This window comes from Lipophrys pholis (assembly GCF_963383615.2).
Source record: "Lipophrys pholis genome assembly, chromosome: 2".
NCBI lineage: Eukaryota > Metazoa > Chordata > Actinopteri > Blenniiformes > Blenniidae > Lipophrys > Lipophrys pholis.
This window is the reverse complement of record NC_137636.1, coordinates 7,207,087-7,278,434: the sequence shown is the minus strand read 5'-3', so window position 1 is coordinate 7,278,434 and position 71,348 is coordinate 7,207,087. Positions and strand designations below refer to the sequence as shown.

The window sequence follows — 71,348 nt, the reverse complement described above, 5'->3', positions numbered from 1 at the left end:
GTAGGTAGAGGCAGGATGTAAACCTTTGTGTTTTCCTTCTTAACGTCTGGCTCCCTGCATGTTGTTGAGCTTTGTGCTGTAACGTAACAAAAGGAAGTGAAAAATGAAGCACAGACAGGAACGTCATGAATACAAACATGTTCCCTCTCTGTGAATGTTCTGTTCAACCTTTCATATGAAAACACATCAATTTAACATGCTGTGTCATTGCTGTAGTCTACCTACTGTTCATTACAATTCATCTACTACCAGTTATTGTTGATGTGATTATTTTACATGTATAAAAGATAAAAAAAAAAAAATCAATGTTGAAAGCACAGTTATCTCTCTAATAATGACGTCTTTGTATAGACTCATTAAAAAATGTGAAAACACGTTCACTTTGTGGACCTACTTGGTCACGGCCTAATATTTACAAACATGCAAAATAGATTATGCGATGTAAATTGTACTTAAGTATGACAAGATTTGCGTATTTCCTCAAATACCTAGTCTGGGCTTGGGGGCTGTTCTGTGGGGAGTTTGCATGTTATACTCGTTTTCTTTTTGTCTGAGTATGCGAACGTGTGTTTGTGTCATTGTTTTTCTCTGTGGTTGCCCTGTGGTAAACCTGTGACCTATCCAGGATGTACCCTGCCTTCGTCTACAGTCAGCTGGGATCAGCTCCGGCGCCATGTGACCCTAAGTTGTAGAGAGCGCTATAGAGGAAGAAGATTAATAACCTGTAACTATAGTACAGTAAAATAAGTAGTTGTGATTTGTTCCTTTCATCCTTGATTTTGCTGTATCTTAAACATATATGGCTTTAGAACTCCACGAGCCAGCTTATACGGACTAAATATCCCACATGCGTAGTCGTTATGAAAATGAATTATAAGCGTGTCTAACGTCATGACATGAAAACACTTACGGTAGTTCTTTCAAGCTAAATGTGTAGCCTTAAGAGAAAAGAGAAAAGTTGCACTATGTTCCCCTCAAATAAACAGGATAATTACTTTGTTAATTCAGAGAAACAGAACTTTTCTTTTTTCATGTCAGTGAGTGAGGCGCAGCGACTCTCCTGAGCTAAGCTAAACTGAGCTGTAGGTGAGTTTTGCGCGCCCTCACGAAATGCTTCAGCGCCTCCAGTGTGTCGACATGCAGCCAAAAGGATACGCTGACGATTTGCGGCACATCTTCATGATTCATACGGTTATACAGGCCGATCGCATACAGACTTCACTTCATTTCTTATTCCTGTTGGCTACCATTTGCTTCCAGAAACAGAAAATGGAAATCATAAAAAAAAAAGAAAAGAAAGAAAAAACATCAATATGTTAACTTTTAAGATGCATTTGCAACTACTCCAGTTTCTCAAGGATATGTAGTCTCACATCCCACGTTGTAAATACAAGCTCTTCACATGAAGGCAGCACAATCCACAGCAGAATAAACCAAGGTCAGACACATTTTCTGGAGGTGGCACACAAAAGAGGAAAAGTCTGAATTAGATGTAAATATACAGCTTGTAATGGCTCACGGAAATGGCGCGTGAGGGTTAAACCGAGGCAGGGTAGAAATCTAAAATGTCAGACACAAAGTCGCAGCAACAACCACTAACAGCTCAAGGGCAGGAGGGTTAAAGCCACATGAAAGAAAATACCGCCGTGTTCACAAGCGAAAGTTTTTCACCAGAATACCTCGAGCACAGATCAATCACACTTCCCTCATCTTCTCATCCAGGATTAAGGGTCATGTTTGTGTTTGACGGGGGCTTCAAAATAGACCGGTTTTCAAAATGCATTTACTCAGGTTGCAATGGGACTTTTGACCTTACAAAGGGAGTCGTACCGGTTTTTCTCATGGACAGTAGCCTGACGAGTCGAGTCAGCCTCTGACTTGCTCTGCAATATTTATGTTTAATCAGCATTTGATACACAAAGCAGCTTTTTTCCAGTTCAAACTGATTTTCGTAAAGGAATTAATCAAATTCACGACAAAAAACAAGTTTTCCATGAATTCTGAAACTTCTGAGGTCGACAGTTGTGTCTTCTTTAGATATTGAATGTGATTAATTTAATCTAAAAAAAACAAAACCCTTCAATTGCTTCATTAATAAACTAATTTATATTTTTTTCTGGAATATTGAAATCACAATTAATGCTCTAATTGAATTTTGCGATGATCCAAGCCGGTTGTACAAAATCCAAAAAGCAGATGATGCAGATATTCCATCACCTGCTGATGATGTGCATCAAGCCTTCTGGCCTTCGCGTTTAGGTTCCTTCGCCTTCGCCAACAGACCAAAGGACAGACAGACCGACAGACAACGGTCCAGATGGACAGACAGATGGTCAGAGTTCAGCAGAGCATCAGTAATGGATCAGTAAAGCTCCATGTCGTCAAATAACATCCTTAGCGATGATTTTCAAGTGATTAATGACTTTTACACCTATTATATTCATAAGAGTGTTAATGGAAGGAAGGAAAAGATCTGACATCTGCTTGCGCTCCATCATGGGAGATGTGGGATTTATTTTAAAGCATAGATGTGAAACTTGAAGAGACCATCACGTTGAGCGTCGTGATGGATGGGGAGCTCAGCCGGTCAGTCGTTTGTTGTGCACGACCTGTTTGAGACACATTTGACTCCAAATCTTTGAACTCCAGCCGATCTCCACCAGCCTGTTTCATCTCATATCTTGACTTTTCCACAGAATCACAGCTCAATAAATCGCCCACACGTGTGTGTCTGTGTGGAATGCTGGGAAGCGCCAGTGTGTGTGTGTGTGTGTGTGTGTGTGTGTGTGTGTCAAGATGCTTAATGCATAACTCGCCTTATTGCAATAAATCGTTGCCCTGCACTGTGACACTTTGAACTCTCTCTTTGTATTTTTTATGAAACATCTTGACATAACTTCCAGTAAACTGACTGAGCGGGTTTTAATGTGCTCCGAGCGTGGGATGCTCCACGGACGAGCAGATGATTGTGTTCAGGGAGCTCTCTCTCTCTCTCTCTCTCTCTCTCTCTCTCTCTCTCTCTCTCTCTCTCTCTCTCTCTCTCTCTCTCCCCCGTCTCGATGTGTTGATGAACAAACTGGCCGCACGTGTTGGATCCTGCCTGTTCCTGGTGGTGACTGAGCCGGCTTTCATCCGCACACTGGAGGAGGCTCTGCCAGTCACCAGCGTCGGAGACAGTGCACACACATCACAGCTGACAGCACAGCTTTATCCAGAAATCTCCCAAAAAACAAAGCTTCTGGGTAAAGTGTCAAAAACTAAGCCTATCATGCCTTCAGTGACACAATTCTCAATTGCAATACAAGCTGGCGCTTGTAATCCCGAAAGAACGCGAATTCGTGAGAGAAATGATTCAAGAGTTCAAGATTATCCGGCTGATTGTGTCGAAAACAAAAATAAAAATCCATCCAACCGACCTGAGTAGAAACCTAGTTAGCGCAGCTTGTCATGAAATGATGACCGACCGGTGCTGTGGTTGCCCGCGAGGGTGTTGAGGTGAGGCGTGATGGGACTTACCTGGAGAGAGGTCTCCGTCACTCTGCTCTCCGGAGTCTGAATCCATCTTCTCCTGCAGGACACTCGGAGGCTGCAGAAGCTCTCTGGTTCCTCTGCTTTCTTGTTCCCTTCCCACTGTGGGGACTCTTCTGATTTCTAAACCCAGAGGAGGAAAAAAATTTAAGAAAATAAAATAAATGTTGGTGTTTTTATTTTCTCTTCCTGCTGAGCTAAACTTCCCCCTCCCAGCCTGTGTCGCTGCGGCTCTTTGAGTAACGCTACTGGGCTGATTTGCGCTTTTTTTTTTCTCCTTTTGGTCTCCTCTCCTCTCCTGATTTCCTCAGTTTCCCTCTTTACTTCTCCCTCTCATCTACTTTCCCCGTCTCAGGAGCTCCCACCCCTCACCCAGCCTCGGTCCGTCCCCCTCTCAGATTCTCCCTCCCTTTTTTTTTCCCTGACCGCTCGGTCCCTCCTCCTCCGCCGCCTCCTCTCATTCGGTGCTGTCACACTCAGCCTCTTCACGCTCTCTCCACTCAAACTCTTTTTCTACCTCTTTCTGTATGCTGAAAGTGCCGTCTCTTCCTCTTTCTCTCTTCCTCTCTCCCTCCCTCTCTCTGTCTCTGGGTAAGAGTGCTGCCTGTGTTTTAGCACAGCAAATGGGAGCGACTCATTCATGGCAACTTGAAATTCATCTCCAGCAGTAAAAATCCCATGACCCCTTGTTTGTGGCTCATTCAGAAGCTGCCTTTATAAGTGTCCGCTGATCACCTGAGCTCAGGCCAGGTGATTAGATTGCATCTGAAATGTCTTCATTTGTTTTAGTCCTAAAAAGAAAGCCATTTTTTGGGGGGTGGGTAGAATAGACTTACTGTATTTCTGATATTATAGGATGTTCAGGTGTCTGATGTTTTCAGGTCAACAGTCACCTTGTTGAAGCAAAGGAAAATACAAAGTGGCGTAAAAGTTAGCAATCCTACCTTAAATCAAAAAGGCCTGTAGTTTGAATCCAGGTTGAGTTTGGGGTCTCGCTTGCATGGTGTTCTCAGGATGCTCTGGTGTCCACTCACAGTCTTTTGGCTCAACGGTTTCTACATGTACATGCATGTACGCACAAACTAAGAATACAAATTAAACACATCCAAAGAAATTAGGTGATTTATAACTGCATATAGTATTAATTCAAGTATAAATGATTGCGATCTTTATGTATTGAATTTGAGATAGATGTGGCGATGGAGTTTGCATGCTCTCCCCATACGAGTAAATGTGAGTGTATGTGTGGTTGTCTGCCCTGTGATGGACTGGTGTCCAGGATGGACCCTGCCCTCGCCCACAGACAGCTGGGATTACCTCCAGCACTCTGCGACCCTGAGTGGTTATACCCGTGTGAAAGAGAGACGGATGATTGTTATGTCCTGAAAACAAACACTGGTGCTTTGAGAAAACAGCCCGACATATAAGTCAAATTTTTACATTAATAATAATGCAATAACAGTCCCCTTCTTTTCATGAAATATATAGAGCTATGATGAGATAGACCTTGAATTCTTAGTATATAAAACTGACAATTCGCAAAAATACCTTTACATTTCTTTCTCTAACTCCTTAATAAGGAGTTCACTACAAACTTGTGAATTGTAAAAGCTGTCTGTTTAGTTTATGTAAGCCTGGTCTCGCATTTTACTCAGTTTGCTGTTTTGGTTTCAATTCCTGCACCTTGACTGTCTCTGTTTATTCTTACAATTTCTATCAACGCTGCTTCTTGGAAGCTGAACTGAAGTGAAAGCTCAGTGAAACCTCCCCGATACCGTCATGATCTAACAACCTGTCCAGAACACAACTCCCTTCTCGCCCGGCGTCAGCCTGCTGAGGTGAGCAGCGAGTCAGCTGCTGAACAAACTGGATGATTTGGCTGCTAATAAGAAAATTTCCCTCAGGACAGAACTGAATGAAAGACTAGTTAGAAATCGGGTTTATCGTCACCAGTTAACTGCAAACCACAAACTCCAGATTCCATCAGAGCAAACACAGACATTTCAGATTAATTCAGGTCCTCGTCCACGGCTGATTCAGAAAGTCTGATCATTGTCAAGGAAATCATTTTTTTATCTCAGTGAAAGCGATAGCTCGATTAGGGACAATCAACTTTGAATACAATGTTTTTGGATCAACAAGACCCATATGAAAGTGTTGAAAAGCTTTATAATAATTGAATAAAACTGTCTTGCTGTCTGATATTAGGACCTAAATACATGGAATACTGTCTTAAAATGCAAAAAAAAAAAAAAAAAAACCCCAAGTCAGATGTCTCTGAGACATGATGGGCTGCTAACAGAAACAATGTGTTTCTCGGGGAGGGTTTCAATTTTGTGAAACAGCATTAAGCTGTGGTGGGGGCAGGTGGGTGTGCAGTTGGTGGTTCGACAACAGTTGCAGGCATTACCGTCATCCCAGGTGTGGCGCTCACTGTGGCGCAGCGTGAACACTGGGCACCAGATGGCATTCCCCTTCCTTCCCTCAGCCCAAGGCTTGCTTATTTCCAACGCCGTGTGCATTTGTGTTCTTGTGCGCGCCACTCCGTGTCGTCTCCCGTCTGCAATATTGCAGTGACAAAAAAATGAAAAAAAATAAATAAAAAATGTGCCAGTAATAACAACAGGCTGCACAACGTTGATCCTGCCAATAAAGCTGCGTACTTCATTGACCTGATGTGAAATGGAGATTTATGTGTGTGTGGGCTTTGTGAGCATGAAGACAAACATACAAAACCAAACGCCATGAGAGAAAAGACAGCCAATAGTGGCTTTGTTTGCTCGGGAGAACGCTTTGAGTTTCCCTCCGAAATTGAAAGTAATGAGAAACAAGATATTGAATTGAAAGTGAGTATTACTCTGGAGCAGAGTTGGGTCTCACTGGCCTTTGCATGTGAGCTCTCGGGCTCAGCCTCAGGAATTCAGTTTTGATCAAATCAGCTTCATCAGGGTCTCCCATTAAAGTGGCCCCAGTAATACGAGGCGTTTAGTTTTTTTAAGCTCTTTAGCTGTCAAATCCAGCGAGTCTCTGCTGGACCGGACACAAACAACCACACCACACTAATATGAGATAACAACCCCTGGAGAAAAATAGGTTTGCATCCATGACAACAATAAGAAGAGACTTCATCACAACTGGAGGCACGCAAATTGAGGATTGTATTTTTTTTTCTTCCAAAGACAGTTTGGAGAAATCGTATTATTTGATAAACTATCTGAACACACCTGAATTAGTCTAGCAGAGTTTAGTGAAAAAAAAAATTATAAAAATCTGATACACCCACGTAGATTAAAAAACACTTCAAACAAACAAACCTCCAGTTTATCTAAAATCACGACAACGGACTGGCCTAATCTACATTGTGTTAATTACTGCTCATATTACTTGTGAAATATTCCACAAATCTTCCAGAAACACAAGTGTTGCAGCAGTGAAAGTACAATATGTGAAAAATACTGGGGTGGCTGTAGTTACAAGTATGGTTTTACTATCAGAGTTGAGAACTTTTACTTTATGGTGTCATATTTTATTCATATAGCCTGGGAGAGGAGAGAGAATTCTTTGTCTGCACTGTAATGCTATACAGTATGTGAGGAGTTATGATCTGATCGGTTTCACCACTGAAACGTGTCTTATGACTTTGTGTTGGCTGGAGATATTATTAACTATACAGAGATGTTGAGTTGCAGTTGAATACAGTCAGATGTTGTTTAAGATGAAATAGTTTGTGAATAAACATGGCTTTATTTAGAAAACATACTGTGAGGAACACTCAGAGTAAAGAGTATGGCTGAGTATGTCTGCTGGGGAGCTTTCAGTTGAAAACGCAGTCTTGTCTTTTATCCTCATGTTTTCAAAAATGTAGAGAAAATTGTGGGGAAAAAACATGACAATTCGAATGTATTATTATTATTTTTTTCAGGCAATTCTCAGTTACTATTTTGCCATTAGCTGGGTGAAGAGAAAGGTGGAGAGTTAATTGCACATTGCTGTTACAGTCGGAGCAGAATGTTCTGCGATGTTTATAAAGTTGTTCATGAAGTTGTTTATGGTGTTGCAAAGTTATAAACGGCCCGCCCACTCACCCACTCGAGATCAAAATTCCAAGTTTGGACTTGGACAACTTTGAAGGCTCTGAGATGAGACTTTGGTTCGGGCTGTGCCGAGTGTGACAGGTCAGCAGAAACGCTGAATTAATGGTGTTTACAGTCGCAACTGGAAGTGTGTTATTTATGTATACTGAGACCAACAGCTCCACTGGAGGTGTGCGTGTTGCTGTTTTCTAGCCTGCATGTTGGCATCGTGGGATGTTACATCCTGGATTGCTCTGAGTTGGGAATTCTGAGCTCCAGGGGAGGAGGAAGGGTCTTGATGAATGCCAGTTGTCCCAGAGCTTGAAGTTCCAGGCATTTTAACAACTCAGAGACACAACTATGTCCTTGTGTGGTCTTGGCTATGACTTCTTGGTGTTTTGGGGAATAAAATCAGGCTCACTGTTTTTTATTGGAGTGGGAATTTAGAGTTAAAACTCACTTTGCTCAGTGACATGGCACATGACGTTTAACATTTCCGTAACTCCGGCATACAGCTCTGTCCTCGTGTTACAGTCTCAGTTTCCTTCCCGCAAGATCACAATTCCCCGTAATGTGCATGTATAAACACACTTTGGTCCCCACAACAGCAATAGATACACATACTCACTCAATCACACTAAACTCCTTGTGGCCCAGCCATCTTCTATAATACTTTATCTAACTCACTTTTTCACACTTTAACACCAGTTTTATTCTTTGGTCCAAAAATCACAGCCAACACAGACTCAATGCTTCTCATTTCTCAGAGAAAGGCCATGTATATATAATTTGGATGATTCAGATGCCAGTTTTAGGGCGTCAAGTGAATCCCTGGGATGGACTTCATGTACAGGCAGGTGAATGAATGCGTATCTTACTTTAGCTGGTTAAAACCCACAGCTCACATGTTTGGAAAAGTTTTGAATTCCATAAACCTTCCAATTAAATCCTAACCGGTGCTGGATGAATGGGTAGAACATGGAGATAAACAGCGTTGATGTATGGACTCTTGTATCTGAGTTTGAGGTCTCAAACTCATGAACACGAGGTCCCCTCGTACTGATGATCGCGACCACTCTCTTCTGATGTCGAATGAGAAACAAATGGGCTGACTTTGCAAAGCGGGATGCATGAAAAGCTCATGAAGTGAGAGTTTGCCTTTACTGGCAGAGAAGCTTTCAGCCTGGGCTTCTTTAAATGGACGAAGATGATGTGAGAGAGAGAGACAGAGAGAGAGAGAGAGAGAGAGAGAGAGAGAGAGAGAGAGAGAGAGAGAGAGAGAGAGAGAGAGAGAGAGAGAGAGAGAGGTTCACTCCTGTTTCAAGAGGAGTGCTATTCACTTTCACTTTTTACTTTATTTATTGATTGTACCCCTGAAATATGGTATTTACATTAAACCACAGGATTAGTGAGGTAGAGGAAGATTTAAGGTCTCTCTCTCTCTCTCTCTCTCTCTCCCTCTCTCTCTCTCTCTCTCTCTCTCTCTCTCTCTCTCTCTCTCTCTCTCTCTCTCTCTCTCTCTCTCTCTCTCTCCCTCTCTGCCATTGAAAATAGTTTCATTACTAACTGTACTGAGTTCACATTGACCATTTTTTCCACAATGTAGACTGATCAGTACATTGCCAGTTTACCCCCTTTGGTGGATGTTTCCATGGCAACCAAGGCTGGCTCTTTAATGAAGCGCTAATCCATCAGGGGACTGAAACAGACAATATGGCCACTGGCATTTGCAGATTTTTTAGCACGTCACAGCGCGTGCACGCGGCATCATGTGTAGTAAACAGTGTGTGATCAATCGGATTGTCAATCAGATCGTGCGGCAGTACCCGTCTAAAGTTTTCGCTGCTAGGCTCTGTCGTCTGCGTTATTTTAAAGTCTGTCTGGCGTGCTGCCTCATTGAATCTGTCAGGCTGCAAATACATGGACGGAGAGGGAAAATATACATCATGTGATGATCAAAAAACCACAAAGGAAGAACGATGGACTTCCTGAAGAGAAACAGACTGAATATTTTAGAGAAGCGCGTAAAATGAGAGATGGATTTGTACTTTGAATCCTGCCAGCTGGTCCAAGTACAGTTTGGTGTTGTAGATTTAGAACCTGCATTACATGTTTAATTGGAGGTATTCTTCAAAAATAGTGTTTGGAAGTGTGAGAACTGTGACATTATGAAACGGCACTTGAGCAAGCTCTGTGCCAAAAACACTCACAGTCTGACAGGATTATTCGGTTTCTCCTCGCTTACACAAATGTTGTGTTTTCAATGTTTTCAAGCCTTCTAGAGATTTTTACATTGACTCTCTGACCCGGACCGAGACCTCAATCTGACCTTCATGTAAAGATTTTGTGGTTTTCCTCAGTTTCTGTCCACTGGGTGACTCCAGTCCCTTTGGGTCAGTGTGAAATCAGCAATCAACATCCCCAGCGAGCAGTGTTAAAAACAAGCACGCACGCACGCACGCACGCACGCACGCACGCACGCACGCACGCACGCACGCACGCACGCACGCACGCACGCACGCACGCACGCACGCACGCACAGAACTTGAAGTGAAAGTAACCACAGATCTGTTTAGCAGATGCCTGATATCCCACATTTTGGCGCCGCCGTTTTTCTTCTTATTTTCTCATTTTGTTCACATCTTTTCCCCCTGTAACTGGATGTAAAGGCGCACACAGCTCAAACTACGGTGAAACTATTTTACTAGTTTATACTTTCAGCATTTGGAATGGAACTCAGCTGTTACCAAAAAAGCACCAAATAAAGGCCTGAAATATAAGTAAGACAAAGCCTCCAGCTGTCACACATCTGATTAACACTAAACACACAATACTATATATTGTTCACAGACATACAGTATAATACAGTAATGGATATCAATGTGCAGTGCGGGTTAGTGCTCGGGGGCACCGCCGAGGTTCAGAGCAGCAGGAATAAATGGACCCCTGTACTCCGGGTGTAGTGACTACACATCTAACCAGCAATAGATTTGATATTGTTGGATAGATTAATACGGATGGTGATTGACACTGACAGTATTGGGTTATAGGAAGTGATAATTAGAGCATTTTCTCCCCTGAAGCTGCTAACACATTTGTCAGCTGTTGTTGGTGTACAGCACGAACGGATCCTGTATCATTCTACTGCCTCTGTGGATCTGGTTTGGCCTTATCATTGCTTAACACAACTTAGCATTCTCCAATGATTCATTTAAACTTAAAGTACAGTTGCAAACAAAATGGTGCCTGGAAGAATTAGAAATTAAAAAAAAGAAAGAAAGAGCTTTAATATTTAAGGATGACAACAACTTGGCAGCAGCTTCAGTGGATACTGAAGTTGTTTTTTTTAAAGAAGTTTTTACATCCATCCTCAAGGACCCAATTATCTCATAACTCTTTTTAATGGCGTTACACTGCAGATGTGGGAGTGAGGATTGCGAAGATGAATGTTCTCTCAGTAAACGTACAAAAAGCATCTAACAGGGTGCAGCCAGCTCCACCGCAGTGTACCCAACATGATTTGCATCTTGACGAGGGACAGGGGCGAGACTGAGGGTGATGAGAATATAATGATTCATTTGCTGTATCCCAGGACACCTGCAAGAGGAACAGGCTGTGATACACACACACACACACACACACACACACACACACACACACACCCAATCACATTTGCGTGCACACTATTATACATACATTTGTGCTTATTGAAAGGAAACTTGTTGCTGATACTGATCAGCCAAACAAGCACTGTGTGTGTGTGTGTGTGTGTGTGTGTGTGTGTGTGTGTGTGTGTGTGTGTGTGTGTGTGTGTGTGTGTGTGTGTCTGTGTGTCTGTGTGTGTGTGTTTTCCTAGAAGACTCTCCTCCTCTCAGTGCAATCAGCACAAGCTGGTCCCAGGTGGTTGTGTGTCAGTAAAAATGAGACTGAGCCTCTTATTTTGTTTCAGACGTTTCTCTCTCTTGCATCACTGTGGGACAGTTGATGTCTGGAATCTCTGGAAGAAGCTGAAAGTCTCCACCTGCTCGTAGGCTACCGCCTGCTTGATTCCTGAGCACATCTCGTTACGCTTCTCCCACCTTTCATGCACACGATCACACAAGCAAACGTGCAGAAAGAGCTGCTGTGTGATCCGTGAGTTTGGAGGGAGAGAAAAAAACAATGTAAACCGAGGAATTGGTGTGAGGAAAGCTTTGGAACATTTGCCCAGAGGGAAAGCAACTGAACATAATGAACAGATTGGTTTCTTTATTTAGGATGAGCTGAGGATAAAGGGCACAGCATTGTGTTCAGGGCTGCAGCGCCCTCTTTTGGCCAGTAGTAGTTGCAAATATGAAAAGAGAAGAAGAAGCAAAGGTGGACTTTTTGTTTGTCTCTCCAGACGCTACAGAACTGGGTTGACTTTTTCTTCATTTATTAGGTTTGTAACATTCACTCATACTTAAGTACAATCCCCACTGTCTACATTACTTCTTTTGAAATCATAATTTACTATTGACTATGCAGACGACAGGTTTGTTTAATATTCAACTTTTTGATAAGTTTTTTTGCCCAAAATATATTGTCTTTTAATATAGACAATTTCTGCATTGAGTATACATTTACAAAAAAAATTGCAGGCTAGTAAATTTATAAAATTCATTGCTTGTCCTTGAAATTTCCCTTGAATATAGTTACTATACAGTTAAATAAAATTCAATTCCTGAAATTGAAAATACAAATAATACATCAGGTAATTTCTCTTGTACTTTTTTCTCTGTATATTTTTTAACAATAGAAATTTTTATAAATAAAGGAGTACCCTTTAACATGGAATATAACAGTGTTTGTAGTATCTAATACCTAAATCTCATAATAATTAATTTAATACATTCAGATCACTTTTATCTTGTTTAAATGATCCTTTCATTTTTCTATTTTCTAATGCAACCAGAGGTGAAAACTTAACACAATGATTGACTTTGTTTAGAAACTAAAGACTGAGGAGGGAAAATATCGAGCCAATCAAATAACAGGAGGGTGTGTTACTATTTGAAGCTCCGCCTTTGGAGTGCAAACAGGTGGAGAAGAAGTGGCAGAAATCTAGCTGATAACACTTGAACACACATTTCTGTGATGCACTATCGTGCATAATGTTATGGCTGATTTGTGAGTGTGTGTCAAAGTGTTTCAGCTGAACAGTGTTTTCCTTCAATGGTTTCTTTTTTTTTTTGTCTAAAGATGATGATAAAGGCGTTAAATGTAAATTCATGCTGCTGTGCCGAATTCATTCCATCTATTTTCCTTTGTTAGATATTCAGTCGTTTGTCTAATAACCTCAGATTCTCCACCAGATACTTTATCTTAAAGTAAAGCACAGGTCTGTCTTTTGTCTGTGACACACTAGGAAATTAAAAGATGGACTCATTTCACAAATCTCAGACAGAAAGAAGATAAAGTTTTCATCTACTAAATGCTCCAGTATAAGTAATTATTTAAAAATAGAATAACAAATGACACAACAAGGACGTCATGCTTCTTCGACACAATAATTTACATTTACTCATATATCAAGAGGCATGTCCAAACTTACATTTTACATCACGCAAACAACTTTAAACAGAAACATTTCAGTGCATAAATTAACATTGGCTTTATACAGGGGTGAGACGGAATAAATGAAGTGTATATACGTGACGGTGGAGCTAAACTTGAGAGTCCTGCACTGTTTTCCAGCTCCCTCTCTGTCTGGGTAAGAATGTCATGTTGAGGTGGTGCGCCTCCTGCTGGTGCTCCACCGGCTGCTGGGAGAGGTTGTTGGTCTGTGGGAGGGAGTCCAGGGTCAAGCCTTTATGGGGGCAAACGGAGTACCGGGACAGCAACGTCACCAAGATGGACTTCATCATCAGCATGGCTATGTGCTTGCCGACGCAGGCGCGAGGCCCTGAGCCGAACGGCTGGAAGTAACGGCGGGGAGCCTGATGGAGGGGAAATCAAGTGGTTGTCACTCAAGTCAACTAAAAATCAATCACATGTGACAGAAAGAGATAAACATAAACAGCCACATGGGATTGTGTGATCTGATTAATAATAATCAGATTAACTGAGTGCTCTGCCCCACAAACAGCACATACCAGTGAACTAAAAACATGGCGAAGGGCATCAAATCATTAAATCAAACAGGGAAGATTTTACACCCAACGCACGATATCAGGAGATGCAGGTTTAAACGTTGTTTTGCTGGAGCTCAAGAGTGCAATAAAAGCAAGATGTGAAGTTTTCCATTCAAATTCTACCCACATCAAAGTTCTGATGAGGACAAACAATGAGAAATACTTAGTACTTTGTCTAATTTTATATATTTCAATCAAAATCTGTACAATAGAATGTCACATTTTATTATTTTATCTGTTTATCTGTCAAACAATAATAGGTCACAATCATTTCTTCTCTTTTTTTTTGTTTCTTGTCCCTCTTTAAGCTATGAAGAAAAAAAAAGAAGAAGAAAGAAATACCCAAAACATCTGAATTTGCCAGTAAATCAATTCTGCTCAGAAACTTAAAAAAATAAAAAAGAGGTTTAAGATCTTTAAAGGTGCCGTATATCAAATGTAAGTTATCCGGTTGTGCATCGGGTGGCAGTAGTGAGTCTGTTAGAAATCCAGTTTCTCTTCAGGCCTCTTTTGTGTTTAAGTAAAACATTTGATATCGTGATGTTAGTAGTGATTTCCCTGCGCTCCGTCCTCTGTTGTGTTTACTATTCAGCCTGTTATTGGACTGAGAACAGAGTTGATGCTGGATTTACAAGACTGACGTTTAATCACTTTTACAGATGTAAAAACACCATTACCACTACCAGAGGGCCAAATAAGGATTTATTGGAATTGATGCATCTAATATAATGAAATAGATGAATTGTATTTAAATCAACATGGACGTATTTTGTATTGAGTTTGACATTCTGAAATGGAGTTCATTTATTCACTGTGAAATTATTTATTTCCTCTTTTATTTATTACTCAATGTACTGACGAAATAGAGACAGCAACTTACATTTTTCTCAAAGTTTTCCAGACGGAACTCATCTGCCCGGAGGAAGAACTCTGTCCGGTGCATGCGGCCGGTGTTGAGGATGATGTTGGTGCCCTTTGGCACCCTGTAACCATCGATGACGTCGTCGGCCAGAGCTCGACGCATGGTGAAGTCCACCACCGGGTGGAAGCGCAGGCACTCGTTGATGAAGCTCTCCAGGACCTGCAGCTTGTGAAGGTCTCCTTTCTGAAGCTGCCTCTCCCCTTTCATGACACCAATATCAAGAATGATGTGTTTATACGTCGTTTCCTGAGCTCTTCTATTGTTTGGTATCATACAGATGTAATTTAGGATTATTGAGCCTCCTTACCGACGACGGTGTCTATCTCCTGCAGCAGTTGCAGCTCCACGTGGGGATTTTGTTTGAGGAGCAGCAGCATAAAGAAGAGACTGATGGACAGAGTGTCCGGCGCTGCGATCACCATCTCCAGCACACACTGCCTCACGTCCTCGGCAGACAGCTCACCGTGGTTCTGTGAAAGAAAAAGAAAAAAGCAGAAATGTGAATTAGAAGATAGGGCGACGTTTCCTTGTCACGGCGACTCGGGTCTTCAGCTCACCTGAGCAAATATGAGCTCTGCCGCAAAGTTGATGTTGTCCAGTTTGTCCGCCTGCTCCATATCTCTCCTCTTCTGCTCGACAAGGTGCTCAATGGCGTCTTGTAGCTCCTGCCTGTGTGAGTATGAAACACTTGTTGAGAGCACAGACCCAACCGAGCGCCGCCCCTCGTTTGAGAAGAAGCTTGTGAGCATTAAGCCGTGGCGACTCACGCTGCCGCCTTGTGTTTTTGTTGAATCCAGCCTATCTTGAAGTAGATGTCCGGTTTGATCAGCACAGTTTGCCATGTGTCGAAGTACTTCTGAATCTTCTGCAGCAGCTCTTTTTCTGGAATATTAGTACAAATATGAGATCAGTCTGCTGTGTTTATCCACAATGTCTTTGGGGAAGCACCGGTCAGTTTCACTCTGGTCACTACACGTCTGTTTACCGTCAACAGGCACATCCAGGAAGATTCTGTTGGAGATGTCGACCACGGTGCAGCGTAACAAGCCGAGGACGTCCACCTGGGACAGACTCTCCAGTCTGTCCAGGTGAGTCTTTGTGGACGAGGTGCAGACTTCCAGTGTCTGCTGCAGATTGGGACCTGTCAGGGCTGAAAACCACACAAACGATTTTAGTGATTTGTTTGCCTGATATTCTGCGTGTCACAGATTGCTTTAATATCTAACAGTGCTTGGATCGCTGGAGGGTTCACCTTTGGTGAAATAGGTGCGTATCTTCTTCCACAGAGTCACGCTGTTGTTGAATATGATGCCTCTCTCATGCATGCCAAGGCAGCTGAGTCCCGGCTTGCTCCCAAAACGTGAAGTGTACTGAGCGTGCTTCAGGACGTGGTGCACGGCTGAGGCTCTTCCAAAATTAAAAAAAAGATATGGCAAATTATTTTTTGTTCTACATTTTTATTTGCCTGTTATGTAACTTCAGCATAAATGCAACCAACCTGCTGAGTATTAAAGTTTTCTCTCCATTGATCCAGACTCTGACTATGTCTCCATACTTGCTGTTGTAGTAGTTGCTGGCGGTTCCTATACCGGACCAGAGGAATCTCATATATGACAGCAGTGGCCCCAATCCAAGGCAGAAAGAAGGACCTGTTGTAGTAAATATAAAAAAAATATATAAATTTGCTCGTGCCGACTGCAGTGTGGGAGCTGGTGCACGAGCGCTGAACCCACCTGGCACAGCCTCCTTGTCCGTGTGGCTCCAGGCGACCAGCAGCAGGCACACCAGCAGGATCAGGGTGCTGGTTGCCATGGAGATGCTCGGCGAATGCACCGCCGTGGCATTCGGGGACATGGAGACCAGGTCTGCCGCTGTGGTGTCCAGTCCTACAGGAGTCATCACCCGTTCACAAGCAGAGATCAGATCCATAAGAGGGAGGATTTTAAGACAACCTGCACACGAAGGCACGAAACCCCGCTGGGACCAAAGCAGGAGAGCCGGCCGGGCTCCGTCTTTATAGGCAGAGGGAGCGGGTGGCGAGCCAGGTCAGGGTAATGCAAAAGCCACAACACAGCAGCAGAATTGTAAACATCACACTTGTGACCTTGAGGAGCCTGGATTTGAGCCTGCGTCCTTGAGCGTACCGGACTGAGTTCAGTGGGTGAACGTTAGTTTGATGCTTCGTGTGCGGATGAAAAGAATCATCGCCTCCTTTGAACATCAAACAAATTTAGTTGGAAATCCTTCACAGGAACTGCAGGACTCTGAAAATCGGAGAAAATAATCAATGTTATTATTATTCCACCATTATCTTGAGTGCAAAGGTTTGTGCTGATTTTCAAGAAGCGAGCATGCTCAAGTTTTCATTCTCTCTTTCTCATGAAAAAATCTTTTGTTTAGTATTTTTCGATCCACTCTATTCAAGAAGTATACTTTGCTCGTGCAGAATACTTTCATATACAGCCTAGTTTGACCAGGGTTAAAAAAAAAAAAAAAAGTTAAAAACTTATTTATTAACTCCTTTTTGTTATTTTTCTTAACAAAACCTGACATGACTTCAAATTTTATTTAAAAAAAAAAATTAGATAGTCTAAAGGGACTTCCATCTTCTACACCACTTAGTGCAACTCAAGGAGTACAAAGGAGTACACTGCATGATTTTCTCCTGGGAGAGGAACCAGCATTTACCTGGAGAGAACCCACATAGAGCTCAAACACCCCTCTGCCTTCTTCAACTCTGGATCATGTCAAATGTTACGGCAGTCTCAACATGCTTCACAGGATCAGTCATCCAGAGCCATTAAGACGTAAACAAATGATTGGTTTTACAGGTCGTGGGAGGATGATGATCATTTTAAGCACTTGGTATGAGATGTATGTACTTCATATTACTGTACAGTTGAGTATATTCAAAATACCAAAGAGCGTCGATGTTGATTAAAATGATAGAATTAAAGATATACAATCAGCCCTTTCCATTAAATTCGCTGCCATAATTCCACTAAGTATGGTGACGACTAGGTCCTGTGTTATTGAAGATGACATTTTATTCGTGGTCAAAGTTTTTCTTGATCTGGTGACGAAGGCAAACAGAGCAACTATGGTTGTTTTTATTGAAGGTCTTGCCTCCATTTGCTCTTTAGCCTCCTTTCCACACTCCAGACCAGCTTCCGCCCTTCAAACAGCTCGACAGCTTGTCGCTTATCCAGTAAAACCGCTGCTGGAGTGTAAATTGACTATATATTTGTATGGTGTTGTTTAGTGTATATAGAGTTTGTATAGTCGATTGAAGCAGAATGTGGCAGAATTTATTTCAGGAACATAATCTCTTGGTTTTGTGTTCAGTTTCCAGTGACAGCTTTTAATAAAGCTTTATTTAGTTTCTTCAGAGAAATGACTTCATCCTAATGGACACTGTGTGTTGATACAAAAAACTGACATCAAACTCGGAATGTGTCCGTTTTATTATTATTATTATTATTACTTTTTTTTTGTTCCATCATTGCATGTGAGAAAAGTAATATTTACTGGAACACCTATTCCACATTTGTTTACAGGAACAGCTTCTTCTTCCACCTCGTTCACAGTAACACAATCTCCTGCTGTATAAATGTCCCATGTAGAGGCTGATCGACATGTTGAAGAACAATAAAGATTCTGTGAAGATTTTTTTTTATCAACTCTGAAAACAGCAATTTGTGAATTATGCGGACTAAGAATGAACAAAAAACACTTTTGTTCCCCTTCAAAAACACATTATGACTATTGATGACAAGCTTTGTTGTCGCTTCGATGGAAATATAAATCCCCACTTTAAACGTCTTATCTTTTGTGGGAGCAGGGCTTGTTTGGATTTCTTTCCTAACATGAATTATTTCACATTGCAGTCTCTGACAACCCCCCCCCCCCCCCGCCCGTTGCTCGTCTCGATGCTGGCTTGAGATCTTTGTTCTATTAGTTCATTCTGCATAGAGGACTCAGTGAATTCACTCACCGCCCACACTCCAGACCAGGAATGTGCACAGTTGAAATGGCCGCCTGTGCGCCGAGGCCCTGCCTGGAGAACGATGCCCTGTGCGATAACTCAGACCCAGATTGTTCTGCATGATTAAGCTGCGACGAGCCTCGAAAACAGGAGTTAATGTAACCTCGTCTCTGGGCTGTGTGTCGCGGTCAACCGCATCTTTGTCCTCGCCGCACGTGTGAGGAGGGATTAAGAAAAAAAAAAAAAAAAGAGCAAATATGATTGATAGAAACAAAGAGGTTTGTTAAAATGTCAGAACATGAATGACGTCTAAAAGACAGCTGGAGCGTCAGTTGTTTTTTTATGTCTCTTTTACATCATGACGTGGGACAATACAAATATTCAGCAGTTTGTGATAAGTATATACATGGAAACCTTTCTAGTGTATATATATATTAAATCACAATGAAATGGAGCAGATGCCAACACATGAGCTTGATTCAGTTTTATATTGCGAGGCCTGAAAGGTCCTGAGAAATGTGTCTCTCTAGTCACATTTCAAGGAGCGTTGCTGCACTGAGCTGCATGGCACAGGGACGTTGAAGCTTTACAAGTCGTCCTCCAGACTTACATAATAAACTTCACTTATGTAACTTGTATATAAACACACATCTCTTCTTGACTTTAAACTGTGAGACGACTTTCAGGGGGACTTGCGGAGGTTTTCTGTGTCTTTATAACCTATTGATTTATTTCACCTTTGCGGCCACGATAACTTGTAGACTTGTAGAAAGGAAGGAAGAGCGCAGGAGGATGGAGCCTCCTTGAAGACGTGTCAGGTCATCTGGCTTGTCCTTGGTCTGTTGTGGTACGAGGGACTCGGACCCCTCGGCTCTGTGCTAAGAGGAGAGATAACGCAGCTTTCCCACAGCTGCACCTTGAGGAGGAGGAAACACGAGCAGAAACAGACCATAGGTGGAGGAGATTATGTGAGAATTCAATAATGGATCCTCACGTTATCTGGAATATTTACATTCCCGCAAACAAAGTAATCTGTGAGCTCTTTCTAGTTGTGGGTCTTCCCTGGAGGGTACAGTCAAAGAGATATGACAAAGGAAAGACCTCCATCTTCTTCAGGCTACACACACACACACACACACACACACACACACACACACACACACACACACACACACACACACACACATCTGCTGGAGCAATTCAAGCTGTCCAACAACTGGCCAGCAGTGACCTACTGCCTCGGGCTGGAGTGCACGCTGCAGACACAGCTCAGGACCTGAGTGTAGCCAGACGGAAGGTTTTCATGAGTGTGTTACTTTGCAGCGCTGAAAGAGCATCTAGGTCATCTTCATTATTCGAGCACTGGTCCAAACCACCAGGAAAGGCCAATCATGGGATATTACACCTCCACACAGATCCAAAGACGATAGCAACCATCTTTCAGACCGATCACGGCTAAAAACGCCCAGAAGGCCTTTTTTCTTTCTTCTTCTCAGGCTGAACTGTCATTTTTCTGGTGAAACGTCACTTTAGTGGCACAAATCAAAGCAATGTAAAAGGGTCATTGTAGCAGTGGGTGAAGGGAAGTGGTGACGAGGAGGAGAGCCGGGGGAGAAGTTCAGGGAGGATTTGAGAGGTTGGACAAAAGAGCAATGAACCAAACTCTGAAACGTGTTGATGTTGATACATTTTGATATGTATTCTTTTAACACCAGCAGCTGCAATAATAATAATAATAATAATAATAATAATAATAATAATAATAATAATAATAATAATAATAATAATAATAATAATGCCGTCATAGTGTGTGTGTGTGTGTGTGTGTGTGTGTGTGTGTGTGTGTGTGTGTGTGTGTGTGTGATGTCAGCCTGCCCACGGCGGTGCAGTAGAAAGGCCTGTGATGAATATAAATCAGGTGACTGAACAGGCGGGGGTTTCTTCCCAGACAAGCCCAGAAGATTGTGTAATGCCCACTCCTACTACATCACTGGTTTCTATGAGTGCGTGCACACACACACAGACACACACACACATATACCCATAACCCCTTCTCCAGTTGGCGAACTGCACAACAACCACTGTGTTTACCAGTCTGCCTTCAGATCGACCGGCCGTGAGGATCGAGGCTTTGAAGCTGACTGGACTCTATCTTCAATAATCAGGACAAGACTTTCCCTTTCTGGAGATGAGCTCCTTCCTCCTCTGGATTAGAGCTTGACTTCTGTCGGTTTGATTTCTGCGTTGACATCTTGGTCTTAGTTGTTTCCACTGCTGCACTCTAATCTCATTCCCTGTGAATGCTGAGGCTGGCGGGCGACCCTCAGAAGAGAGGAAGTGAAGTGGTAACGATGTGGATCCCAACGCCGAGCATGACTCTGTCCCAGCGAGCCGTGCTGTACGGGACCTGCGTCCTGGCGCTGATGAACTCTGTGGGTCTTCTGGTGCTGCTGCTCCGGCAGAACCAGCAGCACGTCAGGCTGGATCGGACAGAGGCCAGGCTGACGGAGGTGGAGCAGAGCTCGGTGGTGGAGTTCCTCCAGGAGGTGCCGAGAGGAGCGGCGGGGCTCCGGGCCAGCGTGGGGCAGCATCAGCAGTTCTCCAGGAACAAGAGGAGCCAGGAACTGGAGAAGGAGCTGCAGCATGAACTGCTGGAGCATCAGCAGGGAGAGGCGAAGGAGACCTCCCAGCAGGAGGCCAGCCAGGAGGTGGGAGAGGAAACGGAGAGGAAGACGAGGCACGAGATGAAGCACAAGCCCCGACACAGCCAGCGGTACTTCAAGGCGGAGGTGCAGGATGACATGATGATGATGATGACTTACTCCATGGTCCCGGTGAGACTTCCCAGCTGAATAATGCCAAATCACTGTTTGGATGAATCGTGCGGTTCTCTGCCGGGTCCGGTTCATCAGGATTATCGTGACTGAGGCAGTCAAATGTGGCCTGTTCTTGATTGTTTGACAATATTTGGATGTCACAAGCAAATGTGGGAGTTCATTGGATACGAGCAGTGCTGGTGACCACCAAAAGATGACTTGATCCACAGCGTAACAATGATGGAGGATGTTGATCCTCACAGATTTTATTATTGTACACCTTAAAATTGCTCAAATGCTTTTTTGATGTGGACAATTTCCAACCCCCCCCCCCCCCCCCCCCCCCCCTTTTTTGTGATTCATGAGCAAACAATCTATTATATGTTGTATTGAATAAATAAATAAACAAATTTTGGCGTTTAATACTAAATTCCAACATATTTTGCATCATGATGACTTTTTTTGTTTTTATTATCATAAAGCCAAACCATTTAAGAAATATTTAGGTTTTAGTCATAATGAAAATGTATTTTTTTTATTGTTATTGAATTTCATATATATATTTTTTGATTCTTTCTTGATATCTGTTGTTTTTCAGATCAAATTGCTGATTGACATTTGTAACAGCACCAAGGGAGTCTGCATAGCTGGTACGTTTCACTCATAAAACCCAAACCCAAATACGTCCAAAATGTCCCTTTTTTCTAACGTCACCAAACATTTCATTTGCAGGACCTCCGGGACCCCCTGGTATGTAAAATCTATAAGTCTGAATCTAAATATGAAAGTGTAACATGTCTACTTTTAGTGGCCCATAATGTCATGAAGGACTTTTCCATTCTCATGGCGGTGAAGACTTTTCTTCTCTAACACTTTAAGGTTTGCCTGGTACGGACGGTTTGCCCGGCTCCAACGGGACTGATGGCATCCCGGGACTGAACGGAGTCCCCGGGGCTGATGGGAAAAGAGGGAAAAAAGGTAAGCAAAATGTCTGTTTTCACTCAGAATCCGTCTTTACAAAAGGCCTCGGGCGCTGCTGGCCATTTCAGAGTATCTGAACAATCAGAGGGGTTGAGTGTAACCCGGAGGTAAGTACACCAAAATACTGAAGTACACACACACACACACACACACACACACACACACACACACACACACACACACACACACACACACACACACACACACACACACACACACACACACACACACACACACACACACACACACACACACACAGTGACATCACGTTTATCACACTGCTTCCGATTCATAAAAGAGTGAGGAGGATGAAGCTCGTTCCTCGTTGCGGTTTTCAGTTGAATGAACCGGAAAAACTCCGATTTTCTTCCCACTTCACTTTTTTCTCTCCTCTGCTGTCGATGACATGAGTCACGCTGGCGAGTCAGTGGGAAGAATTCAGGAGCGTTAATGACGGAGTGAGTTCTGAGACTGACGATCTGATAGTTGAATTGTTTCTCATGGCGTCCTTCGCAGGCGAGAGAGGAGAACCGGGGGAGAAGGGGGAGCCGGGAGAGCCGGGAGAGCCGGGTCCACCTGGAGAAAATAGCGAGCCAGTGAATGATGTGATAGTGGAGGGTACGTGGAGTTTCAATTATTAATAAGTGTTTGAACTCTGTATCACCAGAAAGATCTTAGAAGACTAAGATGTTGTTGTTTTGTTTTGTTTTTTTAACTTGTGCAGGCCCTCCTGGTCCACCGGGACCTCCTGGACCTCCTGGAGCTGTGGGCCCCCCTGGACCTCCAGGACCTCAAGGGCCTCCCAGAATAAGGCACCACAGAGCCCACCTACAAGCAGCTCACACCATGGGTACGAGGACTTGGAGCGGAAACTCTCCACTACAAATTGTTAAAAAAAAAACAAACAACTAAATAGTTAAACAGATTTCATTTCAAGATTTTGTGTGAATTACACCATGCGTGTCGTCATCTCCCACAGGATTGCTCCACGCCGTCCCCAACGATGAAACTTCACCTGCCAAAGACGCCGTGAAGCTCCACGAGAGGCCGGCCAGGAAGAACGGTGCGTTCCCACAGATGTGAACGTGCCAACAGCCGTTTTTCTCCTGGCGGGACGTAACTCGTTGGGCTGATTTGCTTTCCTCCCCCAGAGTGTCTGATCAAGTCTCTGATCAACCCGAGGAACGTGACGAAGATGGAGAGCACCTTCGGCACGTGGATGAAAGACACGGCTCAGCTGAACGACGAGCGGATATGGGTGGCGGAACACTTCTCCGGTAGGTGGAGCCCGGAGGAGCTCATAGTGAAGCAGGTTTGTTCTCGTGGCGATTTTCTCCAGGACGAACTCCAACTTTTCCACCAAAGCTGGTGATCCAAAGCTGCACAGAAGACGGATAAAAGAATGAATGCAGGGCGACATTGAGGCTTGGTATTTTTTATTTAAACTTTATTTTTCAAAAGTACGAAAGCATCATCGTCACATTCATTCATTGATAATCTGCAGCTTCACTCTTAATGATGGTTTTTATTACATATATTATGAGCTTTAGTACATTTTGAAATCTATCATTACATGGCTGCTTGGTTTTCCCAGGTCGTGTGGTGAGGGAGTATAAAAGCATCGCCTCTTTCCAGAGCAACAGCAGCGACATCGTGGACGTCAGGAAGTTCTACCAAGGCTGCGGTCACACCGTCCACAACGGTTCCTTTTATTATCACATTGCAGGCACTTCCAGCATCGGCAGGTGAGCGTCGGCTAACTCTCCTCACCATTTCCACTCCATATTCACTCCACGCGTTTGACCCTTGTGGTTTGGTTTGTTTTGGTTCCCAGATTTGATTTCCACACCAAGAAGCTTCACACTCTGACTATAGAGAACGCTTTGTACCACAACCTGGCCTACCTGCTCCACAACTCCAAGACCTACTTCAAGCTGGCGGCGGATGAGAACGGCCTGTGGCTGATCTTTGCCTCCGGCGTGGATGAGAGCGTCATGGTGGCCCAGCTGGACCAGAAGACCTTCTCCGTCACCTCTTACCTGAACACCAGCTACCCTCGCACCAAAGCCGGCAACGCCTTCATCGCCTGCGGCATCCTGTATGTCACCGACACCAAGGACACCAGGGTCACTTTTGCTTTCGACCTGCTGAAGGGGAAGCCGGTCAACATGACCTTTGACCTGAGGTCGCCCGGCGGCGTGCTGGCGATGCTCTCCTACAGCCCGAAGGACCGTCACCTGTACGTGTGGGATCACGGCTACGTCCGGCTCTACGTGGTTCACTTTATCTCTGACGAGTGAAAAACACGCCGCTGATGAGCGAGAAGACTTTATGCCCCCGTCAGCCATAACATTATGACCATCATTTATTTATTTATTCAAGCAGGATCTGTTAGTGAGAAAGAAGGCTGCATCAGGCAGAACGTTGATCGATTGAACTGAAATGGGCCGATAGAAGGATTTGAGTGAGTTGGATCAGATCCGAGGACCAGTGGCCTCTCCTGTTACCTGCTCCTACAATCAGTTATTTTCATCCTTCAAGAACAAATTATCATAAGAAAAAAACAAATGGGAAATAAAACTGTAAATTTTTTGTTTATCAAAATACAGTTTTAGAAATGGATTTACTGTAATAGAAACTAAATAGTGAAACACAACAGTTACAAACTATATGTGAGGACTCACCAGATATTTCAAATTGAAAGTGAATTCAGGATTTTTATTGAAAACAGTCACTAGAATTCACTAAATATGATTACTTGATATGAGATCATAGGGGTGGGGGTGGGGTGAGTCTTGTCCACCCACATTTTGAAGACCCCTGAATTAGCCACTTGGATCAAATCACTTCTCAACCGCCAGCTCTTGTAGGTTTTTTTTTCCTGTTCTGCAGTGATCAGTATTTTATTTAAACGTTGTCCCAAGAAAGAAAAAGCTGCGCTCAGCCTCGGTGGTCCCTTTGCTGAAAGAAAAGTTCATTTTTATTTATCCGGTTATTATGTTATGGCTGAAAGGCGTATATAAAAAAAGAAAACAAATCTGCTGACTACCAGGTTTCCCCATCACCACTAGAAACTGGTTGTATTTATGATTTTAAGAGAGAACATGTGTATTTTTTTTGTTATACAAATCACATTGAATCACTTTAATTGAGCAAAAAAAAAAAAAAAAAATTAACAAAATCTAATCAGTTCTTGGTTGGAGATCTTTTTATTGTTAAAGAATAAACACGGCTGTATTTATATTGTCCGTGATGAACGTGAGCGCATTTTGACTTCCTAACAATCGTAACATTTCTAATCAGCTGATTTCATACAAACTGCGTCTATAACTCGACTTTTGTGGCCGTTGTGTTTGAAACTGATCCAAGTGTGTTTGCATGACAACCCCTCTAATGATTTTTATTATTTTTTTATATACAGATATAAATGTTTTCCCTCCTTTTTTGTACGAATAAATTCCAACCATGTTTGTGATGAAGCAGCATGACAGCAAAAAAAACCAACTAAAAACCCCAACAACAGCTAATCAATAAATAAAAACAGTGTCAAATCAAGCCTGATGAAATAAAAAGAATTTATTCACTTTACAAAGGTAAAACTGACCATGACCTGTTCTCTCACACACCTTCAGGCTCAAGTGCCCTTTTGTAAGCGTCTCCCCATGATATTGGCTTCTTTTTGCATTATTACATGCACACGCACATACACACCAGACACCAGTAGGACCATCGGTAAAACACTTAAAGATACATACAGTACACATAGTGGGCAGAAAGAGGGAGAGAAACACAAATTTCTTCAATAAATACCATACATACACTTAACAAAAGTTACAACTAATCCAACTAGTATGATACAAACCAAAAAATAAAGAAATGCTTTCATGTTTGTACAAGCTGTTGTAGTACTTCTTATATATATATATATTTATATTTATAGAATTTATATATTAAAACTATTTCAAACATTTTACTACTAGGCCAAATAAAGCCAGACATTCATTTGTATATAACAGTTTCATCTTCGATAACGCATTTATTTGAAATAAACTTTTAGTGTCTCCAGAATTTGAGTGCAAATATCTATTCCTCATGGATTAAACAGTAAAAACAACTAACGAGGTAACACGCACGCACGCACGCACACACAGTAGACTGTTGCACATCTCCCAGTCAGATACAGTAAAACGCCTTACATTCCTAAAATAAAAGGCAATAAGTTAAATAGTTTTAGAAAGGAATGGTCAACCAAACGCAAAACATAAATAATTTAAATAAAATCAACAGAATTAAAAAATGTAATTTCCTTGTGCAAAAAAAAACAAAAAAAACAAAACAGAAGTGAACCTTTGTGTTTCTGCTCTGGGCGTGTGGGCGTCAAGCTTCGGACCAGACAGATGGAAACATTGAAATCACAGTCACAGGAATAAAACACATCGTCTTCCAAACAGGAATGTTCTAGCAGGGCCGCACAAACAGGCATTTGAGGGCAGGTGGGCGGACGGCAGACACAGCAGAGTGAGGGCTCGAGCTCGAGGACCAAACCGGGGCTTCGGTTCGAACCCCAAAACACCTCGAGCGGCCCGAGCGAGCGATGGGCAGCCAGTGAGAGAGGAGGGTGGGGTAGGGTAGGGTAGGGTGGGGGGGGGCGTTGCACCATCAACTCTTCCATAAGGGCTAAGAAAGGCCGGGGGGGGGGGGGGTAAAACCATTGAAACTAAATGCAGATTCCAACAACTCGATTCACACCGGAAACCACTGACTTAATAACAAACCACAGTGCTGCTTACAGTAGATGCTAAGAGATTTCAGCTGTGGGCACAAAATGACGACAGTTACACACTTTTTTTAAAAAAAGTTTTGCTTGAGCACTTTTACAGAGCACTATCAATAGACCTGTGATTGCACCGCGTAACGAGAACAGGACATGCATAGCTTCCCTATGGACACACTCTAAGAGTAGAGATTCTTTAATAAAATTACAATAAATCTAGCTTTAAAATCAAGTATGATGCCTTTTGCTTGTCACTTTGTTTTCAGCCTTTGGGGGAGGAAAATAACAAAGAAGGAAAGAAAAGAAAAAAGAAAAAAAAAAAAAAAAGAAGAAGTTTGCAGCTCCGTTTGTCATCCTGGATATGATTTACGTCGCCAGTAAACCCAAACAACGCTGCGCACTCTGCCAGAAGCACGGCGGCCCTCTGACCGCCTCCATCCCTTCAATGGTGATATTAATGCCTACAGAGTGTTACATAAGCTTGTGGAATTTTCTTTTCTTTTTCTTTTTCTCCCCGTCCGTCTCGTTTCTCTTTGGACCTGCAGAGGCGACGGGCGGCGTTACAGGATGTCGACCAGGCTGCTGGGGATGTTGTAGCGGTCGGGGAGGACCCTCATCTTCAGGGTGCCGTCCGCCCCGCAGGTGAAGATTCGATTCCCGGGCCGCGTCTCCACCTGCATGACTCCGGCGCCGATGTTGCGGAAGATGGACTGCTTGGTGTGCTCGGTGCTGAAGGAGTGCATGAGGCCGTGGCCGGCCAACTTCCACACCTGGGACCGGAAAGAACAGAAGAAGAAAGCGGGTCTGAAGGTTTGACCTCGAGCTGCAAATGGAACCGTTCAGGCTCATTTCTCTTTTCTCTTCATATTTAACACCGGAATGTTTACAGTTATTATATATGTTCATTTTTCAACTCGGACTGTTTTACTGGTTTGATTCATGCTCCTAATTCTGTCATGAGTTTTAATATCTTATGTAGATCATCTCCACGCAGCACTTTGCTCGGCTGTGCTAATTTTAGTGTTTCAAAAATAAAAGATGACATTGATCTTTATATCTAATTTGATGTAAAGCTTTATGTTTTTTGTCAAATCTCTGAGCCACTTTATAACACTGCTGATATACATTCTTATTATTTTTTTGAATATTCACAGGTTTGTTTAATTATCCAAAATAAACTAATTCAAGTTGCATCTGGCACTAAAGGGACATTCCCATCTCTTGATGGTTCATATTTGCTAACTATACAGATTTCAAACTGGTTTTACAGATACGTGTTAACAAATACTATTTTTAAAGAAAGTGCTCTGCCTGTATATATATATATATATATATATATAAATATATATATATATAAATATATATTAATTCCAAGATTAAAGAGTTGGAAAGTGGCCGGCGAGAGCAAACGAGGTGCATATACACAAACAAGCGTTTCTGTTGTGACTGGATATGCGGCGTTTTCTCTTTGCATTTTATTTATACACGCAGCGCTTCTAGATGCGCAACGTTCTTTTCTTGTTTGCAGCGGGTTTCCATGTTTGCCACCTTCACTTTTTGCGGCTCGTTTGTGCGTATGCACGTCGTTTGAACCCGTCGGCCACTGTCCGTCCGTCCGTGTATCTACTCATAAATAATCTATCCCTGCCGTCGTTGTGGTTCTGAGCCGCTGAAGGATTGTTTTCTGTTGATTTCCAGCGAAACATGAATTCCCAGTTTAATATGTTTGGGCGAGTGACAGAGGGAGTGATGGAGCACGCGTCACCTTCATGTTGCCCTCTGCGGAGCCGGTGACAAAGAAGTCCTCGAAGGCGTCCAGGGCGAGGGCCTTGATGGCCGAGTCATGGGCCTGGAAAGTGTGAAGCAGCTGCCTCTGGCGGATGTCGAACACACACACGAAGCCCTTCCTGCCCCCTGTGATCAGCAGCTGCTGTTTGGGAGCGTACTGCAGCACGGTGGCCCCGTTCTCGTGGCAGGGGAACGCTAACGGCGGGGAGAACGTGAAGTTCAAACACCAGGCGGCAAACCGCAGTCAGAGAATAACCACTAAAATGAGCTGGTTCATATGTTGGGGCTCCTTACCGTGGACCATGGTATTGCTCGGTGAAATCAGAGTGTCCCACAGACAAACATTTCTATACACGATAAAAGAGCAAAAACAAAATGAGTTAGTCACAAAACACGGAGAGCTGCGCGTTGAATTTTCACATGGCGGCTGCCGACCTGTTATCATTGGACTGTCCAGCTGTGGCGATGAGGCTGGACGACGTGATGAAGGCAAAGTCGCCGCAGGTCTTAGTGTGGCACTGCCAACTCTGTCAGCGGCGACAGGAAGCAGGGAGACGTTTTAAATCGCTGCTACTTGCTAACACTTCTTTTGTGTGTAAGCGGGGAATTTAGGTCGGGGGAGGAGCTCTCACCAGGTAGGGTTTAGGGTTGGAGGACGTCTGGTTGACCTGCCAGAGACTGAGGAAACCCTCGCCATCAGCGACGCCGCACTGCCAGAAAACACACAGTGATCAGAGTCAGAGACAAAACACAATTATTACCGTGTGTGTGTGTGTGTGTGTACCTTGTTGCCCTGGGTGTTGAAGTAGAGGCGGGTGACTCTGGCGTTGCCTGCTTGTCTGAAGCAGATGAGCTGCTGAGGTCGGTTCCATTCAAACATTCTCACGCTCCCGTCCTGAGCTCCCGTCATGTCTGAGACACACACACACACACACACACACACACACACACACACACACACACACACACACACACACACACACACACACACACACACACACACACACACACACACACACACACACACACACACACACACACACACACACACACACACACACACACACACACACACACACACACACACACACACACACACACACACACACACACACGGTGGATCATTACCAACAAATACAACGAGGGGAAGAGGAGAAATATGCTGGATTCACACTAGTTGTGACTTTTTTGAAGCTCAGCTCTCCGTACAGTAGCTGCACTACAATCCAGTTCAAATCCTCTCATGTCAACACTTTTATTGATTCTATCCGATTTGACTCCAGATCTGATGTGAGGCGGTGGTGTGACACTATGGTGTGAGCTGATCAGAGGCCATGTAAACGGCGCCTCCGATTGATTCCCACTGTCGGAGCTTCGAGCGTCTGTTACATAACGTGACCATGAGACGCTTCACCAAGTGTTTTGAGGGAAACGGTTTCAAAATAAACGTCTGGGAAAAGCTGGATGTGAGTTCACATGCACATGTCACAAGTGGTAAAATCTCCAAATGCAAAGCATTGTGGGAGTCAGAACGTGTTCAAATGAATGTGCATATAGAGCTGTACATCAAGATGACGACATTATTGGAAGACTTCACTTACAATACTGATAGATGGGATGGGACGTCATTCTCTTCACATTATTCAGATTTCTCTTCATGATCTGCAAAACATTGAATGAACACATGACGTATAAAATATGATTTTTTTTCTAAAAATAGACAAAGTCTTTTTCCCGTTTGTGGCTTGACCATCGAGTCATCAACTGTTAGACATAATCTCATAAAGAAACACAATGGATCTTTAGGAATTGATTGTTGCTGAAATACACTTTCAACATATTTATAATTTTTTATTTTTTTTTTAATTTAGTTCCATATGTCATCCATACTTTCAGGACATTTGTTGACAAATAAAGAATTAAAAAAAAAAAAAAAAAAAAGAAGCAGCACTGTATTTCCCCAGTTTCAATCTTAAGTGTTGTAAGGCTGAAATTACTTTATATCTGTACACGTTAGTCTACTTCAGTTGATTTTTCGGGTGTCTGTATTTATTTTTCTGACAACTTATTCTACTTCTGACATATGAAGACAAATACCTGCACTTTCTTCTTTTAACTCTGAGGACGATGAAACGCTCAAAGTAGCTGATGTAACATTTATATCTACTGAAGGTGACGAATTTAAGAGGGTTCAAGTTTCAATATCATTTGAATTCCAATAAAAGGCCTTTCAAAATAAGGTTTTATTTATATTTCATGAAAGTTTTTTAAAAAAAAGGAAACAAATATCATAGTTCCTGATGTAAAACTATGATAGAAATGGACCTATGATCTGTGTCATTACTGATCAAGCTGTAGATTATTTTTTTATCATTTATTCATTATATTTAAGGCAAGTTTAATTCTATAGCACCGTTCATCCACAAGGCAATTTAAAGTGCTTCAAAAAGGCAAAGAAATACAGAAACTTACATTAAAATAACAGAAACAAAACAAGATATTAGGAAAATAAAGGCACAATGAAAAAGCAGAAGGGAAATAAAACAGTCGAATAAATGAAACTAAAAAATGCATTTATAGAATAGTGAAAAATTTCAATGATCGCAAGTAGTTATGTATTAAAATCATGAGAATGCTGCAGTGAACAATGTTTTCTGCCCTGATTTAAAGGCATCTTATATCAAATACGCTAAACTACATTTCAAAATCTTTAAATTTCTTAATTTTCTTTACTTCAGTAAAAAGAAAAATGCGAATACTTCTGCTGCCTCTGCTATTAATTCTCTAAAGAGCCAGAACTCTTTGACCAGTCTGCACAGACCTCAACTTTTATTCATAATTACATTTGTAAACCTACCAACAAAAGCTGCAGTCACATTAATATCAACAGCTTATTATAACAGCAGCAAATTACAGTAACACTCAGTTCCCTCCTTCAAATCAGAACTTGTTGACAAGACAAAACAACATTGTGTTTAGAGGAAAAAGATCTTTGGTGTTGTGATACGCTGCACATCAGAAGATGAGGAATCCGCTCACAGCCCGCTCAGTAATCCTCCGAGCCTCTGTCCCGTCTTTCTTGCTGTATCACACTGAAGATTTATCAATGCGGCTGGAACATGGAGAACCCTGGCTGTATGGAAGTGTGACGCAAATCCGTACCTTGGGTAGCCGGCTGCGGGAGCTGCTGCTATCTGTGTTTATGTGCAATCTTCTCTGCCATGCAAGCATGTATCAGCATCTACAGACTCAGCAGGGCAGCTGTTTAGTCGACAAAGTTTTGTTTGGCTTGTTGATAAGAAGCACAAACACTAACTCTGACTTCAAATGTAAAGCTGATGCAGACGGGGTGAATTAATGTTTTTAAGTTACTCCCGTCTTCACATTTAGTGTGTATGAATGGACACATTTCCTAATAATTGTAAAACACTCACATAATAAAAAACGATTGCTGTCTGGATGGGTTAAGCCTTATAAGCTCAGAAGAGGCACTTGGTTTCCCCCTGTTGGTTATAACCGAGACTTGCATGCAGCGCTGCCTGGGTCTGTGGTATTCTGCCCGCGAGTGTGTTTGAATGAGCTCGTACCACGCTGGCTCCCATGCTGGTCTGACCGCTGCCGAGCCACGGCATGGATGCAGCGACCGGCATCTGCGGCGGCGCGAAGGGGACGGAGCTCGCCTGGGCGATGTTCGTATTAGAGGAGCGATGGTCGATGTCGTCAGAGCTGTGACACAAAACATCAGAAATAAAACACTTTGTACAGACCGTCAGCCGTACGAACAAGATCTTTAAGGGAAAAAGAAAGAAAAGAAAAGAAGAGCGAGGATTCGTTGAGGAGTCGGACCTGCGGGACTCTTTATCGAAGTCGTCTCCTATCCAGGTGAAGGGCTGCACGGCCACAAGAGTGGACACGTCGACCTCCTGGACGTCATGAGTGGAGGCCAACACAATCTCATTGGAGTTCGCCTGAGAAACAAAGGAAGTAAGAAAAAGATGGACAAGACGCATTGCACCAAGGGTGAACTTCACAGCAGCTTCATCACATTTCTGAGACAAAGGTTTAGGAGAAAGCCATTGGTAAAACGAGCATCTAAGGGAATTATAAACCAACCATAAAGAACAAAGCACACAACTGACCTTATTAATGGCAAATGCCATGATTATATCAGACTCCTTGTGAATGATTTTTGCTTTTCCTCCTGGATATCCCAGATCCGCCTCCACCTGAAATAAATAAAGCATCAACACTGAAGCGACATTAAAACAACAACAATCCGATCCCAGAGTGTAGATTTGCAAGAATAATATTCAGAAATCTTTTCTTTATAAACAACTGTTTATAATGAGGCTAGTTTTTTTTAATAAATGAAGAATAGGAAACAAATTACTTTGAAACAGCTGATTTTAGCAATCAAATCAATTCCAAAATTATTCAGATTTCATGTAAAAGTAGCGATGGTGAAAAGCCACGCGAAATAATCACTGAAGATTGTGTGTTTTTATTAATAATCTGTTGATTGGTGTTCCTGTGGAAACGATGCCCCTGTACAATAAGCAAGCCTCGCACAGCTCTGACAGTGAACATGCAAGTTAGTAGTTTTATTTTGTGTCTTTGACTGTTTGGGTCCGGCAGACTGAGTCCAGCTGAAGATGGGAGAGAGAGAGAGAGAGAGAGAGAGAGAGAGCGAGAGCGAGAGCGAGAGCGAGAGCGAGAGAGAGAGCGAGAGAGAGAGAGAGAGAGAGAGAGACGCAGGCAGACGTGTTACTGATCGGGTTCGGATGTGAGGTTAAGTGAGTTGAAGCCACAAAGTGTCCCAGTGAGGGGGGAAGATCAGACGTTAACTCTAAGCCTTACAGAAGAGAGTTTATGCCAGAAAAGTTGCCAGAGAAGTCACTTTGAGGCCAAGCTGGAGAGGAGACTTCCAGCACTTCACCCAGTTTGGTGAAAAAACTGTGCAGTGGGTGTGCAAACAGTTTTTTTTTTTTTTTATGAATATTTAATGCACCTGCTCCTTCAAACTTGGCTTTGGAGTGAACCTCCCATACAGGAGAACAGCCGGGGCCGGGGCCGGTACAATGAATGATACTACCTTAAAGAGACTGCTAGCTCCTGCTATGCAGTGTTGGCCTATACGGTCCTTATGGTTCTCTACAGACTACACAACACAGAGGCAATATAGACAAAGAACACACCAACACGGCACAACACAAAAAAACACATGCAACAAACACAGAGAAATAAAACATGGGATGAAAAGTGAATGAGGAGGGCTGACAGGATCTTAATGCATCACAACTTTAAACTCGGTCCACCTCATCAGTATGGTGAGGTGCAGGTGAGATGGCGGAAGAACAACGTATGAACAGCGGATCTGATTATTACAGCTCGAATGTAATTGAGCTTGAGCTTGAAACTAATTGGAACGGCACTCGCTAGAAACTGTAAGATGAAAGAAATGATTGTTGTTTGTGCTTCTACTGGTCTGGCAGTTACAGTAGCAGGCTGTGCTGAGAGTGATTACATCACAATGAACCGTTCCTCCAGGCATCAGAACTGCTTTGTACTGGATGCAAGTTCAAGGAGTCAAAACAAAGATAATAAGAACAACAAAAATATCAGAAGCAGATATTAATGTTAATTTCTCTGTGTATTATAATGAAATAAAGTGTTCAGATATGCAGTTAGATCTGGCTTAAACGCGCATGTGAATGTATGTCATCGAGGCTTCTCTTCCAATCCAAGGTCTCCAATAATCACATCAAAGGAGGAATAAAATGTGACACAGATCCTCCTCAACAATGGAACAATTCAAGTAACTTATGATCGAGTCAATACCATAACTGTGTGGAAGGAGAAAAAGAAAAAAGGGAACAGTATTTGATGTACATATGAACTAAACTACTATCAAAACAAAGGAGGATTTAATAATGATATCTAATAAAATTAAAATAAACAACAACGATGAGGTGTGCTGACCTCACTCTGCTTCCTTTTCTTGGTGAAAATGTAACGGATCAAACACTCTTGAAGAACTTCCTGTTTCACCAGAAAATGCCAAAGTCTTCGTACTGGAAAGGACTGGTGATTCTTTGTCCTGGGAAAAAAAAACAATAATGCCTTTATCAAGTTTTTTTTAATGAATAAAACATGAATCATCATCAGGAATCGTTTAATGTTTGGTGAAATGAATGTCAGGATTGAGGAAAAAATAAACAAAGAGCTTCCGTTTACTGCAGAAACTATAAAAACCTACATAGTCAAGGATTGAATATAGATGTGTGTGATTGATTTCCTCTGCCCTGTGGTGGATAATAATCCTGTCCACGTACCCTGTCTTCACCCATAATCCAGTGGGATTGTCACCCCACAACCTGATGCATTCATTATGCAGATGCATAGTTAAATACAAGAGCCATCCAGGAGCTGCCAGAGCTACTATGTGAAGTAGTTGTTATACGTTGGTGTACCGTCTGTGATTTAATACATACTTGAAGGGTGTGTTGTCTGGCTCCAGCATGGCCTTGTGTCGCAGTATGGCGGGTCCTCCTCCGGCACTGAGGTCAGTGGGGTAAGTGTTGATGTAGTTGGGAGGTGGGCCGTCAAACTTGTTCATTCTATCCAGCAGAATCTGTTCCCAATTCTCTAAAGTCTTCAGCACAGCATTGGTAAGTGGGGAAGTGACTGGCAGGTCTGTGACACAAAACACAGGCAGAGCAAGAGAAATTGTGGACATTTTGTACAGACAATAACTTTTTGTTTTATGTGTGATGCGGGAGGTTCCCATCATTTATGCATGTGTTCCACTAATGTACCACCAAATTCTGGTGTAATTGAATCTCACATTTTACATTGTCACAGATTTTCTTTGAGCTACTTTTTCATTGAAAATGTGAAATCTGAAACACACCCCTCTTCTTTAAAAGGGCCTGTAAGAAGCTGCTTAGGATCGATGATGAGAGTGTGTACCTGTGAAGTCAAGTCCAGTAAGAGGAATGAAGTTCTTCACATAGTGATGAGCCAGTTTCACCGTGACCAGACGGATCAGAGCCCAGCTGCACACATCACAAACAAATACACAAAAAAGTAAAAAAAAAAAATCTGAAACAGAAGTTTCAAATATACAACATTTCAGAAACAAGACGGCCTGGGCGCCACCTGTAGGAGTTGGGGTCAGAGTGCTCTGTCATCTGCGTGTCAGAAAGGAAGGCATCATCGTCATCTTCATCATCCTCTGCGCCACTTTCATCCGAGTCGTACAGAGCGTTACTGTCCGATAAAGGCAGGAACGGCTGAGGGGGAGGATGCAGTGATTGAAGAGGAGGAAAACAAATAAAAAATGTGAATATTAATTCAGATCGATCAATAACTTTTTAAAGTGTGTTGTTTAGTTCATTCAACGGTAATTACTTTGGCCACAAAGTAGTCCCACATGCTGAGCTCCGGAGGAATGAACTTCTCCCTGTAGGCGGGCCTCTCAGTGGGCACAGGTGGCGGGGCGGCCGGCGTCTCCTTCACAGGGCGTCCGGGAACCAGCATCCTCATGTTGAATCGACGTCTGTAACGGTCCACGTCCTCGGCTGGTTGAGGGGGAGCGGCTGGGTGGAGGAGAGAAATGGAAGGGTAATATCTTTCAAACACGTTGAACCGCCATAAGGAGGATGTGCAGCAGACTGCAGTGTGCCGTCGTTTTATTTTAACAGGAAGGACGAGCTGAGACTCCAAAAGAGTTAAAGAATTGCAGCCACGCTCTACTCAGAAACACCACTTCAACACCTACAAAGGAGATTAACTACAGGAGAACAATAATCGTCTCAGATGTGTGGATCCTGTCTCAGTTATGAGACTTTGATAAGTCAAAACACACTGAAGAAAAACAGCTCTATTTGTAAAGGCGAGGCAGAAACAAACAAATACAAACACAGGGGATGGAGGAGACAGAGCAAGACACACTGGGTTGCGCACAAACCTGCACCATTATTCTGGGTGACTATCTCTGACATTGCACCAGACAAAACAAAACAAGACAAGACAAGACACAAACCAGAGTAGACAGTGCAGTTAGACACACAAAATACTTCACAATCCGCTACATGACTGAATCAGTAAATATTTGATGTGACACAAAATAAAACATGAAACACATCAAACAGTGATGGCAAAATTTGGTTGAGCAGTCATGTGCTACACATTGTCTTGTTTTCACACTGAGGGAGGCAAACATGACAAGACTGGCAACTGTGACATGTTTTTTTGTTAAAAATGAATGTTGATTACCATGACAGTGGGACACCAATGTGTAACGTTTATGTGTGGCCCTGTGTTAGCGACATGCATAAAAGTGGGCAGCAGCCCTCAAAAGTGGCGGCGACATCACAGGTGATTCTTATCAAAGATTTGGCATTTTAGAATTTCCTCTCTTCAGAACGAGCTCTTCAAAAGGCTCTTGTCTTTGACGCGAGCATCCTCAGGCTCTTCAGAGACACCGAGTCTAAATGTCAACTCCTATCTCCTCCCCTCATAAATACAATGTTTGCAGAGAATTCTTTGGCCTCATGAATTATGGATCAACAGTTTCAACTTTACAGCAGGGCTGTGCTCATATGGACAGATCTAAAAACAGAGCCGTTTGTTTTCACAACTATTATCTGTCTCTATTCTAATAGTTTCTACAACAAACTACTGATGGACACTAACTGATCAATTCACAGCGTTTCAACATTTTATTGTGCAAAACTCAACAAAACACAAGTTGGTGTTCACTTTAAGCTCTACGAATGTACTTTTATGGGATTTAACCTTCTCGAGGTGTACCTGGTTTAGTCTCGGGTTCAGATTTAGTCTGAGAGGGCTGCTCAGGCTTGACATCTGAACACTCCTTGCTAGGCCCAGCCGCTTTGGTGACATGACAAGATGAACATAGAGGACGTTACAATGTGTTACATGCAATGCAGAACACACACACACACACAAACACACAAACAAACAAACACGCGGACATACACAGTCACACACACGATTTGTAACACTCAACACAAATGACTATGCCTTCATAGCACTGGTGGGCTTAGTTGTTTGTAATGGGCATTCAGTAGTAAGTTGCAATTAGAAGAGAGATTGGTAAATCAAGCACCTGCAACAATGCAAACCTGCACAACTACCATGCACTGCAATCCTGCAAACCAGCACTGCAATCCACCAGCCCAGTTACTCACAGCTGGCCTTAGATGCAGGTGCCACAGTGCCCGACCCCTCTCCCCTTGAAACAGGATGAGGGGGCCGTTTAGGGCACTGGGTTTCAGTGGGGATAGGAGAGGGGTTTGGGGTGAGGTTGCTCTGCTCAGGTCTTCCTGTCTCGTGAGAATCCTCTGGCCTGGCTGCCTCAAAATCAGCTGGCGCTGGGACACAGGGCAGAGGGCACACTCACACAAGACACTACACACCAGCAGCAGTAGCATCTCAGGAGCATCAACAAAAAACGAGCAGGTGAACATTGGGGTGGTTATATAGAGACAAAGAGGGATGGAAACGTTGCTTTGGAAGCACGTGAGCAGAGATAAGTTATAAGATTTAAAAAAAAAAAGTGTCAACGGAAGGATAAGGTACCGACTAGAAAAAGGAACAAAAGGATGAGAGCAGGAAATGATTATAAAGAGGGGAGACTAAAGACAAGAATCACAATGTGAAATTAAACATTTTTAGTAATGAAGTACAAAACAACAATGTTACCTGGTGGGAGCTCGGGCCTCTTTGGCTTAATAATGACTTTGGCTCCTCCTCCAAAGACAGCGGCCCACATGCGGTTATTGAGCGGATGTGCTGCCAGCCGGAAGAGCTCATTGCTGCTGTGAATACCCAGCCCGTGAATGAGCAGTGACAGATAAACCGCAACGACGGCTTCACACAGCAGCACATTGAGTTTGGGCTGGTCCTCTTCCCTCGCAGACGTCAAGAGAGATATCAGGGATGATACACCTGCAGAGACGACACACAACCGCACCACATGACACTTGGATAATAGATTATAGATTCGGACAGACAAAAATAACTTCCACAGTTGAAGAAAAAAAGCACAATCTCTGCAAAAAAAAAGAAAGAAAGAAAAAAAGGATCCATTTATGAAACATTTGCATGATGGCGTGATCTGTCTTTGCCTTCCCATTTCCTTCCCAGAGGCCATGGAGGTCCTTTTATAGAACACCATCTGCCTCTCCACATAAACACAGACTGCTCTGCTCTTCCTATCTCTCTGTTATTCATATTCTCTCTCCATCTCAATGACGTCTTTGACGCTCACACATATGCCATTTCCCCATCGCTTGCATCCTGGGAGGATGCTGGAATAAGATCTGACTTGCCTTCAGTCTCATTAAAACGGGTTTGACTGACAGTATCACAGCAGAAATGCCAACACAGAGCGAGCGCGGCATAGCTTGTGTGTTACCTGGCCACTGCGCAGGAGCAGAGTTGGGAGTAATATGTTCTTCGATGCTTTCTGTGCGAAGTCGTTTCCTTTCGCTAAGCAACAGGCCCTGGTAAACCATCCCCGTGAACTGGTTGGTCTCCGTCTGGCTGCTGCAAAGCCACAGCAGAGAGAAATACACTGTGATGGCACTATACAAAGCATGTACAGTACGTTAAGCATTTCTTCCGACATCGACAAATCCTTTGTCAACTTTTTATAGGAAGGTAGAAAAATGCCACCGGTTACATGAGGTGATTAACAACAAGAATGAATCCCTTTACAAACTACATCTATTCATTTTGGATTTCATGGCTTTACAGTTCTCAAAAAATGTGCAATTACCGAGTGCTTCTGTTACTTTCTTTCAAGATAACGTCAACTCTCTGATAGCTGGTGATTATTCAATATTACTGCATGTTTTTAAATGTCATAAGAAGACAATTTTATAGGTTTGTGGTAAATCCAGGAGGTTTGAGGCCACTGTAAAGCTCACACTCACACACCAAGGGTGACAGCTGCCATGTGAGGTGCTTGTGTCTTGCCCACTTTGTCAAAATTAAAAAGAATTGTCAGGTATCATGAATGCTCTTAAGAGTTGTGGTTCTGAGAAGTATGAATACCAACTTCAGTCAGTAGGAACAGCATAGATGTAAAAAGGTTAACAGATAGGTTTCCAAATGACTGCGTTGCAGAATGTGTTTATATGTTTTTTTTCTGTCTGAAAAACTTTTATAGTTGAGGTCTCACATTCGGCTCCCTTTCAGCCTTGAGCACAAAACCGCATTCCCAAAACACACCAATTATGTAACATATCTAATATAATCTGAATGTATTCAAAAAAAAATTTGTGGAAGTTACCTGTAGCTATGGCTGTCACACAGTGCTTGATAAACACAAGCAGACAATGATGCTGCGAGTGTGTGCAGAGTATTCACCTGAGGGACAAAGACACACATCATTATTCGTCATTAAAATTAACAATCGCGAGTGTAACACAGGAAGCAGAAACAACACTCTTTGAAAAGCTAGATTCTTTTTTTAGCTTCTCACCCGATCGTCCATCCTATCAGGATGTGGAGGAACCTCCATGAGCGTGATTGTGTGGAGGATGTCGTGAATGTGGTTGCCGAGGTGGAGAACAGGATTTGCTATGACTGTCTTGGTGGGAGCAATACAAGCTGATAGCAGAGGCAGTGTGGTGGGCAGAGGCAAAGGAGATTGCAACTGCTTGACTGTCGTTTCCTACAGAGCAAAAAGACCACATTTAGGTTTTAGAATTACTTCAGATTGTTCTCCAGAACAAGTGTGCAAAACCTAGAGCACTGCATCAATGACTGTCACCTGCTGACTCTCCTGAAGAAGGAACAGAAGCTCCATTCGAACCGAGGTGACTCCCCCACCCTTGGCTCCATGAAGACTGCAGTAGGAGAGGAACACCCTCAGCAGGGCCTGGTTCTTCCTCAGCCACGCTTTGCGCCTTTCAGAATGCTGCTGTTTGGCTTGAAGACGTCTTCGCTCCATCTGGTGGCGCTCATAGGCTCCGGCCTCTATATGCTCCAGTGCTTCATCTGATATGTCCACCGAAGCTGAACGGTCTCCCCAGCGCTCCACCTCTGAATCTTCCTCCTTGCCTTCCACCTATGCGTTGAAAGAAATAGAATATTTCATATCCGATTGTGTGTGCACACACTGAACTGAACAACTGAACAATATTTGCCCATTCCACATTAAATGCTACTGCAGTGTACCTTGTAGTTGCAGATCTTATGCATGGCTGCTATTTCCTTCTCAAGCCAACTATAAAGCTGAAAGCGGAGCTTCCCTCCGTCCACCTCAAAGCCTGTGGCCAGTGTACGCAGCTCTGTCATCAGGATCTTCAGACAAGCACGGAACTTGAGTTGCTCTGCGATCACGTCCACCTCTGACTCACCCTGAACCGTACAACAGTCAGTTAGAGAGGCAAGTGCACTTTCTGGACTTTATGTATTCAAAACCAGCCTAATTCATAATTCAAGTGAAGCGAAGTCTCAAACATTCTTGCTGCAGATGTCCGGAGTAGATTCTGTGAGCCTTTTAATATTCAGTTTAGTTTCATTTAAGAATAATCAACAAAATGACACAAGCAGCTTTGATTTCATGATGCTTATTGTAGTTTTCCAGAATAAAAGAATGGATTTCTGTTGTAAAACAGGTACTTAAACTACAGGTGACTGAGCACAGGAACAACAGTAGATTAGAATAATGTTTTAATAAACGGTGTTGATACCTGGGAGTCCTCTCTCTGCACGTTGGGGCTGCTGTTCTCTTTGCTTGCTTGGGTCTCCGTCTCGGGTTTCTTCATGGTCAGACCATCATCGTCGTCATCTTCATCTTCATCCTCGTCCTTGTCTTGCCCCCAGTCCAACTTCAGATCGTCTTGCTCGACCTGGATCGTAGGTTGGCTCCAGTCCATCCCACCAGCACTGTCATTCCCTCCCCATGCAAATGTGGGTGCTGGTGCGGAGCCCCAATCCAGACCTCCCTGGGTGCCATTTTCCAATGGCTGGCTTGTGTTTAAGTTGGTCGTAGAGGAAGCTTCACCGAGAGGTGAAGAGCCAGATTTCTTACTGACTTTAGGAATCTTGGAGAGCACTTCCAGTGCCAATACTGGGCAACCCACCTACAGAGGAAACAAATATGAGTAAACTGCTACGTGAACTTGGCAAGTTTGGTTTTGTAATTAACATGTAATCGGCAGTACAGCTAAATGAATGATTCAGTAGAAATCTGCATCACTGTGGGTAGGCAAGATGCTGATTGGCTCACCTTAAAGTGTGCATTGGCAGTGGTGAAGAAGAGCTTGCGCTCTATAAGGTTGATCTCATCTGCGCTGCTCTTCTCAGCCGTGAGGCTCACAGCGGCTGCGGTGCCCTCTGGACTCGCAAAGTGGCGTCGGATGATCAAAGGATGTGTCCTCAAGTAGTTATAGAAACTGAACACAACGGGATTGCAGGATTTCACCATCGCATCTGAAAACAAAAGAGTGAAGGAGAGAGATATAACAAAAAGGCCTTAGAGAGCAGCGTGCGGAGCAAAAAATAAGCGTGGCAAACGACTTTTAGTTTGTCTGAATGTGAAGGAAATGTCTGCAGCCAACTGACCAGGGTTCTCATCATCTTCTTTGGGGATTCGCTCCAATAGTGTATCCAGGGCTTGTGTGTAATCCTTCATGATCCAGAAAGCTATGCTGCGGAGGAAAGGGTCAGGGTGTAGTCTGGAGCAGTGGTAACCGCTCCCGTCTCTGTTACGGCCCAGGACTTTCTCATAAAGGAGGCCTTGACAGGTGGATGAGTTTTCAAAGTCAGCTTCATACAGTCTTGCCACTATCATGGCTAACTGGAGATCCTCCATTTTCTCCATTAACACCTGCACGTAATGAAAAACAATGAAGTGTTAACTCCATTTATATAAACAGAACGGCGCACAATTGTGAAGAATTATTGGAACCAATTTTCACTGCAGACTACACAAGCAGCTAAAACATACAAAGCCCACATTTATATTTCCCTTTTATTTGATATCTTTTTATTTTGACTATGCAGTGTGCAAAACTCAGGCCAAGGAAAGCTATACAGGATTGCAACGCATCTTATCAGTGTAATTTAGGCTTTGCTGCATAAGCAATGTGCTGATATAATTCCTATTCAGAGAATCTACTGTATGTCAAATCTAAATGGAATACACACGAAGACTCAATAGTAAGCGGCCATGGTTGTGCATCGTAATGTAAAAAGTGTGTATTTTTGTCTGTATTTATTCACACCTCAATGGCATCTTTAAGGGAACCAGCCAACAAAAAGAATGCAGCGGACTGCTCAAAGCGCTGTTTTCCCAGGAGAGAAAATGCATTTTTCAGAGCTGCTTTTCGCCAGCGGTCTTCAGTGAAGTTGTTCTTGAAGAACTGAGTCATCTTCTCATCATGCTGTGATCTGGATGAAGAAATTCACACATTCCATGTTAGTTTCATTGGACTCTTCTCTTAAAGACTTCATCATTCAAACTAAAATGAGAGTTGGGAGACAGCGGCCCACCTGAAGAGTCCCCACAGGACGGCTTTCTTTTTCATGGCCAAGTAGAACAGAGCAGCATCTAAAGGGTCATTGTGCCTCTGGAACGCAGCTTTACCCAACTGATTGCAAACACATATAAAAATACTACATTAGTAATTTTGGCTCACATGAGTTCAAAACTTCCTAATAATCACTTTAAGTAGAGAAGCCCCATTCAAACATAAGTCAGTGTACATTGTAGAATATGCTGCATTCATTCAGTTTTTATTGATTCCTGGGCAGTTGTATTGAAACATATTACGTTGCCATTAAAAGCTGATTTGACGAATCCAAACATACAGTGCCCTACTCATAAAAACTGTCTGCCAGTCGAGAAAAACAAATAAATAAAACATGTGATTACAAAAAACAACAACATTAAAACAACTAATGTCATCAGCTGCTGCAGTTTTATGAAATAATATTCTGAACAATGTGCTCTTTTGTTATTCGCGTGAATTTGTCCGGCTACCTTCTCCACCATTTTCCGCAGAGTGTTTATGTTGCGTATCCACCAGCCCACTCCCACAGCTCTGAGCTCGGACCATTGTGGGTCGCCTCTCTGCATGGCTGGGATCATGTTCAGCAGCTCCTCTTCTGCCTCCGAGTGAAACGCCCATGCAAAGTGACACGTTGACAGGCCTACCGGAGGCACAGTGGAGAGCAAAGAGTGAGACGTGTCCAAATAAAAATCAAGCTTTTCTGAAAATAAAAATCAACAAATAAATTGTATGGCTCAAAGCCAGGGTACTGATAATGAAGAGAGTTTTACCCTGGTGGAGCAGCTGCATGCGATACAGCGGGGGAAGTGAGGTAAGCAGGCAGGTATGAAGACGCATGGCGAGCAGGTATCTCAGTCCACACTCATCGAGAGCCTCGCCACCTATTCAAAAACCACAATGTTGAGAACAATATTGTTTTTTTTGCATAAAATACTTAAAATGGCTGCTCTTTGTAAACTTTGGTATCTTGAGTTCATGTCAGAAGATACATCTCTTGTCCCTGAACATTCTTACCCTCACTGTGCTTACATATTCCTGGAACAGACTGATCTCCCACTCATAAGAGACTAAATAAATAGAATAGAAAAATGTAAAAAAAAAAAAGACAATAATATAATAAAAATAAAATAAAAACAGAGCCGTATATTAACTGCTATTTATGCTTATACTGATGAGCGAGAACCAGTTAGAACCAATGTTGGTGTTGTGATACCACATCTCGCCCTGTCCATATGTCAAAGCGTCCTTGGGCAAGACATTGAACCCCAAGTCACTCCCTATTGTGCGCCAGCACATTGCATGACAGCTGTCACAATTAGTGTGTGAGTTAGTGTGAATAACCGTATAAACTTATTAAAAATACATAAGAAAAATAAGTTTGAGGATGCTGGCATAGCAATAATCTACTATATAAGTTTATTTACCATTTATTTGCGTTGAGAAAAAATTGATGACTACTGAACTATTTACAGGAATACACAATTGAGACAGAGCATATATGCTTAGCCTATACATTTATGACTTTAAATCATCTTTGTTAAATGTCTGTTAGTTCACATTTATTCATATTCCGAGTCAATCTGCAGAAATGAATGCATCTTCTACCTTTTCTGAAAGTATAAAAAGATGTTTGTTGTCTTATTTGACATGCCCACGAACTAATGCTCATGAAAAAAACTTGAGCAAATCAAGAACTATATATTCAAACTCTTAGTTTTGGGGAAAAAAAACTATAGTACATGATACTTAGAAGGTTTCAAAGGAAAAAGACAAATGTTTTGTTTGGTCTGAAATAAACACCTACAAATCTCAATACTGACTATCCTGGCACTTGCAAATACACATTAAATAGAAAGAACAGGGAGAGGAATTCAGCTTTAACATGAACCCTATTATATCTGTTGGAGTAAAACTTATTAAACTGTTGTGGCACAAGATGTTGATACTTTTTCATTACTTTTTCTTAAACAAAATATCCTTGCGAAAAATGGAAAACCCATTTACAGTATGTCACTTATTACACATAATCACAAATAAACAGAGATCACACTAACTACATGTATACATAGACTACCTGTGTACTGTAGATCAGCAGAGCTTGTGACCTCTGCACTGGTGGTCGCAACGGTATCAGCTAAGGCCACCAGGAACATCTGCTCCAGTCTGGTGAGTCCAGGGAGGCTGGAGTGCATGAGATGACTCGACAACACCTGGACACACACAAAGCGCAGAGAAAAGCGGAGACATGAACGTTAGTGTGAACTGACTGGATTACTGTGGACAGACTAGCCTGATAGTTTTTCTCACTGTGAGCACCCCCCCACCATTATAATTACTGTAGCAAAATGAAAACTATTTCACACCATCATAAAATTATGATTACTGCTAGAGTATATTATATTTAGAAAGTATGTTAGGCATGTTATCTAAAATCTAGAGCATACCTGAGCATGCTCTGGTCCAAAATAGGTAGGTCCATACTGAGAGAGGTTGATAACTCGAGACTTCTTCTCTGGCTTATCGGTGGCAAAGTTCACAAAGTCATCAGTGGTGACCGCTTGAACCTGTTTATTCAGAAAGAAAACAGACAAATAGTTAACCACAAGTCACTACAAACATCAAGATGAGTTCAGGTTTTCCAAACCTACCTGGAAGAGATCGGCGTATTGATCCTCTGTGGACTTCTGGACTCCCTCACTATCAGCTGCCTTAGCAGCCTCTTCCGGTCCCTTGTACGAGGTGTCGAGGTCAGCCAACATGAGGGAGTAAAGGGGCAAGGGAGGGATGGAGTTGATCTCTGTGTAGTCCCTGCCTCCGTCGCGTCCAGCCACAATGGTATCTTTTGCGGTGCTGCCGGTCACACTGATTGTCCGAGACAGATGGCGTCTCGATCCGCCCTCACCTGCCTCCACATCTCTCACTACAGCAACTTCCCCAGCAATACACTTTACCAGGTGAGCAAGGATTGCCTGACACACAAAAGAGCCACTGTTTGTATACTGCACAATCATCAAAATTTGTAACCATGGGCATTGTGAATTTGTATGTGCTTATTTTTACCCATAGAAAATATAAATAATTAAAAATGGGTTTCTTGAGATCTTGAAAGGAGGCACAGAGACACTCACCTTGGCACGACGAACCTTGCCCAGGTCCATGAGTTCCAGGAGCTGAGTAGGATGATACTGGGGTAGTGTCGGGGACAGGGAATGAGCTGCTTCAAACAGCCCCCCTTCCTGAAGACCTGCCGGTGCACGAAGAGCTTCATCGACCGCAGCACTCCCTTCAAACACACTCTTCGATCTGGCTCTCCCTTCAAACACTGAGGAAGAACCTGCGGTTTGACCTCCTGCAATGTCTGCGGATGACAGGTTGCCCTCCTCTCCCTCACCAGGCTTCTTGTCTTGATGCCACTGAGCATACACGTGCATTTCACAGTCCATGCCCACCACCAGGATGCCATCTCTAACCCAGGATAAAGAGACTGGCAGTGATGGCGTGCCATCCACCGATGACAGAAGATCCACAGTTCGAAGCAGGATCCAGCGTGAGCGGATACCCTGCTTGATGCTGCCCCCTAGAGGAAGGGTGATAACAGCCACCCCTTCTTTACTGCTGGTCTGCTCATTCACCATGCCGGAGATACGGCCATACATGAGGATGTTGGAGCCGACCCCCACAGTCAGGATGTGCGATCCATCTTCTTTTGAAAGCCAGTCCAAGTGTACGTAGTGTTTGATGTTGGGTGAGCTATGATCTCTGGTCATGTACAGGTCAGACCTGAAGTGTAATAAAAAAATGTATATAATAAAAATCACTAATGAGACAACCAAAAACAATTACAAAGCTGTCTACACAAAAACACTAAATCCTTCTTACCTGCTGTAGACAAAGAGGTTAGAGTCCACACTAACTCTTGGATCTAGTGTTGATGAAGGCCTGGTGAACTCATCCAGATGGAGAGTTTGCTCTAAAACCCACTCTGATCCTCCAGTGGACTCGCACTCATAGATGGACACATGCATAGAGAAGTTTTCTCCAGAGCTCTGCAGCTGAGGATAAGAGATGGAGGAGTGTTAACATGTAAAAGACATATAGTGATATGGGGTCATGCTTCACCTCCTGAGCGCATTCACATCCTTTTGTGTCGTAAATCATCATGCCGTGTCACAATGATGGATGTTTTACCACTTTGGCAAAGTGCAATTTAAAGCTTTCCGTTCAAGGTATGCTTTTCTTATCGAGATCCTCCCTCACACTATTTGTTTTCTCTACAAATGTGCGTATACGCTACTATATGTAGCATCATTATCTATTTTGAGAATCTATATTAGAATTTATATGGTAAGATGATTAAAGTTATAAAAGTTATAAAAGGTCACACATGCTTATTGAAAAATCATGCTCACAAAACCATTCCAATGCCAACTTGTAAATTTCCCACCTGTCCTTGTCGTGGTTGTTTAAAAGCCACAGCCAGCCTGCCGATGTAGGAGCAGGACACAGCTACAGGCCGACCCGACACACACACGGCACTGTTGTTGTCTTCCTCCTCGTTCATCAGGGCCCAGGGCTCCCAGCGGTATGCACGGTTGTCCTGGCCTTCCTCGCTGTAGCCCTCATCTCCCTCCACAGCACAGCGCCAGAACCGTACACGAGAGTCCGAGCACGTTGTAACAATCAGGTATGGAGCCAGGCACACAGGGTAGATGGAGGAGGAACTGAGATGGCCTAGCAAAAAAAAAAGAAGTAGAAAAAAAAACATTTCAATATTGTCTGTAAATGTGTTTTTCAGCTGAATAAAATTTTTTGAGTATTTGTCAACTGCACTTTTAAGTTATGAGATGTATCCTATTGAACATTGGAAAAATGGGTTTGCTCAATATTTTACATTTGGCAACAATAAGGACTGTGGAACCTTCACAAACAAACCTGCAGAAGGAGTAGCCCTGGTAACCTCCACTCCGTGAGGCAGGTCGAGCCGCTTGCTGTACACCAACTTGGAGCTGAGGATGAGTTTGCTAGCTGATTGCAAGTTAGCTGTAGAAGCCGAGCGTGGCAGAGGTCTGACAGGAGAGGTCTCTGGAGAAGAGTCTGGATTCACAACTTGATTGGGAACCATTAATTGACTCTGGAAGCTATAATCCGGACTTGGTTCGTCTGGACAAAATGAAGCAGAAATGCTAAAGTGAGCCTCCAGCTTTGCAAAGGATATGTTTTTTCTTCTTCAAATATACCAGCAACAACCCAGCCGTGTAGTTTAGACTTACCAACACAGGCTTGCACAGACTTAAGGTGCAAGTGCCACATCTGCAGGACAGAGTTCCTGTTGAGATCCTTTTCTATCACAACCAGAAAAAACTTCTCCGAAAACGGGGCTGGTTGGTACTCTAAATGGAGCAAAAAAAAAAAAAAATCACTGAATCAGCATCAGGTTTGAAAGAGGAGAAGGAAGAATTGGCTGTTATTTTCACCTTCACCAGATGGAAAGGCAGATGTGAATGTTTCTTGTTCTTTCTGAGGCTTGTAACCGAGAATAAAGTCCTCTTGGAAGACATGCAGCAGTTGGGTGTTGGCGCCACACTAGATGGACATGAGCAAACTATCAGTTTGTAGTACAATTTGTAGTTTCAAAACTGTGAGCCCAGAATTTCTGTGAACTACTGATCTGTAGTTACCATGAAAAACACAGAGCGGCTGCTAACCTGATTTGTGATGGCATCCAACTCTATGATACATCCAGGTCTGGCAGTGGACTGCTGGCTGACGATGTTGAACACTTCGCCCACCAATTTCTAAAAAGAGTTGCAAAAGAATGAGTAATTTTTGTCTGGAAATTTAATTTTAAATCAAAAGCAAAATGAGAACAATCCAGCTGAATTATGTTGAGGAGTACCAGACAGGGTATGTTGGGGTTGACCAAATGTTATTTTGAAAACGAGAGGGAGAAACAAGATGATACTTTATTTTTAAATTGTAATTTGTGCACCTGATGTTTATTTTTTAAACACATTCCTTTTTGAAGGCTGCATTGAAGACGATTACTTAAAACCTCAGACATATGAGCGGCTAATGTAAGAAATCTAGTTATATTAGATTTCTCTTCCTTTGTGTCAACATGTGAACGACAATAATTACTTCTGAGTAAGCAATCACATTGTTCATCTGTACTGTGAAAACAGATTAAACTCACAGAAGTTTCAGGATCTGACAGTTCATCCAGCAATTTTCTGGCATCGACCACAGCTTGATAGAGACGCAGGTTTTTACCATCTGATGCCACGAAGCAGGCGCTGGCACTGTTACAGTAAGTTCCTGATGAGCACAAACATGTTTGTCAGAAAGGATTTCATTTACACACAATACAATAGTAATTACGTGCTCAAAAATCCCTCAAAACTCATACAATTATGTTAGTTTGTACACAACGTTAGTAGATAAACATGCATAAAGCAATGTGCCTGTGCTGATATATACAATCAAAACCTTAATTAGAATTACTTAAATACAACTAATGTTTCTTCTGGCAGCTAAAAATAATAATTTAGAGGAACTGCACACAATTAAAGGTACACTGTTACTTTCAAGGTATTGACATAAAAACATATAGTTTGAAACATATGTATTGCTTACCAAAGTATATTTTACGTGGAAAATTGTTTATGACTGCAGGTGCTGGAGACATGCTTGATAATCAGGTTTCTGTACCGTCATTCAATAAAACTTCAATTCATATTCAAAATGCACGGTGAAGCTTACCAAGTACAGAGCTGGGCACAAGTGTAGGGAGCCAAGCGACATTGCTGAAGGCAGAGGTGTGCAGAGAGTTGATGCGGGCCAGTTCAGAGACCCCTCCAGTGCAAGACAAGGGTCCAATGTGGTCCACTCTCCACAAAATCAGCTCACTGTATATGGCATTGGGATCATGAAAGGTCCTTGTTGCTGCATTACGAAGCTGCTTCCTGTCAACACAAAAGAAACTGGGGATCAGTTTTAGTGTTTCTGTCACTAGAACAAGATCTTTATGAATCTCTAGCAGAGCATGTTGCAGAAACATTTCAACCATGTCATTCTTGCAGTAAAAGCTGCAAGTGCACAAGAAAACAGTGTGTAAGCAGCAGGTCACTTATTCTGCTAACTGGTTAGTCTTGTTCTTATATAAGCAAGCAGGTACGCCGTTGTTTTGTTAATGTAAGTTTTTGGTTTTAGGCACCTGAACATACAAGACTGATTAGCACTGTTGTATCTGTGCTGGGAGCGATGGAGTTGTAGACAACAATGTGCTTGTATGTCATAATGATTTGGATTACACCTTTGTTTCTTACTTGAAGAGGATCAACTAAAAATGTGCCTCTGTTCTGTACCTTGGAAGTCCCTTTGGTAGAGGAAATGTGGGAGGCTGCTCCCCTTCCAGACTGCCAGGGGCCGAGGGAGGGGTGAGCAGGGCATTGTGGTGAGAGGAGGTCAGCAGCAGTGGCAGCACTGTGTGACAGGCTTGGTCATTCAGATGAAAGCGGTGGCCGCAGTACCGAAATTTGTGAGATACCGTCAGTACATTGGAGAAGGCAGAACGCTCAGCAAATGTCACTGCCCACTGCAGAGAGAGGGAGTCAAAGCATTATATGAGGCAAAACACGCTAAAAATCACACCGTGGTCTATTTCCCCCCAATGAGTGTGTTAAAGTGAAGATTTTATGTATACATCTGTGTGCAATATGCATCTGGTAAAACAGGAAACATCTTGTACCTGGTTGAGGGACCCATCAACGTGTTTGGAGACCATCATGACAGCAGGACTAATGCCAAAGTAAGGGTTAGGGGAGGAGGCCACAGCAGGTGATCCCAGGCCAGCTGAGGCTGAAGCAGAATGGGAGACATGAGCCATCCTCCCCTGTTCGTTTCCCCCGGCGCTCTCACCCTCAGTCAAAGTGCAGGCATACATGAGGATGTTTTTACTCAGTGAGTTAGCATCACCTGTAGGAAATGCTACTGGGATACGAGAGGAGAAGGACACCTGGTGGGAGATGTGGGAGGAAATAAAGCCATGAGTACCATTGGTGAAACAGTCTTTAGTCCAGAATCTACTGGAGGAAATGTGCTGTTAGTTCTCCACATTTCAAAATATATCAACTCACAAACTGTTTTATATCAGCAATAACAAACTCATAAAAGATGCATGTGTGTTAAATTGTTACAATCAGAACATATGATTTGTCTGTATGATGAACTGGAATACTATAGTCCATGCAACGTAATTACAATATAGTGACATAAGATCTCAATAAACTAAAATAAAGCTTAGCAAATTGCATTCTTTTCTTTAGTGTTGTCCGATGTGTTTCATCTTCCTCAGCCTAATTTGTTTGCAAGTGCTGCTTTTCTTTATGACAGCAGGACTCTCTGGTGCCAACTTCTCACTGCATATTAAAATAAAATCAGTGAGTGAATGTGAAAAATAATTTGGGCTCATTAGTTTGTCTTTGAATCATTAATGTTTGTAAAGTACAAAGATTTGCACAAATTCTGACAGTAATAATTTCTTGCAGCTCTTACATAAGCTTCTTAAAACTGCTGTAATTTTACAATTTAGACAAAGTTTGACCACAACTATCCGGTCTATGTAGTTTGCGTATGCAGCAGCGATTCTCATCTGCCTGATGGCATTATAAATGTGATGAGAAAAGTATCTGTCATATTCTTAAATGTCACTCACCTGAACTTGTCTGAAGATGCCCTGGTTGAATTCATCCAAATATTTTACATGCCAAACCAGGAACGACCCATCAGAGGGATGGATGGTGAACAACATGTCTGGGCTCTTGTTCCACTCTGTGATCAAAGTCTCCATCTTCCGCTCGAGCAGCATGGAGGGCAAAGGCATGCTGGAGCTGGATCCAGGGGAGGAAGCCTTGGTGCTTCCCTGCTCTGCTGACTCACCCTCCTCTCCATGCTCTGAAGACGCTTTGTCAGACATCTCATCGAGGTCTAATGAGCCACAAAACAATATGCTTTTACAACATGATGTTATTTTAAGCTACAGCGTTTGAGCAAAGTGATGCTGCCCTCAAAGTGCGTCATACCAAAGTCAAACTTCATTGGGGATCCTTCGGGGTCTAGGGGGTCTTCAGCAGTCTGGTCCAGCTGCTGTTCGGAGAACTTGCGGAGCTGCAGCATAAAGAGATCCATGGAGGAGGTGAAGCTGAGATCTTTGTTGTTTAGCCAGTGAACCATAAAGCCTCCGCCACCGGTACCATCATCCGGGTTGAAAACTGCAGAGTCTGCTAGCATTGATGGGATATCTGAAAAAAGGTTGGATACAATATTACAGTGTACAGCTGCTTCGAATGACTCGTTCCCTGACATACAGCGTGTATTTTCTGATTCAGATCGAATAATAATTGCTTACCTGTGTTGGGGTTAATGCTGGCTGAGATGTGGAAGTGACAGAGAGCATTGGCATGGTGAGCGATGTGGCGGTGAGTGTGTGCATCCTGTGTGCCAAGCTGGGAGGGAAGCAGCTCACTGTGAGCCACCAGAGCAGAGGATCGTCGCCGACCCCGGCGCAGGTGTTTTAGGTGGTGGATTGACTAATAAAGTTCAAACACACAAACAATTACATTTGTGTAACAGATATAGTACCCATATATATACCCATATAGTTTACAAATAATTGATGGCCATATATGACTCAAAATACCTCTAAAGCATGCTGGATCTTGTCCTTATTGCCTCCCAGGCCTGGCAGGCTGGAGCTGAAGGTGTGAGGGTTCTCAGAGATCTGTCCTCCCAGCAGACTGTCTTCGGGTAATAGAGTCTCTGACCACAGCCGACACACACCGTCTTCACAGGATGTCAGCAACACATTGCACACTGAACCCCTTCAAAACATCAACACAATTCAAATGTCAAAAGTTTTTCTTTTGAAGTCGTGAGATTACAAAAATGTTCATCCAAAATACATTTCAGATTAATTCCAGAATGTTATGCACCCAAAACTGTGTAGTATTCAGACAATGGATGTGATGAGATGTATGACTGCATAATCATTTATACTACTGTCATCATTTGGTAATTTTACTATATTTTCAAAGGAATCTATGACTATGGACATCATAGATTATACTAATTCAGTAATAAACATGATCTTAATCTCTCCATCAAATGAAAAAATAGTAAAAGCTAACTTAAAAAATAAAGCCTTAATGAAAGTTACCATTGACGTGTGCAAACTTACTTGAACGCAAACAGCAAAATGAAAATGAAAAAGCAACATTAAATAGTTGGACACCATTTTATTGCCTGCTTTAACACATGATTCAGCATCTTTAATTTGCTCTACAGCCACAGATAAATCTGACCGGTGCTAAACAACCATAAAACAGAGCACTGTTCTATAAAGACTACTTGGTCCAGAATGCTATGAAAACAATGCTCGTTTTCATTGGGTTGTGGGTTTTTGCCAGAGCCAATAGTTTGAAATGATCTTATCTAAATGACTTTAAAAAGTGTAAGATTTGTTGGTTGCGGTGGCAGCTTGTCATTAAGAGTTAACGTTGGGTCGTGAAGCCAGACCAGTCGAGGACCACTGCTCGAGGTGATACGCAAGAATGGATAGGAAAGTATAACAATCCTGACTTTGTGATTGTGGATGCTTACTTTGGCATGTACTTGCTGGTCTTCCTCCAGGACATCCCAGTGACCGAGCGTGGATGTGCCAAGTAAACAAAGGAGAAGTGAACAGGAAGAGGCTTTTTGTCTGATTGGTCCTGAACCACCACCGCAGAGCGCCAACCGGTGGTGGGATACCACACCTTGAGTAAACAGTCATCCTGTATATGTACACAAATGTATTCATTACAGCAGCCAAACACATCCCCAAGTGTGTAAAAAGATGCCATATTTTGGAGTTTTGGGACATGTCAACATGACTTGTTTTACCTTTCCGACAGTTGCGACGTACTCTCCATCAGGAGACCACTTGGCAATGTGAACAGAAGCAGCAGTCCTAAGAGACACAAGAGGACAAACAACAATATCAGCTATATTCACTTCTCCATGGGGGACGCTCAGCAGAGTAAACAAGACAAGTGGTTTCCTGTCAGCAGTCAATGTGTGTCACTCGCATGCCATTGTTTTAGAGGTTTCCATGTGTCATCATATGACAATTACGAATATGGCTTTGTACGTTTATTACTGTTTGCACAACATAAAGCACAGGCTGCACACTAAAGAAATGGTATAAGACTACACATAAACCTTTTGTATAAGGTTAGCTGGTTAATCAGTAACCACACCTATGTTTTTACAAGAGAAAATCATAATTCGCCATCTTTTAAGAGGAAGAACTTCGGTTAATGATTGTCTGCACAGGGAGGGAACCGACACTTGATTGCGTGACTGGACAAAAATTATCAGGGGTCAGAGAAGATCATTTATTTTGCAACACTTTAACTTTCAACAAGTAAAAATGAAACTTCACAATTTTGCTACATTTTTAGATGCGGACAATGTTTTTGATTTATAAGGATGAAGAGATTTGCTGCCCTACATTAGCTACACTTGCTTACAAAAAATGATCTGCTGACCTAATGTAGATCCTTCTAATGAAATGTGTTTCTTTTAACAAGCCAATAAGGTGGGGTCTATGTTTCAGTATTTAAAAAAGCAGTAACGCACTTGCACTGCCAGACACAGTTCCAGTCATTGAGGACAGGGTGGGGCCGGTCCTCCATCATCTGCCCATCCTCCTCCTCTATCAGGGCATCTGTCAGCGGAGGAGCCCACAGCTGGAGCCGCTCGGTTGCTGCTAGGATACGGTTCCCTGAGGACACAAAAGCACTATGATGTACACCTCGTGTCCCACGTTGTCTACTACAGTACACGAGCCACACACAAACACACACACAGTGACTCTTACATAATGCACAGCAGTTCAAACAAGCCAAAAAGGGGGTCAGAAGTAAGAGTTGTGTGATCTGAGGATTCATTTTGTTCAAACATCTGTTGAACACAGAAAGCAAAGGTGTACCTTGTGGGTCCCAAGCCAAGTTGTAGGTGATGGCATCGAGGAAGAACTGTCCTGTCTTTTGCCACTGATAGTTAAGCTGCTGTTAGTGGTGGGAGAGCGACACACACCATGCAATGTTATTGGCACACAGGTGTGATCAAACGCAGTACACAGTGATACAAGTCTCAAAGACAGAGTCCAGCAGTCATACTTACATTGTGGCGTTTATTTGGGTTGGTAGAAAGAGGTTCAAAGACGCAGACTGTGTTTCCATAGGATGCAGCAATCTAAAAATAAAGAACTGCGTTCATCATCACAACATTGCTCACCCCATCAGTGCTTCTGCACCGTCATTCCCACAGGAGAGGGGCAAGGAGGGGAGTGGTGCAGGAGAGCAGGAAGACAAGAGCACGGGCAGTGCAAGACGGCAGCAAGCACAGCTAAATGTGCCTCTTTATGCTCAGCGTCACTGATAATGTCTTCTGGCAACCCAGGAAAAAAATAATAAAACTACACGAACTGTGTGTGGGAGTGTGTCTCAGTGTGCAGTCGACACTTACCCTGCCAAGCTGGTGGGAGCACTCCACGCAGCCCACCTGTATGTTTCCATTCTGAGCTCCCGGGATAATCTGAACACAATCAAAATCACTCGCCAGTATCACTACATCACACCCTGAGCCGTAGGCCTGAAACACAGACAGACGAGAAGGAACAAAATCAGATGATTGAAAAATAAACAAATGGAACAAGAGAAGCCTCATTGCCAATACATTTATCCATAAACATTTGAAATAAATGTATTTAGAAGAAGAGAAGAGAATCAGTGCATCACAGGCCACATTATCACTGAAGGACACAAGTGCACATCGACTGTGGTTTAAACATATACAGCCACACAATACCTTTGAGTGCTGACAGAAACTGGTGATTCATAAACTCCAGGCCAGTCGCATCTCTCAGGCAGTTTTACTAATCATAGTGAAGTATGGGAACAACAGCTCAAGAAATACAAATAGCCTTTCCAGGAAATTATATAATTATCCGAATAGTGCAGAGCAGCATGACTACAAACAGAAAACTCCAATCTGGAGCTAGAGTGCACTTTTATCTGGAAAATGATGTGAAGAGTAAATTATCTAAAAAAAAAAGTGTGATTTATATGATACATTAGTCTCATGTCATAAATGGAAACAAATGTGATAAAATGCCTGTATTGTCATGTATTTCAAGGTTAAAACAAGATGTTATTTTTTGTTAAAAGAAATTAATGTGTTAATCCTACACGCCCATTAAAGTAAAACACAGTGAGTTACAATTTGCCATGACTGTATGCAGGTTGATTCAAGGTATAGTGAAGAAATCTGACATAATTCTCCAAAAACTCATCATGTGACCGAGAAATCCCCACAAACAAGTTTAAGACACATTTTCTCTAAAAACTCTGAATTATTGCTTTGTACCGCCTCTTCAGAATGGACCTTGCACATGTTTGCATCGAGAATTTTAAAGCCAAACGAGTGCATCATGGGAATCTTAAACTCGGACTGTGGGAACATTATTTGTACTGATCATTACACTGACGCAAAAACAAGGCCTTCAATGACACTAATATGAATACTGTATGAGAAGAGTGCAATACTAGCACAGCTTGGCCGTTATTTTTAAATCAGCAATGGCAGCCTGCAACGGGAAAACCAACACAGGAGACAAATAATGCGACGAACACACCCTTGGATGCAGTTTGGTATCCGACTGCATGGAGAACATACTTGGAAACACACAGAGACACCAAAGATGCAATTTTCCTCCACTAGCGAGGTGATCTGCGTAAACATTTGCAAGAGGAGCTGAAGGGAAAATTGATCTGATTATCATAGCTGGCGGCTGGCATACATGGGCAGAATGGCAGGAATGGCAGCAGCACCTGGGAGACAGGCTGCTGACCTCAAAAGCAACAGTACAGTCAGGATGACGGCTCCAGTCGTTCATTATTCAAGAGAACAGGAGGAGCAGCTGAGAAACTCTGGGTCACACAACAAGACAGGATTATTCGCCAAAGGTATAAGACAAAGTGACAGCCAGGGATGAAGTTATACTTTACATATTGTAACATAATATGGAAGCTACGGGTAGAAAGAAACCAAAGGAAGATGTGTGCTTTACTATTATTGCAGCAGTGGCTTATGCACATTATTGCTGGAATTAAAGGCGGTCACCGTCACGCACCGTCTACAACTGTTCTGCACCTCTCCACCTCACACACACCCACACACCCACACACCCACACACCCACACACCCACACACCCACACACCCACACACCCACACACACACACACACACACATACACACACAAATGAGAAAATGTGTCCTTAATGTACCATTTTCTACAGGGAGTTAATTTCCTTGCAGGACATTAAGATCGTAATCTTTACTAGTATCGATCCTTAGACAGGATAAGCCATCATCACTGCTTTGTTCTTAGAATTTGGGCCAGTCGTCCTGCATTCCTTTCACTGGTCAGACAATTTTTGTCTTAAGTCAGAGTTCGTGCTCTTGCACAAAGACGGGACAGTATCTGTGTATTCATTGATCTTTTCAGTTTGATATTTTGTGTTTACATTAGGGCGGCACAATATATCACACATTTCCCATCAGGAAACCAACATTACAAAAGACAGACTGTACTCTAATAAATGACATGTTTCTAAATCAAGGGGGTAAATTAGTAAAAACAACAAAGCAAATATGTGCTCCACATTGGAAACACTGCTATTAGCAACAGCACGTCAAAAAAACAATTTGGATCCAAGAGGAGAAAGAGCACTGTTATCTGGAAGTACTAATCTCAAAGCATATTCACCTGATATCTTACAGCCCTAGTTTACTTGATGACTTGAATAATCTAACAGATGAGAATTTTAATGTACATGTAAAAAGGGCATGATAATAAGTAACTAAATCCATGTATTAGTACATTTTAGGTGCATCGGTTAAAGCAAATACAGTGCATGCAATGACTCTTTCATAGATTTGAGACAAAATTGACTCGGAGTGGCGGATTGACTAATTGTGTGATCAGAGCGTGGAGTTGACAGATCACACAGTTCTAATAAATACTCCAAAATCGATAGCATCATCACTAACAATTTTCAGTTGGAACAATTCAACTTTTTGGGAATGAATGTTGAGGCATTCATTTGAAGAGAAGAGACCTAAACATCTCACACTGAACAATTGCACAAATACACACAGTTACTCCCACTATATTGGAGAAAGTCCTTATTATATACAGAGTATTTGATGGTATAAAAAAGAGACTAAAATGTTGTTTTTCATTCTTATTCACTTTATAGATTTTCTTATATTGTTTGTCGTTTGGGATCCTTCCAAAGGAAATTAGATATTGAACAGTCATGACCGAGAATCACATCTCGAGTCTCCAGCACCTCAATAATAATCCAGAGGCGGCACATACTGTATTTAATGACACACACATCTGAAAAGATCAGTCTATTGGACTTATTTTTCTGTCACATCAATGAGTGAACACGTCTTGAAATAACTGAGAAGAAAGCGACCCAATAATTACCATTCAACTATGACTTTAGTCCCTTTAAAGTCCGTCCTTCAAGGACATATAACATAGATATTTGCTGGAAATTTATTTCAATGAATCTAGTTATCAAATTGGGCTTATTTGTTCATTATTATTTGTTGGGAAACCCCTCTTCCTTTTAAAGTCACTCACCAAATTGTATTTTAATCTACTAAATTATAAGATATGATACTTAAAAAAGAAAAACAAAAAAAAGACATCTCACTGATAAGGAACACTTAAAATCCTTTCTTTCAAAATGAAAACCACCAATAGGCAGAATTGGCTGTTTTACTGTCAGTTTTTTCTTTTCTTTTCCAAGGACAGGAGTGAATGTGGTCATGTGATGTGTAATGAAAGTAGATAAGAGGAACAGATCACTTCTGCCTTCATTCCATCAGACGCCACTTCTTACTAAAGCCTAACGCAATCATGCGAGCATGTCCCACATCCACAGCTGCCACTATATGTGGCTTTTTTTTTTTAATGTCAGTTTACCCGCTGACTTCAGGAAGGAGTAAAACGCTTCAGCTGCAGAGATTTAAAAACATGATTGATCATTTGTGACCTATAACCTGGTGCTTCCGTCAGTCTGTAATGAGACACCATCCCTGGGGAAGCCAATAGCACAGACATGTACTTTGATCCTCACTGTCTACCGTCAGACCATGTGGGACTTGCTGTTCACTGCAACTAAACAGTGAACAACAAAAAACGGCTCTGAAAATAGCCTCAGTCTTTCTCCTCTCTGCTACATCCTACTGAAGTTGATCAAAGTAGCCAGTCAGACTGGCAACAGCAACTTAATGGAAGATTTTCAGAGGCACAGTTTGACGTTAATTCACTTTTTCAAGTGAGCTATAGAGCTGCTTCCATGGTTAACTTAAAAATTTACGACAATAGAGATCGTGTCTTAGCCTCTCATGGATAATTTACTCTTTGTGGGCACATTTAAAAAATTGTTTATTTTTTTTTAAATGAAATATTTCTATTTTGATTTGTTCTGTAATTGTCCTCCGGAATTCATATGGGAATCCAATATGCAAGCGCCGCCGCTGCACATGCAAATCTCCCCTAACAAAGGGCCAACAAAACCTGACGGGACTTTGCCTACAGGTGTAAGTAGTCATGAGTCCGGAGCAGTGAAATTTGGAAAAAATATGCCTGCACATACGCCTGAGAAACAATTCCCGACAGGATTTATGTAATCTCAGAAAATCATGGCCAGTTTTGACTCGTCTGTTTCCTGATGTTGGTCCAGATCTTTAAAAGATGAAGAAATGACATAGATAGGAAAAAGGGAGACATGTGAAGTCATAGTTAGTCCATGCAGGCTCTCACTCTGCTTTGTGGTTTACACGTGTATTCTATTTTTAGCAGATCTCACATCTGCAGCTTTGCATATCAAACTCAGGTTGTTTGTGGGTGCATTCACATCACTACCCATCAGGTAAGAAGCTTGATAACCGACATAAAAATAGGCTATTTTAAATCGTTATAGTACACGATCCTGACATAAAACACTGCTTTTCAGTGTCGTGTAATTCTTCAATAAGTCAGTCAGCTTATTCCACTTGTAGAACCGACATTAGCCATCATCTATTAGCCTCACTGGACGGTAACGTCAGCGCACCTGTAGTTCATCGTCCATTCACATTTAAATCCTTCTCTTCATGATTCTGTCAGAGTGTTGGTGTGGGATATGAAATGCAGCGCAGGCCCTGCTGGACGTGAAAACCTCCCGGTTGCTGTTGGGTGTGTGTGGGTTTTGTCTGGGTTTGGCCTAGGAGCCCTTGGGGTCAGTGTGAGTGTAACTGAATTGGACATGATGCCGAGTGTTCTTCAAATACCCTCTCCGACACAGAAAGAAAACACCAGGCGCAGGAACTGGCGGCCTGTGGCAACATGCAAGGCTTTAAGCTTCACCACCATCTCTGTTTGTAGATAGAACCCCACGTACAACATCTGGGGGCTTTACATTTGGACCGCAAAGGCAAACAAGTCTTGTGTAAAAAAAATAAAAAAAATAAATAACAGAGAGGGTTAGTGATTTACTGTACAATACTCCTAGAAGCCAGGAAGGGAGGAGAGGAGTGTGCCTGTGCCTCCGTAAATTGACGAGACTATGAAGTCAAAACAACAATAAGACACCTCCTCACTAACAGGCAGCAGGAACAGACCAATTCAAATCTGGCAGCCATTAGCCAGGCTTACTGTGATCTCAGCACGAGGGAACGATGCAGCTTCAAAGCTGCTTGAGAATTCATCGTCAGCCACAACCCAGCTATTTCTTACGAATGCACGCAATCTTCACAAAAATCAAACCTCGCTATAAGAGAAAATATTCTTGTATCATTTCAGTCCATGATGAACTGTGTGACAATGTAATAAACAGCAAAGAAATGAAGATTACTCCACTAAAGCTCAAAATAATATCTGCTTTGGATGGTTTTGTTGCTCAGTGGATGTCTTAAAAGTCTTCCCACTGTCGATAAAATCCCTGAACTCTGCTATCTACTAAACTATGACAAGCGAACATTTGGTCATTTAGTGTTTGCCTACAAAATATTGTTCTAAGACCAAATGTTATAGAAATGTCAAATAGCACCTCCGTCATGATAGCATAACCTCTTGTAGGAGCTCGCTAACCCATTCATTTGACCGAAAGTCACAACATTTGTTGGGAGTTATGAAACATTGTGTATCATTTCCTGCCTGCCAAACAAAAGAGGCTGTAATATAATGCGCTCTTGCCATGTCTCGCAACTGTAAATGGAGTATTGACTGTTGCTTCTCGGCCCTGTCAACTTCAGGCACAAAGAGTCATTTTGGTGAGTTGCCAGACCTCAAGACAGACAAAGTGAATATTTATATCCCGCGGATGTCAACATATATGAAGAGACAGTGTTTTGTGGAGATATAAATAGGACATTGTGATGTACAAGAGGTGAATTGATGAGTTTGTGTTTTTTTATTTTTTTTTTATAAGATGTGTCTCCTCCAACAGCAGCCTGCAGATGAGCCTTTCTACCTCATGTATCCTTATAAGGCTGTGTACGTCAGGACTGGCGCAGCTGATGCCGGGATGACAGCGAGCTGATGATCCGTGAGGAGGATTTAACGCCAAATGGGAGCAAGCTTAGCTGCTTCGGCAAACACGAAGCGTTTGCATTCTGGTGATATTTCGCAATTTGGTCAACCGCCCCCCCCAAACTCACACCACCCTCCGTTCATTATCAACTGTAGAGATATATAAAAAAAATAAAAAATTTAAAAAAATAAAGCCCAGCTCGGTGCAAATATTGGCCGATACTGTTCTGGCTGCACAAAGGGATTCCCTTGCAGTAATTCTAACGTTACGGGATGCAGCTAAAGGTCATTTGAGTGGCTAGCGTTGACGGTGATAAATAAAAAAAAAAAAAAAGAAAAGCGTAGCGGAGGCGGCCGCCGCGGTTGGACGTCTGGCGGAGCTTCCTGACTCGTCGACGGCTGCCTGACTGGCTGGCTGTCAGTGTGGAGGGGAGCCGGGGAGGAGGATGCCCCCGCCGCCTCCCGTCCTGTCCGCGGGTCTCTCTCTCGGTGCGGCAGTGTGGCTCCTGAGCTCCCTAACCCGGGGGCTAGCTTTAGCTCGCTAGCTGCTCCGCGTTACACACAGTGTGAGGCGGCTAGCCTCGCCGCCCCTGCTAGCCTCATCGGCAAATAACGTCAAAATAAAGCCTCACCGTGAACGGGACGTCATTCACGCTCCCCACCGAGTAGCAGCAGTCACCGGGATTCACGGCTCCCGTCAGAACCTGGTGCAGATGCATCTTTTTTGTTGTTGTTGTTGTTGTGGTTGTTGTTTCCCCCCTTCGTTGTGTTCCAGCAGCAGATGTGTTGTTGTTTTTTTTAATTATTTATAACGAGTCCACCCTTTCGGTTTCTCCATCGAGCGGCGGCTGGGAATTCCATCAGTAACGTGAACGTCGTCCTGTCGGCCTGTCAGCGTCGTTCCTCCTCCACCAACGGCGAGGTTGTGGGGAATAATGATGATAATAATAATACCGTGTGCGTTCCACCCGTTGTGGATGTCACCTCAGCCTGTCCACACATCTATTTAACGCGGAAAAGTGGCCGTCCGTCCGCCGCCTCTCGCTGTCAACACCATCCCCACGATTAATCGTGAGAGCCGAGGCAGCGGGGTCTCTGCAGCGAGCCTGACATGCGCGTTCACGACGTTCTCCAGGCACGACTGAACAGCCATAGATCTAGTGCATCTAGATCACTCAACACGAACATGTCTCTCGCTAAAAGCACGATTTGATCATAAACTGCTAAATTAAAAGACACGTATTTATATAGTCGTACGTACTCGTTAAAACGATGGCGACATTATTCCAATAATCTACCATATTTATTTGAAAGCGCAGTCGATACGATCTAGTCTGCGTATTTCTATACATTCGGGGCGCCTGTTTGTAGATTTGAGTTCATTGATCATGTGTGTCTGATCCTGGGTAAAGTAAGAAGTGATTGGGAAATGATTACCTCACTAAGTCATCACTCGAGAATAAAACTGGACGTGAAATTATAATGAAACGCAACAGAGAGCACGACCTAGAAGAGAAAAGCCACAACCTGTATGATTTCTCATGGGTGTCCTCATTAAGGTCTTGTAGAACTGCAAAAGCCACACCAGAGTCAGTGGGCTGGATAATGCACGTGTAACACTGGTGCAATCACTCCATTCCAAAGGAAACGTGATTTTTTTTTAATTCTAGAGGTGGAACTGAAGTCATCAACCCACTTACTATTTCTTCTGCAGAATTCACAAGTAAGCTGAGATGAGTATTTGCTCCGAAACTACTGAATGGCGTAATGTGATATTTTCAAGCCAAAACAACACACTGTGGAAATTGAATACTTTTTCTGATCAAACTGAAAATACTGTTTTAAATAGTGACACTGTGGTGCAGTGGTTCGTACTGTCATCTCACCATCTCACTTCTGCTTCAGTCCAAGACAGGGCCTATCTGGGGGAAGTGAAATGAAGTTTTCATGCTCTCTTTGTACTTGCATCCGTTTTACTGGTGAAATTCAGCTTCCTCTGCATGACTGTTAGGCTTAATACTGATTCTAAATTGGCTGTAGATGTGTTTAGGTGATTGTCTGACTCAGAATTAGCTATAATTTAGATAAAACCATTATTAAAGATGAATAGATTGATGGAGGACTATTTGCTTCACTGACTGCTAATCGGAAGAATATTAGAAACTGTTACCTGCACTCCTCGTTTGTGTTTGTCTTTGAGCTATATTTATATGCTCTGGAATTAGACTTTATGTGAACATTGTGTCTGATTTTATGTAGTTCTTTAAGGAACGTTTTTGTATGTTGTACTTAAGCTAACAAGTCATATGTGTATGAAATATGAATGATCTGATGTGTCAACTATGATCCTGTTTACACATCACCTCAAGAGCACCAGCAGGAGACTTTACTTAGACTTTACAATGTAGATTTTAAGGTTGAGTGGAGAAAACTTACACATTAACATAAAAAAAGAAAAAGAAAAATCCCAGTTAAAAATTCTGCTGTATGTTTGCCAATGAAATTAACTTAAAAATCTACTTTAATACCTTACAATGCACGTACATGGTGTCCACTATTCACATCTTTGAGAGAACAGAGCAAGATGGCGGAGCTTTGCAGTGGCCGCTCCTCATCTTATCTGTTTTTACTCATCTCTCTGATGAGATTCAATGGAGCACATCACAATACTGTTGAGGCTTTTTCCCTTCTGTATCCTCTCTTCCATTGTAACATTTGCCACTTCTTTATTGGTGGATTAATGATTAGACGGATCCAAGTGGGCAATACACCACACACCATCAAGACACTGGCCTAGTTATTTAAGGCACACTGACATCATGAGGCAGGGCCTGCCTGCCAGCCACCATGACACACACAGGACAACAGGACAGAAGATGGCCAGGCCGTTGCCCAGAGAGAACGTGACACATACGCATAAACAGTGTCAACAACAATGGCAGAGCCGACTCATCATATACCATGTGTATCTGTCCATTTAGCATTTTTCTTAAGCCGCATTCGTCCAATGCTAAAGCTGTTCTTTAATCACACATTGGCACAATGAACAAGAAAACAGACACAAAAGAAGTAGTCTATATGTGCTGAGTGAGGTGTTGGGCTCAAGATCACTCAAAACATTTTATTCTCGTATTTCAGAATTTCCAATTATAGACTAACTTCAGTAGCCCTGTAATATGTCCACTGTGATACCAGAATGTGGCAGGCCTTTGTGAGCCGTTATAAATCAGAAGCAACATCCACGGTCGACTGTGTAGCATTATGTAACCCAGCGAGCCTTCCGGTAAATTGAAATTCAGTGAAATCTTGCCAGAAATCTGCCTCTTTCAGCTTTTTTGTCTTCGGATAATTTTAAAGGGCAGACTGCTGTGAGCAAACGTGACTAAGAGTGTGACTGCATCCCTCCAGGCTGAAGTCGTTACCTTACAGCACTTCTCCGTGACTGAAAAAGCAATCTCCGAAATAGATCAAACCTGTGGACCTGATATGAACAGCTCCGTGCAGGCGAGTTCATCCACGTGTACCTGCCCATACTCATTATTTTTGACATGATAGAGGACATCCACTTTAGATTATCGACAAGCGGCAAATTCACCTCTGAAGGCGCACGTTGTGCAGCTGGAGCCAAAACAGTGAGATCATTGCAGAGAAAACAGAGCCATTGAAGTAAATTAGGAGATACTATTGCTGCAGTATAGCCCATCAACGCAGACACAAGAGTGTTCAGAGCAATAAAGGACGCTCATGCAAAAGTGCGTATTGTAGATGTGCATGAGAGCGATAGAGACAGAGGTGGTTGACACTGAGTAATAACTACTGTATATCTGGGTATTGCAGAAGGGTTAAAAGAAGGTTGATGTGGTGTTTGTAGTCCCGCCGGTGCCATTGGGAGACAGGGCCTTGATCTACAGAGAACAGAATTAAATGCATTATAGATTTTCTCATTTCATGGATGGCTGCTTGCCGGAGGGAGTTTCAAGCTGGCCCTGAGGTGTAAGACATTGTACTCCCCGCGAAAATAAGAAAAATGTAATGGAGCTTCTTCACAGTCTATAATGAATAAATCAACAAATACTGGCTAAACACAATGAATCATGACCTTTTGAAATTTGTGTTATGAATGCCTTGATTGTGTGTAAATGCTAAAATCTTGTCGTTACATAAAGTTACTTGAATTGTATTATCTGCCTTAACAATAGTTGACACAATGGGTCCACATTTTACAGTCAGTTTGGATCCAAAATAAATAATCAATTAGAACTTCTTAGGAAACCTTTTTAAATGATCTTTATAACCAGGAACACTCATACATTTTGTTTCTCCAGATCAAAGCACAATTAGAAAGAGACAAACAGTCACACACACTCGCATGCACACCTCCTGGGCAATTTCAGTCAACAATTAATCTAAAATGCATGTTTTTGCTCTCTGGGAGGAAAACCCACAGACACACAAAGGGTAAATGGATTTCACTTATATGGCACGTTTCAACTGCTGGAGCAGTCCCAAATTGCTTCACACCATTAATTACATTCACCCACACACATTCACACGCCACTGGAGGCGGCTGTCATGCAAGGCGCTCAGTCCAATCTTCAATCTTCCGGTCATCTCCAGTCTTGCTCAAGGATACTTCGACATGTGGGCAGGTGGGTATTTGGAATCAAACCTATAATTTTTCGATTGTAGGGCAGCTGCTCTACCAACAGGGCCCCAGCCGCCCTCACAAGGAGAACATGCAAATTCCACACAGAAAGGGCCCCAAGCCTGGCTTTAAAAGGTGATTGCACGGGGCAAGAGAAGCAACTCTAGTGTCTTTATTTATCTATTTGAAATACAATCAGATGTACTTTGTGAGTTTTAGGTATTTGCTGAAAGTCACTGACAGCTTCTGGGTCTAAATAAATAAAAATAGTAGCCTATATATGAACAAATAGACAATTGTGATTGCAGGTTACACACCAAGGCGTGTGTAGAGGGTGAGTGTGTACATGTAGTTATTTAGTTTGGCATTGTCTTGATGATTAATCATAATTCATTATTCTGAAACTGTTATTGTCATGCTATGGCTTATGTTTTTCAAACTACCAAAGTTCTATGTTTTGTCCAATAATTCATAAACTATAATCAAATGACAATAATGATATATCTTTTGCAATTTTCAATAACCCGTACATAAACACTGGCATTTTGAATGCATGTCTCAAATAAAAATAGATTTACATAAACGTTTTGGTCTTAAGATATGTTTTTTAAGAAAACAACATCCCCATGTATTATACAATGAACACCATGCTGCATGCAACAACACAATGAGACTGGTGTGTATGATAAAAATAGATTTTAGGATCCTATAATTATTCCTTCAAGGCTTCAGCTGTTACTTCAGGGTTTTTTCTTTATTTTCCGACCTCATTAGGCATTGTCTGTTGTGGCTTCAGCATCATCTTATCTGTGCGCCCACTTCATTGGAGAGCGTTGTCACAGTACTCAATCGTCTCCACTTAGAGCCAATTTTTCCCTCTGTGATGAATAGCCTCCATCTTTGAGAATACTCTTTATGTAAATCAGCAGTTGATTATAGGTGTGTAAAGATCCTCATTATTTGGGGAGATTTAGTGCATCTGCTTCCTGTGAAGAGCTGATCCTAATTTCTAAGTATTAAGTCAAGGGGCAGCATTATTTCATTGATTCTGTTAAACCGTTGGCTAATGACATATCAGGGAAAAAAACCAAAAACAAACCTTTAACTGCATACTTAATTTATTTACTATAAATATTTGAGAGGTACTTTCAAAATAAGGAAGAGAAAAACAGTCATTTGTGGGATTGTTACACTAAGTGTTTATGATTCTAAGTCAGTTAAAGGTCTGCATTGTAAAATATTATAAAAATATAGGGAATGGTTGGAAGGGGTTAGAAAGGTTAGAAGAGTCTGTACAGTAGCGTTGTAGCTAGGACTCTTTCCTCACAGTGAGAAAGTCCCTGGTTCAAGTCTTGGATCTTTTCTGTGCAGACTTTGCGTTTTCTCCCTGTGCTTGCTTGGACTTTTTCCAAGTACTCCAGTTTCCTCCAACAACTCAATACCATGCACTCAAGGTTGATTGTTTTTGTTTATAAATTATCATATGTGAGGGTTTGGGATCAGTTCCAGTGCTCTACCATCGAGCGTCAAAACCGGTGGAAGGATGGAGTTATTCAAATTTGTTTTAACTTAGAATCGATTTTTCTCAGGGCTTAAAGGTTTCTGACCTGATGTGTTTAGTGGAATGATCATGCTGCTGTAGAATCAAGTTTTTAACATCTGGATATGTGTGCAGAGACACACAGGACATCTATTTTGTGACTATATTGAAATGTTGGAGTAACATAGAGAGGTATGTTAAAAAACAGCTGTTAGATCTGCTGTTAAATTTCACACTATTACGTCCCATGTACTGATTAAGTAACTGGTAAATAGAAATCACCTGAATTGTGATTTTGCTTTCTTTCAGTTTAACAAGTGCTTTACATTGTTAGTCTTATTTAATCATTCATAAACACGCTCGCAGGCACGCAGGCACGCAGGCACGCAGGCACGCAGGCACGCAGGCACGCAGGCACGCAGGCACGCAGGCACGCAGGCACGCAGGCACGCAGGCACAAAACTTAAATCAAGCTTTGTTTGTTTATGTTGTCATCACGACCAAACATGAGTCACATATAAATATGCTTCAATGAGCAAAAAAAACCCAAACAAAAAACAATCAGAGTTTTCAAACTCCTTTGGATTTGTAACTTTAAAAGAATTTCCTTAAATTTGTTGAGATGAGAAGCACTATGTCATCCCGGGGCGACGGTCCACAAACATAGCACTCTTGCATACAACCAGCCATGATTTTAAGAGTCCTTGAGCAAAGAGAATGAAAAAGAAATTTTGGAAGCTGAATCAAAACAGAACACTCAAGTGTTCGCTCGTCGCGTTCATGAACAGATGTGTTGCAAAGGCCCCTGGTCTCTCGTCCGGTGACGTGCAGTCTGCTCATTTCCAGCCCCAGTCTGTGGCTGCTGAGCAATTTACAAAAATGCTTGTGTTCAGACGTAGCTCATAATACAAATAACTAAACTTTGCATTTAATCTAGATTAACAAACGGATTAAGTCATGGTATTCATTATTTTATTGTGACACTAACAAACAATCTCTAAACTCTCTACACAATGAGGGAAAAAAGGGAAATGTATAAAGGTATAACCTATACACTCAGTTTGAAATAATATAAAATATATCTGCTTGAATATCAGCGTGTGTGTGTATACAATTGACGTCCTTTCATTTGACATCATACAAGCATACTGAGATGACTCCTGAGATGACTCCTCATAAATAAAGGTCATTGTGTGTGTTATTGTTTTTCCTTAAGCATCAGCTTCAAAACAAACTCAGCTCAGCGATCAGAGGGTGCAGTACAGTATTATCAACCGTTCACATATGTGTGATGTCCAGAGTTGGACTTGGAGCTTTGTAGCGTGCCATACCTCTTTCTCCCTCTTTGTTTTCACCACAAGGCCACATGATACAACAAAACAACAAGAACGACATATTGTATGCTCCGTGGTTTAGAAGGAATTAAATGTCGAATGTGCTTCTCCATCAATAGCTGTGGCCTCAAGGTTACGGAGGCAGATTGTTCACTGGTTCAAATCCCGCTCTGGGACTATGGGTCATAACTGAGGGTCCCTGAGCAAGGTCCTGAGACCTAAACTGCTCCCTTAGCACTGCAATGCAGCAGCACACAAGCGTGTAACCATCCACTGGAGGGAAACTTTCTGTGTTGGTCCAAACCCCAAATGAATGGTGACGATTGAATGAGTGAAGGGATCCAATGTAAAAATCAAGCATGCCCAGTACATGATCTCTGGAAGGGAGCATCACCTCTGAAAAAAAACAAAAACATTTACATGATTGTTCCAATCATCTGACAGAAATAAACCAGTGTAATTTTGGATGTGGTGAATTGGATTGCTCATTGTACAAAGAACTAAATAGTTGATCGGGAAGCTAAATGTGATAAAACTGCAAGCTTTGCTCATCAGTTACAACTTTCAACAAACACCAGATTGTTTCCTGACCTTAAGCGTTACAGATTAGAAGCCATTACGGCAATCTGGACTGTACTGTATGCATTCCATTTATCACCTCTGCCAGTGTACTTGGCAGGTATGATATTGTCTATTACAGGAACGTAAAGCATTTTCTTTGGAGTGGAGTGTAACTGGTGAGCAGAGCTTGCAGTTCCCCTTTCCTGTGGAGAATCAAACTGTTGTGAAAACTGGTTAGAGGTCAGTATTTTATAGTATTTCTATACTTAGATTATTAGATCATTGTAAAATGTATTGTATGCACATGTTAGAGGGACTGGTATCTCAGTTTGTGAAATGATCTACACTTGGAAAGTTGGAGCGAGAAGTTGGAGAGAGTAGAGGACTTTTTTTGTTTGTAAGAATGTGATACTGTACTTGACTCACATATTTACATTATCATGAGACTTTAAGACCTGCTTGCAACTAAACTAAACTAAACTAAACTAAACTAAACTTTGTAAAAGTATATGAACATCTGCTTGAGGAAGAATGTATAAATTTGTTTTTATACTCTGTGTATATTCTGACATCTTGTTGTTTTTATATTTGAGTGTTATTTTTTTATTTTTTATTTCGCCTTGTTAAATGTTTTTGATGACAGGATTCAACCCAATCAGATTCAACCCAGAAATCAGATGTGTTGACCACTCTTTGTCGTTAACCTTAGTATTTGGTGACAGTGCCACTTAATTCAAGATTAAACGCAGTAACTCGTTGTCAGCCAGAGTCTGGATGGATAGATGATCATTTTTCTTTTCTGAGGGAAAACACTCAGGAAGGATTTGTGATCTTCAAACAGGTTTATTTGTTCTATCAGTAGGCGTTTTCTTTCAGAGGTCTGGCGTAATTACGTCTCCTCATCCCGTCAGTCTCAGTAATTTTGTCTTCCACATAATTTGATTTGGGTGTCAATGTTTGTTAACCCCTCTCGCCCGCAGCAGTGTTGTACTGTAAGTCT

The 71,348-nt window shown here is 42.4% G+C and overlaps 4 protein-coding genes across 5 annotated transcripts in view; 1 reads left to right on the top strand and 3 right to left on the bottom strand.

Annotated features, from left to right (window-relative positions):
• Positions 1–4,108, bottom strand: part of tnfaip8l3 (tumor necrosis factor, alpha-induced protein 8-like 3) — a 25,594-nt gene extending 21,486 nt beyond the window's left edge. Inside the window, exons 1-2 of one of the 2 annotated variants that reach the window (XM_080493423.1) lie at positions 4,046–4,108; positions 3,517–3,651 (exon numbers count right to left, since the gene is read on the bottom strand). In XM_080493423.1, coding sequence (XP_080349549.1) covers positions 3,517–3,562 — 46 coding nt within the window. In that variant the 5' untranslated portion in view covers positions 3,563–3,651; positions 4,046–4,108. Of the gene's footprint in view, positions 1–3,516; positions 3,794–4,045 lie in introns of those variants that run through there. The other variant, XM_080493424.1, reaches the window with a different exon arrangement.
• A 9,177-nt stretch (positions 4,109–13,285) lies between these two features.
• cyp19a1a (cytochrome P450, family 19, subfamily A, polypeptide 1a) lies at positions 13,286–16,574 on the bottom strand (the record flags this gene model as incomplete). The annotated part of the gene is made up of 8 exons (XM_080458049.1): positions 13,286–13,558; positions 14,634–14,875; positions 14,983–15,145; positions 15,233–15,344; positions 15,443–15,557; positions 15,661–15,825; positions 15,928–16,082; positions 16,174–16,574. 8 exons carry the CDS (start codon positions 16,572–16,574, stop codon positions 13,286–13,288), a joined length of 1,626 nt encoding a protein of 541 aa, XP_080314175.1.
• A 4,072-nt stretch (positions 16,575–20,646) lies between these two features.
• Positions 20,647–26,046, top strand: gldn (gliomedin). Its single transcript, XM_080458362.1, has 10 exons — positions 20,647–21,494; positions 22,075–22,126; positions 22,209–22,226; positions 22,356–22,454; positions 22,974–23,075; positions 23,182–23,307; positions 23,437–23,520; positions 23,609–23,734; positions 24,052–24,202; positions 24,292–26,046. The coding sequence occupies exons 1-10, from the start codon at positions 20,961–20,963 to the stop codon at positions 24,755–24,757; spliced, it is 1,758 nt and encodes a 585-aa protein (XP_080314488.1). The 5' UTR covers positions 20,647–20,960; the 3' UTR covers positions 24,758–26,046.
• A 1,655-nt stretch (positions 26,047–27,701) lies between these two features.
• dmxl2 (Dmx-like 2) lies at positions 27,702–63,381 on the bottom strand. Its single transcript, XM_080458363.1, has 54 exons — positions 62,901–63,381; positions 56,142–56,267; positions 55,797–55,868; positions 55,603–55,681; positions 55,251–55,395; positions 54,513–54,579; positions 54,231–54,403; positions 53,272–53,452; positions 52,981–53,161; positions 52,655–52,873; positions 52,288–52,559; positions 51,322–51,588; positions 50,939–51,168; positions 50,334–50,536; positions 49,768–49,889; positions 49,280–49,369; positions 49,049–49,157; positions 48,845–48,964; positions 48,507–48,734; positions 48,019–48,305; positions 47,454–47,626; positions 46,703–47,354; positions 46,223–46,543; positions 46,019–46,138; positions 45,649–45,784; positions 44,345–44,455; positions 44,045–44,214; positions 43,555–43,652; positions 43,287–43,452; positions 42,625–42,889; positions 42,290–42,492; positions 41,751–42,143; positions 41,233–41,415; positions 40,826–41,122; positions 40,535–40,726; positions 40,343–40,419; positions 39,464–39,594; positions 38,749–38,994; positions 36,430–36,617; positions 36,178–36,311; positions 35,989–36,074; positions 35,511–35,712; positions 34,999–35,116; positions 34,112–34,177; positions 33,159–33,245; positions 32,866–32,987; positions 32,607–32,745; positions 30,621–30,681; positions 29,804–29,931; positions 29,652–29,729; positions 29,455–29,546; positions 29,314–29,366; positions 28,997–29,214; positions 27,702–28,001 (listed from the first exon to the last, which is right to left on the bottom strand). The coding sequence occupies exons 1-54, from the start codon at positions 62,985–62,987 to the stop codon at positions 27,792–27,794; spliced, it is 9,174 nt and encodes a 3,057-aa protein (XP_080314489.1). The 5' UTR covers positions 62,988–63,381; the 3' UTR covers positions 27,702–27,791.
• Positions 63,382–71,348: the final 7,967 nt, after the last annotated feature.

Bases quoted from the DNA above. Each gene is read 5' to 3' on its own strand.
- dmxl2 (XM_080458363.1), bottom strand. From the start codon at position 62,987: ATGCATCTGCACCAGGTTCTGACGGGAGCCGTGAATCCCGGTGACTGC. The intron at 40,727-40,825 runs GTGACAGTCATT...TTTGCTCTGTAG, and splicing joins TTCTTCAGGAGAGTCAGCAG to GAAACGACAGTCAAGCAGTT. The intron at 35,713-35,988 runs GTACACACTCTC...TTTGTGTCACAG, and splicing joins TACTGGACTTGACTTCACAG to ACCTGCCAGTCACTTCCCCA.
- gldn (XM_080458362.1), top strand. From the start codon at position 20,961: ATGCTGAGGCTGGCGGGCGACCCTCAGAAGAGAGGAAGTGAAGTGGTA. The intron at 21,495-22,074 runs GTGAGACTTCCC...GTTGTTTTTCAG, and splicing joins TGACTTACTCCATGGTCCCG to ATCAAATTGCTGATTGACAT. The intron at 22,455-22,973 runs GTAAGCAAAATG...CGTCCTTCGCAG, and splicing joins TGGGAAAAGAGGGAAAAAAG to GCGAGAGAGGAGAACCGGGG.